Here is a 56,565-nt window from a genome sequence, read left to right as displayed (position 1 = left end):
TGTCATGTCAGGAAGTGTATGGGGGTGTATGTCAGAAGATGCGTCTGAAAATCACAACTATTAGTTTATTTCTATTAGACTAAAATAGTACAAAGAGATCTAGTTTATCGTACAATTTGCTCTAGATTCACGAAATATAATGAACCACTTACCAATATATTTGTGCACACAATGTGATTTACTGATTTATTTTTTCTTTGAGTCCTATGAACTTTATGTTACATTCAAACAAATCAAATGTGGAAAATAACGTATTCGCTTGAAAATTTCAATTTTGACTTGATTCAAGAGTCATTATTGAAGTATAGTTATTTGATTATTTTAATCATCTTCTATTTACTTTTGAATGATCTGTTAATTTTTTTGGAATAGTTTTTCAAAAGTGAACATTATATGAAAGAAACAGCTAGAGAAATTATCTATTATGTTACCATGCTTTCATTCTCAAAGCATATTTAATAGATTTTTAACTTTCTATTTATTTAAGTATCTATTCAATGTAAGAATCATCGTCAATGAAGAGCTATTTGACTCTTTCCATCTTCGATTATAATTTTAATGGATATCACATTTAAAAATGATAAGTCGATAGATTTTTATATGCAGGCCCTCACAAAAAACCGGCCTATTCTGAAATGTCTAACCCCCTCAAAATGTGGATAGTTACTTTGTAAACCATCACATTCCAAAACATCTAACCTGTATAGGAAAAAACATTGGCTACTTACGTTGGGTTTTTTTGTTGGCTGTTGACCCTGTCCATATACACACACACACACACACACACACACACACACATTAAAGATCTACAAGTGACCACTATTTTTACATCTCTTAGATGTCATCCATTTTACAAGATTTAATGACATCTAGCGGTGGTTGTAGTATGTGCGCGGGGGGCGTAAGATTATCACTACTCTTATATATATATATATATATATATCAGAATTTGGGGGTTAAGGGAGCAAAATAAATATAGAGTTAGAGAGGTATTATTAAAAATCTTTAAAGTTAAACGGGTAAATGAACAAATATAGTAAAATTAAAGGGCGATTATTGAAAAAAATAAGAAAATATAATAAAATTGGAGGAATGTTATCGCGGGGAGGAGACCATAAAAGTTGAAGGGGGTGAAGAGAAAATTAATAGAGTAAATAGTGTGGATCCCACAAAATTATATTTAAGTGAGACGTTTATCCCATACAAAACTTTAGTAGAGTGGGACACACAATTGTATTTTAATTTAATTTATATTGTAATGATTTTTATATATTTTAATAATAAAATTTACATTATTATATATGTGTATTGATAGGAGGAGATGGGTTTCAATATTCACCCCGTATTGACTTCATCTTGGCACCCATGGCATCGACTTACTTAAAATTAGAATCGAACATTTTCTCTTTCTTCTCCCCTATCTCCTTTCTTTATATTCGAGTAGTTATAAGCTCATGACGAAATTAAGTTCATCTCCTTTGCATCCTCCTCCTTGGCCACATATGCCAAACTAATGAGCCGAACTAATGAACATAGGCGAACCCAAAAATGAATTATCTTTTTCCACCCTTATGAACCAAATTCGCACTAGAATTGCAAGCCATGCACCATTAACTCGTATTTGAGCTAAGCAAATCAACAAACCAAGCAACATATTTCTTGAAAACAACATCCCAATTTAGAAGAAAATATAATCACTTAATTAAACTTGAATCCCATCCGATCGTATCTCCATTTATAATGGTGGTAAGGATCATTTATATATATATTTTAAGTTTTTGAACGTAAGAGATGCAATTACCACTTGTCAACAAATCCAATTGGCCTTGATAATTTGTAATCATTGGATTTTATTCATTTTCAGTAGAGTTTGAACTTTTTTTTTTAATCTAGGTTACAAGCCATGAAAAAAATAAGTATTCAAATCTAATTGTTATAAATCATTAATTTGACTAATTTTTAATATGTAGAGTCCCTTAAATGAGTGGGCGAAAAGTAAAAGTGTTAGTAAGCTTAGGCATGGTTTTAAAACTCATTTTGGCGTCTAGTCTCGTCCATGAATGAGACCAAGTCATCTCGTCCGAGACAACCAATTTATTTGAGTCATCTCAGATGAGTTTTGAAAAAAATGCCTTAAAAACAAAACAAACCATATCTTCGAGATGACTTATCAACTCGTCTTGCTGGTGGACGTTACCGAGATGACTTGGATTAGTTGTCTTAGTCTCGGATGAAATTTAAAACCATGAGCCTAAAAGATTCAGACACATGGCACTTTATTGGCCGTGGTGGCATTATTCCAGTAACATGGTCTATAGCGGAAAAAAAATGTGTATCATTTCATTTATTTGATTTTGGTGAGTCATCAAAACACAAAAAAAGATAAAATGCTTGATTTGTATGAAAATGCATTTTTATATGTAGTGGTGCTTGCGTATCGGTTTTTTCCTACTAAAAAAAATATGGTCATATGGTTTCCCACTGAAGAAGAAGAAGATAAAAAATTATTTGTATGATTCGTGACCCCTAAAAGAAATTCATAAAAAAAAGATTGGTGTCATTGATGGTTTAAAAGGCTTGATATGAGTCACCTAAGAAAATAAATCGAATAATATTTCATCTAGGCCTAGGAATAAAAAACTCAGATTTCTCAATAATTTATATTATTATATTTGACTACAAAAATTAATTCTATCTGATTTTTCAAAATCATTCCAAAAATATTTCAAATCTAATTGAAAAGTTAATGTTTTCAAGATCAATTTTGCAAGTCCTTAACCAAAAAATTGCATGACGAGGCATACTTTGGAGTGTTATATCAAGCTTTTTGTGCTTTGAAAATATCAACCAAGACATAAATAAATATTACATTAAGTATTTTAATTAAGAGAGCTGTTATTGGCACCTCAACTTGTATTAATTACACCCAAGTTTCTTAAAATACTTTAAAGACACACACTTCAAATATTACAAAGGTTTGACTCAAATTATAATCTTACAAAACATTATAACACTCCTTTAAACAATTCCAATAATTATTTATGATTAGGCTCCCCAAAAAATAGAAATCTAACAAAGAAATAAATACGTGAGAGTTGGGGTGCCAATAACAGCTTTATTAAATAAACTAATGAAATGCCCCTTGACCTAAGTGTGAGAGTTGAGGTGCCAATAGCAGCTTTATTAAATAAACTAATGAAATACCCCTTGACCTAAGTCTTTTATAAGGGACTAATTTAAATAGTTTAAATGTTCTTATCTTCAACCTCTAGCCAAAATCCCCTCTATTTTCTCTTGAAAAATCTATTACCAACAAGTTGCTAAATTTTACTGTAATTTTTTGTTCAAAACAAAGTACTTAATCCATCTCTTGTCCAGTAAAAAAATTCAATTTTTCTACCCAAAATTCTATCTTATTCTTGAGGTTTGAAGATTGAATGTAATGGAATTTAAAGATTGAGAACTTCCCTTTACAATCTATCATATTCATCTTGTTAGTCTCTATAATAAACTATTTTTAATATCATCAATGTCTTCTAGTAATCCTTGTTTTTTCTATCTAAAAATTCACCTTTTTTACACATCTAAAAATCCAATTTTGTTCTTCAGGTTTGAAGGAGATAGAATCTCAAAGGCTTTATCAACTTAGAGGCTGAAGATGGGGGTATTGAGGTTATTTTTATTAGTATCTAGTAGAAGACATAGGTCAATATTCTAAATCCTCAATTTGCCAACATAGCAGTATCTGTAACATTGTGCTTCAAATCATAACTCATTTGGGTGACATGTTATAATGCCTATAAAAAATATTTAATATTGATCGAAATGTGGAGGGGTATATCGTAATCACCCTTTAAAGAACATACCATTATTAGGGGAATATATATGGGTGCAACTTGGTACGGTTTGGTGCTAAATTGAAACCGATTGATTTTGGTCGGTTGTACTAAATAAGAACTAGAGCCAGACCAAATTGACCATAGAATCAAATCAAGCAAAATTGATTTAAAATCAGTTCGATTCGTTTCTATTCTTGGTTAAACCTACTTTCCAAACAACATATATTTTGATGAAACCACCTTCCTTCTTACTCCAATCCAAAATAATATTTCTTATAATTATTTATTTTATAAGGGGACGATTCTGGATTTAGTTCTATTCTATACCAGCCCTGAACCAAGATTCAAATTGGTTAGCACTACATTTCTTAACCTAATACCAAACCAAATCATATCAAACCAAACCATATCAAACTAAACCAAGTCGGACCTCTAATTAGAGTTGACAATGATTCGAAATATACCCGATGTCCGAACCTATCCGATCCTAAAAAACATGAAAAATTGGATTTTCAGATTGAAATCTTAGATCTGACATAATTTCGCATTGGATTCGGATATACCCCAATCTAATCTGAACATATTTCAATAATTTTTTTTTCTTAATTTCATATAAATATATATAGATAAAACATTTTAGTCCTTTTGATTTTCCTCTATATTTGGAGTAGGAATTTTTTTTTATTTTTTAAATATTGAACATTGATAATTTGAAAATAAGGCATATGTTCGGATCGGTTTCAGATTAAGGATGAAATGAAACGGATAGGATTCGGTTCACATATTAATTGATACAATTAAAAAAAATTCGGATCGGTATTGGAGTGGCAGTGATCATGTACCGAACTGATCCGTTGCCAGCCCTACCCATATTTACCGGACTCCACCCGATCCGTTTCTTTCCCGAATCGTGATTAATGAGAACTTTAGGGGCAAATCTAGTAATTGTTTCTCAAAACCTACGTTGAGATCTCAGATCAGTTTAGCTCTCAGTATCTGAGGAGAGCTCACAAACTCTCTCTCTCTCTCTCTAGGGCAAAACAGATAGCAATAATCCCAAATCCTCCCTTCTATAAAAAAAAAAATGATTCTGATTTTTCACGGTTGATACCCAAAATTCATCAATCATGTTATCTATTTTCGCCCCCTACAAGAATCTAATATTTCACATTGCACTCCCTCTCTCTGTAACTTTCATCCTCACCATTCTTAGGGTTCCAATCAGATTCCTTGAAGGTCTCTTCACTTATATACTCCCAGAAAACGTAGGCAACGACAGGTCTCAATCTGGTATCAGAGCAGCGATTCGTAGGCCCGAAAGCACCGAATCATCAGATTCAGGAATCGAGGGTTACCAAAACCTCTCCTCATCATCAAACACAGAACCAAAGAAGAGGAATCGATCGAAAGAGAAATTCGAGTTCGACGAAAACAATGCTCAGATCTTCAGATTACAACTCGTAGATAACCATATTCAATCACGGCTCTACTTCACAGATTATCGTGACGCTTTCGTTTGCTGTTTAGTGGCAATTTCATCTCTTTTGCTTTGTTATTTCTTTCCCATACCAGAGAATTCTGGAATTTTTATTAATGGGTCTGTAATTCCGATTCTATTAGGGTTTATTGCTATTTGCAAGGTGTTTGTTTCGATTTCTAAGCTGTCTTTTGAGATAACTGCATCGAAGAGGTCCGAAAAGCAGCTCAGTATCATTGTGGGGATTTTGGGGTTTCTTTTAGTTTTTCTGATTGTTTCGTTGTTGTCCCCTTATGTATTTGACTTCGATTTCGTTTCCGTTGATGGGTTCGGAAAGGTTTTTATTGCCCTTTTTGCGGGTTGTCTTACGGGTTTTCTCTTCATGCCAGCGACGAAGAGTGCTCGCACATTTTGGCTTGGAACGGATCAGCTTCGATGGAATTTATCAATAATTTCTTGCGGATGGTTTGCTCGACTGCTTCTTTATATTAATTTCTTGGTGGTGGTGTTCACATCTTTGCTTTGGATCAAACCCATAGTGGAAATTTTCATTAAGAAGAGAAATTTCGATACTAATGGTATTAATGAGAAGTTGGCGGGGAATATGGGGATGGCGCAATTGGAGTTTGTAAAACTTAGGCTTTTGTGTTTGTTGGTTTCGGGTATCTCACAGATTGTCTCTTTGCGCCCAAACTTGCAAATGTATTTAGATGAAGCGGTGTTATGTTGGTACCAAAGGTTGCATGCTAGTAAGGTTCCGGACTTGGATTTCAGTAGAGCGAAGATCTTCTTGCATAATTACTACTTGTGTTTGGTAGTTTTGCAGTTTTTTGCACCAGCGGCATTGATACTTATATTTCTCGGCTTATCTCTGATTGAAGGTAACTTACTTGGGACTGTTCCATTTGTATGCAGTTTTGTGCCTTGTTCTGCATTTGTAAAAGAAGTGGCATTGTTTATGGCTTGGTGGGTTGTCTTTGTTTGGGCAATTGTTACTTCATCAAGCCTTGTATTCTATCGTTGTGGCGTTTTGTATGTCTCATGACGTCTTTGCTCGTGTGTCTTTCCCTCTATTGTTGTGTTATTGAGTTGGTTATGGTTTAGTTTTGAATGGAGAGTGTTGTGCCTGTTGCGATTTTCTGACATTGTGTTCCACTGATTCGTGCATTTTGTGTAACAAGAATTTTTCTTTAGAGTTCAATTCCTTGAAAATTTGTGTTTTATTGTTAATTAAGCCAATTCAAGAAGTTGTATGAATTTGCGTCCAAGTTGATTATTGGGGAAACACGGCTATGTGGTTCTTTTTGAATTGAGAACACAATAAACAATCAATCATATACACAAGAAGATCATGAACTTACGTGGAAAATCCATTAATGTGATGTAGAAAAACATGGTGCATAATGCCAATCCACTATTACACAAACAAAGATACAACTTCTCCAGACTGAGACTCATTAGAAGAAAACTTCATTATGACCAAACCAAGTACCCTAACTGAAGTGCCTTCTCACTTTGTAACTCTTCAAAAATAACCCCTTTCTAGTGTCGAAAGCATGGAGAAAACACATTTGCAAGCTTTTTAAGGGAGTTCAACTTGGACTAAGACCTTTCTTCTTATCTTCTTCTGAAACAATGGAGAATACAAGAGAACCTAAAATTTATTTTGTATTTGTTCCGACGAGAGAATAAAGATTCGACCACACCCAAAGATTGACAAGGTAATCAATATGGGGAATGTAGTAGGCTCGAAGTCTCTAACTCTCTCCACTTCATAACGGGAGTGATTGGAGAACATAGGTGATGTGGTCCTACCTCTTGAGCTGGACCCACACATTCATCTAACATTGACCATGCCCTGGCTTTATTCCAGTTGAATCCAAGTAATCACTTGTATTCTCTATTTTGCATTCATGAAAGCTGTCACAATTTTATTGATATTGGATTCTACGAGTTCATGCATTTTTTTTTTGGATAGGTAAGCTGGACTTGAACCCACGACCTCAAAGTTGCTTTGCAATGTGTCAAACCAACTGCTCTATGGGTCTAAGCCCCTTCGAGGTCATGCATTGTTTCTGAATACTTTTTGTTTTTGATAGGCAAAAAAGATTTCATTAGAAGAAAAAAACAATTTTCAATGTCAGAGGTTGAGAAGATCAGCCGAAGAAAACATAAACAAGATACACAAAATAACTAAAGAGAATGCCCCACATGGTGAAAATGCTACCCCCAATAAAACTCCTCACAGCTCATGGAATCCCACCTTAACATGAAGTCATCTAAAAAGTTCTCCCTAATTTCTTAAATTGCTTAACTTCTCAAAAAAAAATTTCTTAAATTGCTTAGACCAAAATGCAAGAACCCTAAAATGGTAAAGATGGTTAGTGTGTGAACCCAACCACAATGAGAAGATTGTATCAAAAGACAGTTACTGTGTGAAGTTGCTCAAGTATCACTTGACATGCTTTCAATGAAAGCTGAGAAAATAAAGGCACGGATCAAGTGAGAAACAGGTAAGGAAAATTGATGAAAAGTTTGGCTTAAACAAAATAAGAAACGGGTCATTCAAAGATCAGTTGAAACTTGAATGGACCGTTATTTCAGGTTCAAGTCAGACATATTCTGGTGCAAAAAGGTCGTAGTATTAGAATACAACAATTGTACCCAATACAACCACCATCATCTGCTTCTTTGTTACTATTTCTATGCATTTTGATCATCCTTGCTGGTCTACTAATGTGCGAAATTGGACTGTTCATCTCCTTGATCTGATATTTTCAGCTGTGTGTCTTCACAAAGTTCCCTATAGCCAAGAGACTTATTTTTTATTACATTGTCTTGGAATAAATTGCCTAGACTTTTAAAACACTAGGGCATCTGATAGTAATAACCATGGCCATAAGATTAGCAGTAGAATAAGATATATTCTTTAACTTGAATTGTTTTCCTTGCAAAGTACCTTGAAGGGTCTTCATATTAACATTAGGAACACATGGTCATCAACTTCAGTTTACAAGACTGGCACTCTTCCACTAAGCTATAGGTTCTTCATTGTTCATGTACATGGTGGTCATCAACTTGCCCATCACAATAGATCTGTTGAACAAAAACTATTCACAATCAGTCGGGATTAACAAAACTTTCTGTGTTGCTGGTGATTAGAATATGCAGTGAACATTCTAGACAAAGCACAGTGGTCATGATCATCAACTGGATTGAACTTGTTGATAAAAAAGATTCCCATCATGAAATTCCCCTTGGATGGGTCCATAGTCACCAAGTCGGAATTCGGGTTCAAAAAGGCAGGGGAAAACTTCGGAAAAAATGGGAAAAAAATGAAAACAAAACAGGAAAAAATGATAAATATAATATATATATTAGATATTATAAAGAAATGTAATACACATGTTACATTAGACATTTAATCTAAGGTTCCAATATATTTTTGAGGAAAAAACAACAACATTGAATATCTATGCCTGATAGCATGTTTCCACACGAAATTATACATTCTATGATGCTAAAAAAGTTGACCACCAAAGAATCTTTTGAACAGAATAGGACACTATTAAAAAATCATAACATCAAACATTATCATCAAATCTCATATTAAACTACATTTATGAATCAAATCACAAACAACCATAAGGTTATAAAAATAAATAATTGGCATACAAAAAATGGGGTTTTATTATTTTAAAAACATGTTTAAAACGTGAAAACGTAAAAAAACGAATTAAAAATGTATGGAGGTTTATTTATTGTTTTAATCGTTGAAGTTTTAAAACACATTTTAAACGAGGCTTAAAACCAAAAAAAAAAAGAAAAAAGAAAAAAAAGAAGAGTTTTTGTTCCTATGGATGTATCCCATGTGAACACTGGAGGGTGGGAGGAGAACGATGACTTATCTTCCTACATAACCCCAAAAGCAGGGAGTTCCAATGTAGTTTGTGGCAGCAGTGCATCCAGCAGTTTTTATGATGGATTGTCCTGGTTGCATGGTCCACGTTTTGTACCTTTTTGCAGGTCTATATGATGCATGATTGTCCTCCAAGCAAGCTGGTTTGATATTTATTGTTTAAGTTCTTGATGTGGGTGTGGAGACTTTCTCATTTACATGGTGACCTGGTGAATTTTATGTGGCACAAAGGCCAGTGACAAGCGTTGCAGGAGGAATTGGGACACATCAAAGCTAATATAAATTATCAGATGGGTTTCTGGTAATGTGATGCAGTGATTGTGATGTTTTGCTGATCTTTATGGCCTGAAGACAACTAGAAAAGTTTGTCATCATAGGGAATGTTCTAATTAATATAACATCTCTGAGAATTGGACGGTCTAATACAGCATCTAAAAGAGATGTTCAATGGGAAAGTTGGGAATATAATCGTCAGTGATCTCGAGATTTCCTTTTGTCTAAGGTTTGTAAGTTCATCATGAGTTATGATCCGTGGAACACACAAGATGGCTTGCTATTGTACCTGGCTTGGCAAGGTAAGGTAGAAGATTTTACATTGATGCCAGTCATCATCATCAGAGCTTTATTCCAAAGATTTGGGGTCAGCTAAATGAATCACGTTCCTCCATTCCACTCTATCCAGAGCCATGTTGATGCGTCACTAGAACTTAAAAATGTGTTCTTGGAGCGCAATTGTTTGTATTGCACATTTTCTAATGGTTTTCAAAGAAAATAATTATGGAAGACATTTCGAAGTGCCTTGCAAACAATGGAGAAGAAAGTAATAAGAGTAGCCGAGGAACTAATGTCCCACAGTATTTGGTCACTGTAACGCATCAAATTGCTATGGGGATTCCAACCATCTGTGTCGAATGGTGTGTGAAGTTGCTAGAGGCCCTCTCTAGAAACTGTTTTGATGAAAGCGGAGAAGATAAAGGAAGAGAAGTTGTGAAGATAGGGAAGGCAATTAGACCGGCACAATGAGGGTAAAGTGGCTGTGTTAAGCTTAGAAAATGAGCGAGGGTTTGAGTTCGAAGGCTGCATTGGAGCTAAAGAAGATGAAGAGCTTGGCAAAATCAGGTCATTTAGAGAGATTGGATTGAAAGGGAAAACTTGAATGAACTGTAGTTTCATGTAGAGTCGCAGACACGTTCTCTTGCATGGAAGCCATAGTATTTGAGTTGGGTTTAACATTAGATACAAGTCAATAAAAAACAACTGAATCAATTATGATTACAATCATTCATGATGATCAGCTACCAACGATGACAATAACAACAAAGCTTCATTTTAAAGATTTGGCGTTGGCTAAATGAATCATATTCCTCCATTCCACAGAACCAAGTCTTGTTATTGTGAGAGAGAGAGATAATATTTGTTGTCTCCATTCAAGCTCTTTTGAATCAAATTGAATAATAGTTTTAATAGGAGTTATAATTGGCCCTTGTTGAACATGCCCAATCCATCTTAGTCGATTTTCATTTAGTTATTACCTCTTGGAGTTACTTCTACTTTTTCCATTCAAAATAACACATATTTTATTTTTACACTAGGGACCACATGGCATTTATCCACATTGCCCATCACTATTGTTTTGTTGAGCTAAATTATACTTTGTCGTGGAAAATATAAATTTGACAGTGTTTGAGAGCAAAATAAATATGAAAAGCAAGAAAAAATAATTTGCAGATTGGTGTGGCAAATCTTCTCATGCCCTTCCCCTAAGAAAATGATTTGCCACAAGAATATGCTGAAATGACAAAAAGTATTTACTACGATTCTCACAAGTCTGATGTGGATGTGCACATAACCATGATGTGTTTTCTCGCGACACAAGTAAAAACCACCTACGGTTATATATGCATATCCACATCAGAATTGTGAGAATCACAGTAAATACTGCATCACCCCAGCACGACTCTTTGCCACAAGGAACCAAAATTTGGATCTCATAAATACCAACACTTTTACATCTAACCTATATAATTAGGGTGATTTTGGTTAAAAACTAATAAAATTGCAACCTAAGACCCCATAATCTGGTTAATTTTTTAAACTACAAAAATATCATTCTTTTTATCATATAATTTTCAAAAATCCTTTAATCAATATTTTAACTTTCATATAAATCCTTTAGATACATTCCCATTTACTCATACCCCTTTTTAATTTAAATTTTATTACAGAAAAAGAGAAACACGTGCCTTCCTAATTTAGTAAGATTTCAAATCTTGGATTGTTGAACTCAAATAAATTACCAAATTGGCAAATCCAATACCATAATCTGCTAGATTTCATGAAAAAAATTAAAATAGTAATATAAAAACATCCAATTTTCTTTTTGGACTTTGGTCCAAGGTTTTGAAAATGGTTAGCTATTTAACTCATAGCAAATTCCTAAATTTAAAATTAAAATTTAACGGGAGAAAACGATTTTTTAAAGTATATGTATAGGGTTGAGATCTGTTGACTCCTAAGAATGACTCATGAAAATAACACATGATCTCAGCCCTTTAAAAACAAAATCCAATGATTGAAAGTTATGAGTATCTTGATAACACAAATCTTGGAGATACTTATCCCAAGGATAAATCTCAACCATTGGATTTTGCATTTAAAGAGTTGGGATAACATGTTTTTTTCATAAGTCATTCTTAAGAAAAATCAAGGGATTGTGACACACACACACACACACACACACATACATATATATATATATATGGATCAGAATCTGTGTACGCATATATCTATAACGTGTTTTGTCCTATGTGGGCTAAAAGTTTCGGATTGAGCTGATTTTTGGTGAAGATGATCTCCTCATTGAGTTGATTTTTTATGAGGATGATCTCTATGATGAGGAGATCATCCTCACCAAAAATCAGTTCAATCCAAAACTTTTAACCTCATCAAAAGTGGTTTACAAAACGTGGACGGTCCACAATTCTTCAACTCATAAACATGAGATTAGAAGTTTTAAAATTAGTTGATTTTTGGTGAGAATGATCTCCTCATCATAGAGATCATCTTCACCAAAAATCAGTTCAATCCAAAACTTTTAACCCACATAGGACAAAAAAAATTCATAGAATTTTATATGCCACAAGGTGAGCTCAACAACTCTCGGTAAGATATTGTAAAGTTAGATTTACTAAAACAATTTGTAAGACCCAATTTAAATGAAAGAGTACAAAAAGATTTTTCATGATGTACTCAAAGAGTGAAAAAGAATTTGTATGGACATCATTTGCTAACAAACTAAACATTTTCCCTGCAATCAAACATGTTCTTAGCGTCTAGCGATTCTGTATCCACTCACTTGTGCGCTACACATACACCGCCCACCGCCCACCGCACACGGCCCACGGTTTTTGACTCTGTTTCGTCAGAAAAACGTTTTCTTTGTCATGTTGGGTGGAAACGTGAAAAACTTAAATCATACAAAAATAACGACCATTTGGTATATAATTTAAGACTTGGGCAATCTATCTATTAAAGATGGTTTTGATGTTGTTGGTTTCCTACTTTAGAATTAGATAACCACGCTGACAAGACTCGTTAGGACGTGTGCCAAACATTCGAATCTCAGTCTAAGCAAACTGGATTATTTTAGGATAATGGTAATATGATCACCATCATCAAAGTGTCCTATTTTTTCAAAAAAAAAAAAAAGTCAAATAAGGGATCACCCAATTAAATTAAAAAAGAAAGAATGAATGATTCACAAATTAATAGTCAAATAGGGCAAAAATTCTACTCTTCAACCTCAACATTCCATTTGAAAAACAAGAAATAATTTTTTTTTTTAATGAAAACCCATTTTCAATCAATCCACAAAATATCATTTGGTCACTCTTTTAGTCTCTGAATCTTATAACTCATTGGATGGGTTTGGATTAGTCGTGTCCCTTTACACATAGTAAGAATTCAACATAATAATTGAAGTATACAAATTTTATATTTGGGTCCCATTCTACGGAACAACGCCTTTGTTTTACATAACTTAAAAGTTTTGGATTGATTGATATTCTATGAGGATAATCTTTATGGGAGGAGATTATCCTCACAAAAAATCACTCAAATTTGAATTTCTAATTTCCATCAAAGTGGTTTGAAATTGTAGATTGTCTTTTTTGTACCGTTAATTTGTAAATCACTTTTGATGTGGTTAGAAATTTTAGATTGGGCTGATTTTTTGTAAGGACGATCTCCTTATTATAGAAATCATCCTTACAAAAAATCAGTCCAATTTAAATTTTTTTAATCATATAAGATAAAGGCATTCGCTCTTTAATGTTGATTGTTGAACACTAACCTTTATATATTATATGAGTTTTGCGGAGTGACCTCATGATTGTATTTCACATTACACATCTTGACCTGAAAGTGGATAGGAACTATAGATGTTTTTTACTCGTATCTTGACAAAAACCATCTATGATTCCCATAAACTTTCACGTCAGGATGTACGATGTGAGGTACAATCTTGAGGTCACTTCAGCATTATTTATATTATATTTCTTTTGAAATTTTTAGTGTCTATCATCTTACTTATTATAGTCATAGTCATGTCTTCTCAAATCAATCAGACCTCCTGTAACATTCACCATATTGAAACTAAAGACATAATAACAATTGTAAAATTTATCAAGTAGTTCATTACACGTGCGTGTGATCAGTAAACCTAATTTAAATGAGATAGCAATTTGATGATGACAAAAATTAAATTCAAGTCTTTGTTCCAAGACTTTGTCAATAAATTAATTGAAATCTTCACATTTTATATTACTTATGTGATTTTATAAATTGAATCAGATTGATTAGGTTTCATCTAAAACTAGTAACTATATAACCATATGAGTTAGGTTTGGCCAACTTTAGGGAGTCAACATGTGTCCTATATGACTTAAAAGTTTTGGATTGGACTAGGTGCTTACGAGGATGATCTTCTCAACATAGATATCATCCTCACAAAAAATCAACCTAATCCAGAACTTTTAATTCATATAAGACAAATGTGTTGGCTCCCTAATGTCGATTGTCGAATTTGACCCTATATGCATATATAATAATAATGATAAAATGACTCCCCTTGACAAACTCCCCCTAAATTCTCTTAACGTGGTTATGCATTGAACCATAGATTTTTCCTTGGGATGCACAACTATACACATTTATGGGGATTCGCAGTTGTGTATCTCAAGAAAAAAAATCTATGGTTCTATGCACAACGACGTCAGGAGAGTTAAGGGGAATTTTCAGAGGGGGAGTTAGAAAATCACGACTCATATATATAATATCTGAAACTTTTGAAGCTTAAAATAGTAGGTGCTATAAGATCCACATTAGGTTTGATGTTAAGTTCGTATTAGATTGGACTACTTGCATTTCTTTAGAATCATATGAGGTCAAGCATTCTTGAGACCTAATCAAGTGTTGCACCTATCTAAGAAAATTCTTTTATTCAAAATTTGATCTTGTGAAATGTTCCTCAACATTGAATTATTGCATTATTGTTTCTTGTCAAAGGAATTTTTATAATTAGCAACCGATTAGAAAAAAAAAAATAGCAATTAGCCCATGGCCAAGGTCATCAAGGTCCATATTTACTCAAGATTTACAACGTACAAATCCCTAGAACAATCCAAGGATATTAGGGAAGGGTTCCTTTCTCTATCATTATTTAGAGGGAAAATTACTGAAAGAGTTAAATATTTTAATATTTTACAACAAAAAAAAATTACCAAAAACAAATTAAGTTACTAGATAGTCCACCGTTTTAGTAACTCGCTAGATTCTCCAGCATTTTAATGTGTTAAAATGAAAATTTTTTATTAAAAACATCCTCTGAATGATTAAAATGTTGGATTGTCCAACGTTTCAATAGCTTGCTTTAACACCGCATCAATTTAACCTCCATTTAAAATGCTGGATTGTGGGACAAATTAATTTTTTTTGGTAATTTTTGAAATTTTTTTTTAAATAAATATTAAAATATTTAACCATTTTTAATCATTTCCCCTTATTTTTATGATGGCTAAAAAATGTTTGGACAATAATTAATCAAAAAAGTTATTCATCAAATGATAAGAACTTAGTAATTGTTTGTTATGGCATGCCACTTTGGCTGTCAGACCTCAATCCACCATTTTAGAATCTAGAATTGATCCATCTCTAAATACTGTTTCCAAAATGAAGAACCCTAACCCTAGAAAAAAAAAATTCTAAAATAAATAAAAATAATATAATAAATACTATATAACATGTTACATACCTAGTAATTTTCTTAGGAACGGAGTAAGAAATTATTATTAGTATTATTATTATTATTATTATTTCGATACATGAAAATGGTGGAAAATACCATTTCTTGTGATCTTGTAAAGGATATTGGTAGCCAATGAAAAAATGGTTTTTTTTTTCTCTTTAATGGGTATATCTCACCTCAAAGATAAATATACCCATAAGTTAATAATAATAATAATAAAATAATAATAATAATAACAACATGAATTTAAACTATGATCACATTCTTTTGATCTTTTCTCTTATTAAATTATCAAATCACATCAGTGAAAAAGTCCCACCACTTAAGCCAAAGCTACATACTGCTTCAAATACAATAGAGGGACCAGAAATGTAATAATTATTGCACCAAAAAACCAACTCATTTGAAAATTGGTATTATTGATTTGAGTGATAAAGACACTAACGGTAACAAATTTGTGGATGATAGAGACAAAGTGCATGTGTGGCATGAAGAAATAGTAAAAAATAATAATTAAATACATGGAAGAATTGTAGATAGAAAGTTGACGAGTAAAATAATTAATCAACTTCTTTTATATATTAACTTAAATCACTCATTTAGGCCACCAAATATAAGTGACTAAATTGACAATACCACTCATTATCTTATCATTTTTATGTTAGAATTGGAGAATAATTTGAGATCATAATTGCCTTTTTTGATTGTCCAATTTAATTTAATAAGTTTGGCTTGATTATAAAGATATCTTAGGTACGTAAGATTGAGCATGGAAAATGATTTCAAAGTAATTTTCCACCTGAGGTGGGAAACGTTTTCTGTCCCGATCTTTGTACTTGAGAAAATGATTTTCCCACCTCTTAATGTTATTCTCTTAGTGTTACCTTCACCTCCATAACTAAAAATCAACTCTCCCTTTGACATTTTCGTTGTAGCAATCTAATGATATAATTCAATTTTTATTGATTATGTTACAGCGGAATACATATTCCTTTGAAAACGATTCCCAACAATCACACAAACCCTTAAGAGAGATTTCAGATTTTTTATTATTATTATTTTTTTAGCTTTAGCTTGAAAGAAAACATGAGTTGGTTTGAAGATGCCAACTATCTTAATTGGTAAAGTAAATGGGTGATGATATCATATAAACTTAGGTTCAATTCTCGTCGTCACTGAATTATTAATCACATTGAAAACAGGCTTACCCGATTATTTACCCGTTTGTTACACCAAGTCGTCTCGCTTGAAAGTATTCAGATTAGGATTTTGAGGGCGATTAGTACAAACCCATTAATATCCCAACATGCTAGAGATCTTTATTATTTATATAATTGTGCTTAAAAGAGGAAGGAAAATAATTTTTTTTGAAAAATACAATTTGCAGCTGTATATATAATTGCACATTTTGCCAGAAATATTATTTTTGGTGAAAAAGGGTTTCTTTTGCACTCTTTTATATAAAGTGGCGCTCTATCATCTCTTTTACCCTCGCAGCAAGTCCGACATTTCAAACAACATTGAATACTTTGCAAGCAAGGTTATTAAAGTAAGAGAAGCGTCAACATCATCCTTTGTGGTTGCTCTTGTGTTCAAATGGTTGTTGATGTCTAGAGATTTTCATTTTGAGATTTATGCCGTCCAAAGATCCATATCCTTATGATCAATTATGGTAGATATAGTTCTTTAATTTCAACGTATACTACTCGATACCATGGACCTGGTTTGAATTCTTGTCGTCACCGAGTTACTAATCTCATTTAAAAAAAAGAGTCGGGATTTTCTAACAGCATCTAACACACGTCTCCTAAAGTGGCATGGGCTAGAACCATAGATTTCTCGGGATACACAGTTATACATCTCCATAAATATCTGCAGTTGTGTGTGAATCTATGTGTCTAGCACATGCCACGTCGGAGATCATGTGTTAGAGGAAGGGGGGTTCAAAAAATCATTATTCTTTAAAAAAAAAAAAAAAAAAAAAACTTAATGATATTATCATTTAAATTGATTTGATTATTTCATTTAAAGTGAAAAAATTAATCACCTTTAAACTACGTATTTAAAAATTTCTATGAAATATTTATTAAATCTGTCTATACACTCTATGATTCTATTAAACATAGGATGATATTTAACTTAATTATTTTAAATAACATAATTTGCTACCTTGAAAATTGAAATTGGTCAATGATGAGAGTGCAATATATCTATAGAAAATGTTTGTGATATCCATATCATAAACATTTATATGAAAGTATCATCTATATTATTTTAAAATATTTAAAAGCTTTTTTCAACTTGGTAATAACGTAATATATCTATCTATCCATTTTTATAACATTATAGTATATGTCAGTCCCTCCGTTCGAATGTTCTTCTTCCATCATCTCCATATCTCTAGGAGGTTAATCTCTGGGTTGTTGTGAGTTCTACTTTATGTTGGAGGTGATGGTATTTCTTGGTCGTGGTGCAATGGAATTTTGTTGAATTTCTTAATTCTTTATGAAATTTCTTCTTTTGTTCCTCACGATGGGCGTCAAAGGAGATAGGTAAAAAAGATTACCTCACCCTATACTTAAATCTTGATGATGATCTCCCTCTAATTTCTACAAAAAATCTCAAATCTAAGAAGTTTTTCAAGATTAAGACTCTCTGACGATCAAGTTAGCAAGAATAAATGAATCGAAAAAAGAGTCTTTTACATATATGATTTCTCCTATATTTATAGATGAGAAGAGTTTCAATCTCTTTGAGTAACTCCTTAAAATCCTACTACTAATCCTATATAGAATTATAATCTTTCTACCTTATCGTCTTAATTCCACGTATAATTGTAACTCTTTCTTATTCCTTATACTTCTAATCTTAATATGGAAATACAATCATAATTAGAATCCTAATTATAATCATAATCAAGTTAGGGATTCATCCCTTATGATTCACATTAATCCCTTGTCAATTGTATTGGTTTCTTAACTGTAAAAATCTGTCGACCATAATTAGTCAAGTAGTTTGATGCTATCACGTGTCACTTGTTGAGAAAAAAGAGGAACAATTGAACCAAGAAACGAATAGAGACAAAACACAAATCATGCATAGAAACACATAATTTTCCCTCAAGATTGAGGTACATCCACAGATCACATCGATTCCATTATGAAGAAATAACTCGTAGTTACAGATTACACCCTTTAACCAAAAACGAGAAAATATAAATACCCCAAAAAACCTTGTTAGGGTTTTACATAATAATAATAGTAAAATTATGAAAATGCCCTTGAGAAAATTTCTTTTGGGGCTTCGCATTGGTTAGCCTCCTCAAACCCCATCCCCCCTTCCCCAACGAGCTCATCGTTGAACTCAACCAACGTGAAAGCGTGGCTTGATTTATAGTACCTCCTTGTTGACCAATACTATCAAGCTTCACAAATCACAACATCACTCTGATTGCTGTCTTATTTTGTACTTACAGGAGTTGACACGTAATGGTCTTGGTTGAAATCACTCACCCATTGAATGAGCTATAATAACTATTAATATATTATATGTATCCACCAAACCCACTTTCTTCATTCATTAGTAGCCACGTTATCCCTTCCTATTGTTCCACACCATCAACGATAATATACACCCTCAATTATATATATATAAAAGTATCATTTTTATAAAAAACATAAAAGCTTTTTGTTTAAGATGGTAATAAAATACATACAAGTAATGTATCTTTATACATTTACCCTTCTATTAAAGTGTTGGATTCAGTTGATTCAAGAAATAACAAAAGATCGAAATGGTGTAAACACAACATGTAACCTTTTGAAATTTTATACACATCAATCGAATCAACATGACCTAACCTTTTACTAAAACTTTTATTACTTTTACTTTTGATAACTCTTCAGATAGGAAACATATCAAATGGATTGTAAATCTCCCATCCAATTGAAAAAAAAAAAAAAAATCATTTTTTATAAAATAAGGAATTATTTTTCCACTACGAGAAAGAAATTGGTAGTGGGAACTTCAATTTCCAATTGCATTTTTATGCAGGATTTTCCATCAATCAAACATAAAGTTACATTCCATTGACGCCATTCAATCTATAGTTTTAATAAAGTTACACTCTCTCATTGGACAAAGTTAAACCAAGACGATTTTATCCATATTAGGCTCCAAATCCGTATTACGTGTATCCTAAACCAGAATAATTATCCTGCCCAAGTAGAGCAATCTAATCGGGAATAATATTGTTTCGTTTCCAAACAACTGCACTTTTTATCTTTTTCTTTTCTTCCTGAATTCTCCTCTTAAAGCGCCTGCTTTTAAGTCGTACCACTTTTACTCAACACTTACACGCTACCTATGACACGTATTACTACCCTTTTGTTCCAAACTTTACAAGATTTATTTTATATTTTTTTATAAAAATAGTTTAAAGAAACCTTATCTTAAACCGTTTGGGCTCCACGATGAAACCGACACGTGGAATGAGAAATAGTAAACGAAGGATCGAGAGTCGAGAGAACCTTCTGGAAAAGACGTACGAGAACTTCTCGTGCTCTCCTTTCTCCTCCTCTCTTCTATGATGGGGCCGACGTCTCTTTTCTTTCTTTCTTCCATTCTCTCCTCTCTTAATTAATTCCAGAAAGAACATTCTAGAAACAACAAAAATCCCACCACGCTCGTCACACATCTCCTCTCTCTCTCTCCTCGTTCATCTCATCTTCTTCGATTCAATTAACCTAATTTTGAAGAATCTCGTTCGATTGCGGGCTAGTTTCAGATTCTCTCGAATCGTTCTGGTAATTTTTTTCTTCTTCTTTTGATTTAGTTTATGAAAAATCTAATTTTTTTTTTCTGTCAAATTTAGTTTTTTTTTTTTTTTTTTAATTTAATCTGAGATTTGAATCTGAAAAAGAGGACTAATTGAAATCGAAGATTGATTTGTTAAATTACGTTAAAAATTAGGTTTGGTCGACGGTTATGGCTCCGCCGGTTGAACAAATCGGCGAATCAACGACTGAAGATTCACATAGATCTCTACCAACGCCTTTCTTGACGAAAACCTATCAACTAGTAGACGATCCATCCATCGATGATGTAATATCGTGGAATGATGACGGTTCGACCTTCATCGTGTGGAGACCAGCTGAGTTTGCTAGAGATCTTCTCCCAAAATACTTCAAACACAATAATTTCTCCAGTTTTGTTCGACAACTCAACACTTACGTGAGTTTTTTTTTTCCCAAAAAAGCTTAAAACATAAGAATATCTAGAAATTTCGTTCTTTTTTTCAATTTTTTAAGTATGGTATTTAGGGATTTCGAAAGATTGTCCCTGATCGATGGGAGTTCGCGAACGATTGCTTTCGCAGAGGTGAAAAGAGACTCCTTTGTGATATTCATCGTCGGAAAATCTCACCGGCGGGAACTTCAATAGCGTTGGCAGCTGCTGGAATCGCACAAGTTCAACAGGGATCTCCGTCGAATTCTGGTGAAGAACAGGTTCTTTCTTCAACATCAGCACCGCCAGCTCTAATGTTATCTACAAGGATTTGTGGTGGTACAAGCTGTAGCAGCACGGCTGAGCTTCTTGACGAGAACGAAAGGCTTAGGAAAGAAAATCAAAATCTCTCTCATGAACTATGTCAGATGAAGAAATTATGCAACAATATTCTTGCTTTGATGACTAATTATGCTGAATCTCAACAAGAAAATAATACTTTTGTAGAGGAAAAATCAACACCGTTGCCAGCAAAGAGATTTCGTGATGAAGTTGAAATCAAGAACGAAGAGGAGATGAGTCCTCGATTGTTTGGTGTTCCAATAGGCGCAAAGCGTGTTCGTGCAACAGAGGAGGAAGAACAGGATCCATCACAGGAACAACAAGAACAACAACAATCTGGAGTTGATGCTGTGAAATCTGAACCATTGGAAGGGAGTTCTGATCATCAGGATTCTCCATGGTTGAAGTACAACTGTAGAAATCATCAGAAGGTCTGTAATGGGTAAAATCTAGGATAGAATTTTGGGTAGCAGTTTGAAAGAGGAGCTCACATGCCGGATGCCGGATGCCAAACATAAGGTCGATGTAATATGAAGTTGTCTTTCTTTCTATGGTTTTTAATTTTAATTAAACTTTTGAAATTTTTTAAGGGTAAATTATAATTTCGTGAGCTGGACGAAATTACAATTCAGGCTAAATTCTAATTTCCAAAGCATGAAAAAGCAAGATTGCAGGTTTTTCAAAATGACTCACTCTGAGCCACGGCTGATATATTTTTTTTAAGTGACAATATTGTTAATTTGTAAATTTTGACGATCTCACTAAAATGGAGTGAACCCGCGAGATCGTCACGTTCTATAACTAGCGAAGGTCACCTAGAAAATATATATATATATATATCAACGATCTAATTACTTTATAGCTGTGAAATAGTCACATGTGTTATATATAGCTTTTTAAGTCTTGGAAATTAAAATGAAGTGAGTCGGAATGGAAATTTTGACAAAAGATGAATAGTGTTGATTGGTCACCCAAGGACAGGCTCAAGCGGTAGATCAAAGAGAAGGTTCTTTCTCGGGTGATAGGCGCAGTTCCAGCTGGTTGCACCGTTGACTTCTAGGCGCAGGTGCTGTGATAGTTGTTGTTAAGCCTACTGAAGGAAGAAAGAACTTGCCATTATAAGTAAGTAGGGGTGGCTTCTGCTTTCGACAAAAGCAGTTTTGAACTCAATGATCACATTTTGAAAATTTTATCTTTTCGAAAATTAATCAAGCATGTATAGAAAATTATAAAATTTCTTTATCCATTAATCTTTTTTAAAGTTGTGGTGGAGTAACACTGAAATGTACATGGGGATTGCATGTCTTACATGGATGTGTATCAGAATCAAAGACGACCCCCCACACCAGGTACATTTTAATGTTATTTTTAATTTCAAAAATGGTAAATTGTCATTTTGAAATTAAATTTTTTTATTAATTTAAATCACTCAAATTTATCTTTCTGTTTTTTATTAAATTAAATTTTAAGAATAGTATTTCTGTAATTTGACTTTTTCTTTTATAATATTTAGGCTATTTTGATTTCAAATCCTTTAATGGGAGAAGCTAAAGCTCCCAATTACTACAAATCATGAACAAAAGTAGTGGACAGACAAATATTTTTAATTGATCACTGGGGTCCAGAGGATTCTCAGAGTGCGGTTTAGGTCTTAGGTGGCTGAGTTGTGGCATATGGGATTGCTCGATCAAAGTTGAGTATCTATTCTTTTTTTTCTGTCTACTTTTATTTTAATATACATTATTATATAATTTTACTATAATGCATGTTGTTTTAGATGACATCAAAGAGAGTAATAGCTATTGGCTTCCACCTCTTAGGTTCCAAAACAATAAGAACATTCGTTAGCTCTCTTTAGGGATATTCCTTGATTCTTGATTTGCGTTAAATTACACTTACCGTTTGAATATTTTGTTTCTGAGATTAGGAGGAATTGAACTATTAGTTGAATGAATTTTTTTTTATGGCTATTAGTTGCTTTTCCATATTGGAGTATCTAACTGTTTGGATGCTGTTTTATTTATTTACTTTGGGGTCATTTTATTTATGAATCATGCTAGAGTGACCTCAAGCTGCAACTTCATATGCAATTCTTGGCGTCAAAGTACACAGGAACCAACCGTAAATGCTTTTCAGTCCTATTTCAATGAAAATCATTTATGTTTCTCATACACTTTCACTTCAAGAAGTGTGATAGGAGGCTCCAGCCAGAGGTCACTTCAGCATTATTATTTATTATTGTTGCTGGATTTTTTAATTTAAAATTCGTTATTGATAGAGATCTTGAATGACAAAACATATTTTATTGCTCATTTTTAAATTTATTAAATACTTTTTGGAAGGTGGTGATCTTCTATAAGAGTCAAGAATTGATCATTGTGATACTTTCATCTTTTTCCTTTTAGATCTTCCTTTTTTTTTTTTTATTATATTTAATTGGTAATCAATTTTTACTCTTAGAGCAACTCCAACGGGTCTCTCAAATCTATAAATTTAGAAATAGAGATGTTCGAATTTATGAGAGTCAAGAATTGATCTTCTATAATTAGTAATCAATTTTTACTCTTAAAGCAACTCCAACCGGTCTCTCAAATCTCTAAATTTAGAAATAGAGATGTTGGAATCTAATTTCAATCGCTCTCTAAATCTAAATCGATTTAGACAACCTCTAAATCATTATTCATGACTCTAAATTTAGAGATGGTGGAAAATTTTCGAGCCCGTTTTAAATCACCATTCATTATTTTTAAATACCCATTTTGTCTTGACCTTTTTACATAAATGCTATTTTAACTTCCATCTTTTCATTAAATATATTATAAATATAATTATTGTTCTTATTTATTTTCAATTTTTTTTATTTAATTTCAGATTTAGAGAAAAAATAGTAATTTAGAAGGGGGACTGTTTTAAAAATCGGATTGGACCAACGGTTAAACTCGGTCCAATCAGGGTTTTGAATTTTATCAGTTTAGCTCTCTAAGATTAATCGTCATTATTTTGAGAACGGTTGATTTTTTTTTTTTTTAAACTGATGGCAAGATTGAATTTCAACTTAAACTTCCCTTTCATTCATAGATTCTTTTCCTAAAATTTAGTTATATCTTATAAAAACTGAAAACTAGTTATTGTGGAGACATTGAATCTTTTATTATCAAAGAAATATAGAAATTATAAAACTAAAACTCTAAAAATCAATTAAATCTTTTTTAAAAATCTGGAAATTAATTATTTTACCTTAGAAAATCTGGAAACTAATTATTATAGAAATCTACTAAAAGTACACTCTAAAAATTGGTTAAATCTTAGAAAATCTGGAAATTAATCATTTGACCTTTAAAAAAATCTAGAAATTATTTATTTATATTTGTTTTGATTTTTTTTTATTATGAAATAAATAGAGAAACTGACTAAAATTAAATTTCCAGATTTTATTTCTTAAATTTACTAAATTATTTTTATATTTTTATTATCAAATAAATAAAGAAACCTATTAAAACTAAATTTCTAGATTTAATTAATACATAAAATCAAGATGGTGATTATTTATAGAATACATAAACAATAGGAATTTGGAAGGCTAGGGATTATATTTGAATTTGAACCATTTGAAATTATTAGATATACTTAAATTTGATTTATTTGAGTTGATGATTTTAATATGGTTGTATTTATGAATATTGATGAGTTTAAATTTAAAATAGAAGGACATTTTCTTTACATTACATTTATGAATATTGATGGCTTAGATTTGTGTGGTTTGAAGTCAAAAGGGAAATTCAAACTCCATCACTAACAGTATCAAAATTACCTTTATAACAGTTATAGGAGTTGTTATGTAAAGGGGCTGACAATCAAATGTAATAAAGTTATTTTTTTTGGTGTAACGCATGACATTGATCAATTTCTATTTATTTTGTTTAATAGGTCGTTTTTCATATACAAATAGATTATCATATAAGAGATTAGGATTATAATTAATTTTTGTTTTTTTGTTTTTGTTTTTGTTTGGGGGGGGGGGGGGGGGGGAGACAATGCAGTCCATCACCCAAACCACTGCACTACCCATCAAACATCAGGCCAACCACAATTTCACCACCAACACATCAGCTCTACATGCTAAATTGCCAACATCTTATGTCTTGCACTTAGTTCTATCATGGGTATTTCATCAAACATCTCATATGCAACCAACATCAACCTTGCGCTAGGGCTGCAACATGGGTGAGCTAGCCCGAGCTCAACCTGATTGATGGGCGTGCCTAAGCCGAGTTATCAAGAATATGAGTTGATTCTGGGTTAGAATATCTCAACCTGACTTCAACTCGATCCCAAAGCTACATGCTAATGTAAAAATATTTTCATATTAGTTATATATTTTAAATTATTTCTAATGAAGGAAAAAATCTTTTATTTTTTATTTTGATCTTTTCTTTCTATTTAAATTTAAATCCCTTGTTATTTATGTTCATATATAGTATGTAGAAGGTGAATGGTTATTTCATTAATGAAATTGACATTAAAGATTAAAGAGTACCGTGAAGTATCATCCAGATTTTTTTTCAATTTAGTTATTTTATTTTATCTTATTATTGCGCCTTGTATGGATATTATTAATGTGGGTTTTGATGTAGTATGAGTTGTTTTTTTTTTTTATCTTATTAATTAGTATGCCTGATAGACAATTGGATATTATTAATGTGGGCTTTAATTTAATATGAGTTGTCTAAATAATTGTTCAATGATTGATTTAGAGGTTATAGGCAATTTTATTTAGTAATGATTTTGTATTTGATGTTGTATTTCTAGTTTAAGATATACAATTTATTTGTTAATCAAAATAAATATAAGGTTGTTCAATTAGCCCAAATCATTCAACATGTCCAAAATTACCTAATTTGGACTACCCGAGTTACAACCAATTTTAGAAGTTCAAGTTCAGGTTTAACTTGGGTTAATGAAATTAGGTCCCATGGTCAGGTTGGATTGAGTTCGGGTTGGGGTTTTTGCTACTTGGGTTGAACCTGAGTTTACTTCCAACCTGCCCAATTCGATCAAACAAAAGCAATAAAAACTTGTACAAGATATCCTCCATTCTCATTGTCTACCCTTTGCATTCATGTTCATCTTCCCAAAGTTACTTCATCGACCAACCTATTGTCATCAATTAATCCCAGGTACAGTGAAGACCTCTTTAATCTTTTTATGAAAAAACACTCAATCGTTCATCTTCATCCAATATAGGGAGCAAAGTCTCCTTATATATACTATCTAAGCTTAAAAGGCTAAAACCTTGAGTTTGAAGGTTGAGGATAAACTACTTTCTTTTGTTTATTTGTAATATGTGGATCTTATTAAGCTCAAATCCTTACAAAATTGGACTTCCCTAATCTCAACTCACAACCCACATTCCATCAAACAACGGTTGAGAAAAGAGAAGAAACACATTTTATTGACCTTCAAACTCTTTTGGGACTAAAATATGATATTACCACATATGTTATAGATAAACATTATAAGTGATTTTATTATAAAATCAACCATACAATAGAATCTCTTATGATGTTTATTCCTAATATAATGGTGTGGTAACCAGTCATTATTGGATTTGAATGGATTCAGTAAGATACTACGAAATGAACATTAGTTTTTGTTTGTTTGTTTGTTTTGTTTTAAGCACAATGACTTGAGAGAATGGTCAAGGAGTATGAGTCTTATGTTTATCTTTCAAGTTGGCCCTAATCCAAATCCGTGAGCCTATCATGTATATAAAAAGCATAATGACAAGTGTACGTGGCTGACGTGGTAAGGGCACAGAATCACATATCTTTTTTCTGTCTATCCCGATGAAAAAGATCTATATGTTTTTGTGCCCTTCCCACATCAAGTGCGTTCCCAGCCACGTGCATTCATCATGAATTGACATCGATTCACACACTGCCGACGTGAATGTGTGTAAAGAGTCATAAATGCTTTTCGCCGAGATACGAGTGAAAAGTATCAATGGTCATGTGAAAAGTATGAATCGGTCTCACTCCAGCATGACTCATAAAAATCTAGGGTTAAAATGGGACGTGGAAAACCGAAGGCATTTTGAGAAAAAATGAAGAAGACTCTTTTACAGCAACACGCGGCCCCATCAAATTGTTTTAATAATTGAGATACCCTAGTTTGAATGATGCTTCATGCTTTGACTTCAGTCTTCTCTTATAGGCTAATAGAAAATGACTTCAATACCCCATCTCCAACCAGTGGCAAAACACCTTTATTTTCTGTTCTGTTAGAAAGTTAGTCACCTTCAAGCTCTTCAACTTCTATGGTAAATTATTTTTTAAACTATTCAACCATATCTTCAATCCATCATTTTCAATCAACCTCAACTTAGTCTCTTGTAGAAAATTCATGATTTTTCTATCCAGAATTACATCACCATTCTAAAATTTTATCTTATTCTTGAGGCTTGAACTATATAGAATTATAGAGGAGGGTAAAATATTTTCACCAAGAGGTTGAAGATGATTGGTTTAGGGGAAAAAATAAGAGTATTATTTATTTTGGGTTGAAGATTAACGCATTAAAATCATTTTTCATTTGTATAGTAGAGGAGATATTTCAAACATATATCCTTATATTGTTGGCCCAAAGAGACTAAATCTTATATTGACTGAGCCCCCTATTTTGAGCCTCTGTATGAGAGAAAACCAAACCTATGGAAAGCACACAGAAAGAGATCGGTCATGCCATTTCGAGGTGTTAATTCTCTTTTTTTTTCTCAGTAGAAAAAGTCAATATCCTCGCTCTGATCAGAAGGCCTAGCTAGTGGTACACCTTGCTTTGGTGTCTTTTAATTATTAAATTTCTTAAATTAATTAATGGATCCTGGTGAAGGGTTATCTTTCTAAATAGTCTCTAAGTTTTGGGGTAGTAGTTTGATAGTCCATTTAGTAAAATTTTTATTTCTTAATTGTCCTTTATTATCAGCCGACTCACCGCTTTCTATTTATCGTCAAACTCACCACTTTTTATTTTTTGTCAAACTCGATACTGGTAAAACTCAACCATTTTTTATTTTCAAGTTTTTCCGATTAAAATAAGTAGAAATAGGGACTAAAAACTTGAGATAATGACTTGCTTAGAAGATTTCAAACCAAAAGAATCATTCTTGATCGATTTTCATCCAAAGACCAAGAAAAGTCTTTAAATGTATGAAAAAATTCCTTGAATATGATTTCTTTTTTTTTTCCTTAAATCCTTTATGATAGAATGGAGTTTATGAAACGCAATTGAGATGCCAAAAATAAAAAAAATTTGGATGAAAATGGTGAGTTCAAACGGTTAGGGTATTCAATTGTGAGAAATGTGGGAAATAGGATTTAGGGACTGATTAGAAATAATATTTTTTACTAAATAGCCTACTAAGTGAGACTCTAAAACTTAGCGACTAATTAAAAATAACTCCCTCCGTCGGATCTTTTAAGTAATTTTCCCTCTTAAATTTCATAAATTTTCTTGATTAATTCTTAAACTATTGACTAATAATTTTCCAGTAGTCAATTATAATGTTGAGTTGGATTTTGGAGACTCCACATTCTCCTTGGTCCATGAGTATTTTAGGGCATCCAAATTTGCAAAAAAAAATCATATTTTATCCATGTTAAGATGCTTTCAATACACATAAACTAATGAGAATGTGGAATCTCCAAAATCGCACTATTTTAATCTCCATAGACGACTAATCAAATTAGCTTTTATGGTTTAAATCTAATTCTGACTATCATGGAGTTTGGAAGTTTGGAACAATGCTCTTTAGTCGAAGAACAAACTTCTTTATGCTAATAAAAATAACAAAATACTTCTGATGTTAATGAATTTTGGTATCAATTTATGTGCATTTCCTATAGTTTTATTGCAATCTCCAAATCAACAATTCTATTGTAATCATGTGCAATGACAATTTTGTAAACATCTCATTTTGTGATTAATGATATCTAGAAAAGAAAAATGCCAAAGAAGTGACAACACTCAAAGAAGTACTTTGATTGTGTGGAGAAAAGTATACGTTTGTTTTTTTTGAGATACAAGTGCTCTAACTTGAGGAAAATTGATGATTCTATGCAAATACAGTGCTACTTTGAGTGTTATTTTTTGAGTCATAATAGCATGACTCTTTAAGAAAAATATCTTCACACAATAAACAATTACAATTTTACTTTTTTGTAAAAAAAATTTAAAAGATAAAAATAAAATATTTATGAAAATTACATTATTTTGAATATTTCTAACATTCTATTGGACTAAGTTAGGATTCCACATAAGTTGAGATCCTGACATGATTAGGTTGAACTTTCTTTATTTTTTGTGACTTTCAGATCTAAGGTGTAACAAGTAACAAACTGTTGGGTAAGGGAAAGTCTTCCCAAAGATGGTTCTAAAGTTTGGTATCCGATGTGATCTGACATTTAGTGGTCATCAATTAGTGGGTGAAGGTGGGTTCCAATCCCAAATCATGCTATCAAGATTAACAAACCTAACCAGCTTAGTCATGTTGGCACCATTCAAAATTATTAATTTATATATTGAGATAATTCCTAAAACGTGATCAATTTTTTATGAAATTTCCATTCCGGTACACTATTTATTTTAATTCTGAAAACATGCCTAATAAGATCACAGGTTTTTTAAAGTAACAATCTCGTTGATAAAAAAAGTAGCGAAATCACTGGTAATTTTTGAAAAGCGACAAACTCGCTAATTTATAAAAGTGATGATCTCGCTAAAAACTAGTGAGATCATTGTCATTTATCAGTGAAATCGTCACTTTAAAAGTACTACAACCTTGCCAGGCATGTTTTTGGACTTAAAATGCTCCTTGCGCCAGAATGGAAAATTTCCCATGTTCGACTCACGAAATGGAAATTTACCCTTATATATATATATGTATATATAATTGAGTCATGATAAATTGACGGTCTTTGTACGATTTGTGGCATGACAGTGTATAGAACAATAAATATTTTTCTTCGAGATATTCAAGGAAAAATATCTTTGGTTCTATACAAGTCCGAGAATGTACAAAGAGTGTCAGGTTTTAGAGCATCACTTCATCATTAGTCTATATAGTTATATTTTTCTCTTATTACGAGGGTTATCAAAGATGGTCCCAAAATCCTATATCTTCACGTTATTAACAGTTGACTTAACCAATTTTTTTATTAATTTAACCAATATCTTCACAAAAAAGTCTGCTAAAATTGAAGAAACATTCCTAAAAGTCTGCTAAAATTTTGAGGCAAATTTGAAGTATCACACAATTTTGTGTTATAAAGTAACTAATAAATTTGAAGTTTTTTTTTTTCCAAACTTCAACATATTTATCACCAATTTTGTTCTTGACATTCTTTTCTAAAGAATTTACGTCCTAAACATTATAATAATAATAATAATAATAAAATATAAAATACTAATAAACTACACACTATATCCAATTGACACTGGAATTCCCACAGCAATCCCTCCAAAATTCTTGTAATCAGTTTGATTACTAGGTGTCATCATCATCATCGTTCGATGATCATCGTATTTTGATACTTTCGAGTTCAATCTAATAGATAGATTAATAATACCGTTACGCTCTCCGTCGTGTTCCCTCAACCGATAACTTAGGAAGTGCAGGTAATTTTCCGGCACACAATTTCCTATAAAATCCGATACAGGAATGTTCGCTGTTCCTACCGTCCTCGCACTTTTACCATTCTTACATTGCACCACTACAGTTATAAATTGTGCATTATAAGGCAATGGGAGATCAAGCTTCTCGTTCCACGACGGATAGCTTCCACCTTCACTGTCCACGCTTGTTGATCTGAAGTTGTTTGAGTCTGATTGAACGGTCACAAACGCGTTCTTCTTGATCGAACGACGATTGATGCGTAGATCTTCTGCAGAGATGATTGTGATCTCTATAGAACGTGATGTCTTCATCATATTTGGAACTATTTCTTCGAAATAGACTTAGGTTTTATGGTTTAGGCTATGAGAGTACCCTATATATACATATGATGTAGTGGTTACTCGGGGGACGAATATGTAGTGAAACGCGATGGAAATAGAGACGTGGCTTCTTTATTAGACCAGTTTTTTAATTTTTTCGAGAAATTAAGATTTTTATTTCTTTGAACCTCCCTCGATAAATAAAGGTATTTGGCGTAGATCCTTGGATTTAATTTTAGACCAATGACACTTTTTTTTTTGTGTTATTTTATTAATGTAGTGGGCAATTTTGACCTTTTTTGTGTGTTATTTTATTAAGCTAGTGGATAATTTTGACCTTTCTCTAGGTGCATGTTCAAGTATGTCAAATTGTTGAAATATTCTTTGTCCTTGACAATGGTCTTAAAATGACCAAAATACCTTTGTATTCAAATTCTTGCCAAATTCCCAATTTTACCCCCATCAAACCTTGTTGCTTTCTTCACATTAAATTATTTTTGTAGTCACTAATCATGGTGATGACACCCTAATTCTTTCTTAGTATACGAAATTGCAAGAATGTTGAAGGAATCTCATGTCTTCATCCTCTAACTTCAGAAGAATTGAGGATGATAAATTTTCCTAAAAAATGATCAAATTTGATATTTTTATTTTTCGTCTCCAATTGCCATGAGGAATTAAGGACAAAATACGATTGATTCGTAAATGGACAAAATATATTTGATTCCTCCTCCGTCTAAATAGTTATCAACTTCTTTTTGTTCTTGTTCTTAACTCGTCTTTCTGAAGGTTAATCATGAATTTCGAAATTAAAAAATTATAACTTTATAGGAAAGAAAATAAAGAAGTCGGAGGTGGGAGGGGAGAAGGAATCAAAGATCTTACATGAGGTTAAAAGAAACTCCAAGATACCTCTTTTATATTATTGTTCACGTTATCAAATATAGACGGAAAAGAGAATTTTTTAAGGGCCTCTCTCAATTACCATTCACATTTGTTAAATATATGTATTATATGCCCCTATTTCATAGATACCCTTTTGACCTTCTCTTTCAAAGAACACATTTTAAATACCATTTTTTTCTTTATCTATTATATTTCTTTTTCATTATTTTTTAAAAGTAGGTGAATAGTATTTTAGAGAAAGAATAGTGATTTAAAGATAGAGTTAGTTGGAGTCTTCAATTTTGAAGACTTGGGTTGGAGATACTCTAAAAATTGAGAATGTTTGAGTCATTGTCATTAGCCTCTCATAATTGACTGCAGTCAAATTATTTGTCTAATCGGGTGAACTATGGATGATGTCAAAATTACATTAATCAATTATCTAAGGGTTTATTAACATGTGTCCTAAGGGCACACTTTAAATTCCATTAAATACACTTTGAAAATAAGTATTCGAGAGTTTTACTGACATGTGTCCTCCGGGAGAGTCCGTTCAAAGTTCCCCTGGGGCACGTGTTAACAAAACCCATTTTCCAATTATCTAATATATATGTCAAGTGGAGGACGTCATTACCTCATGTCAGGATTACTCTCTTCAAAAGTCAAAGGTAAAGTGGTGCAATTTTAAATTATATAAATGTAGGGAGCCATCACCAAAAATCTATAGTAATGAGAGGTCAAGTCAAAGAAATTGTCTTGGATGTTAGAAATAATAATTAAGTTTGTCGTATTTAAACTTCAAAAATGGCGTGTTTTTGTGTTTTTAGTTCCTATTAAAATACGACCTTTTAACTTCATCGTCTTTTGCGGCATGTGGTGGCACATGCGCGAGTTCTTGACTTATGCGGCCAATAAATATCCAACTGTGGACGATATCAACCATTCGATCAAGAGCGGATCATCGAGATATAAACTGAATGGTTGAGATGATGGGTCACATGGTAGCTTCGTCGCGCGTGGTAAGGAGACGTCGCGAAGACAAACGCTGACCCCTTCCACGGAGAAAAGAAATTATTGAAAGATTGAATATTTACGTACGTGACTCACGCGCTGATGTCTTCGATATTAAATCATCAAAAACCGTAAGAGCTCACGGATTATCGCGATCACTGTTTTGTGGATATTGTGGGAGCCCAAGTAAATTATAGCCGTTGGATTTACTTATAAATTTCTTTTGAATAATTAAAGCTTTTGGTTTAATGGCGAAGTCTACAAATGAGAATAAAATATGATAGACTCATATTTTCTAGGTTGGTCTTGACCCGTAAATGCACCAACTCATAAGATTACTAGGAACTTGCAGGGCAGACTTCAAGTTACCTTTATTTAGAGTTGCCAATGGATTGGATTGTATTGGATTCGGATCAATTTGTGATTAGTTCGATAAAAATTGGATAGGATCCAAATCAAGCAGATAAGTTTTGGATCGGATTTTTACTGTATGTGGATCCCATTCGATTTAATGACACTTGGTTTGGAATCATCCCATACATACAATTCTATCTTTTTATTTTTTATTCTTTTGCTAGGCTAGTTGGTGGTTAGTGCTCAGCAACTACATATTTTCCTTGTTCATGTATGATTGATTGGAATCAATCCCATTTTTATCTAATAGCGTGGGAATCAATGTGATAAAGTTCTGTATGACTTAAAAAATCTCTAAATATTTTATGATGAAGTTTCTTACTTTAATCCTTTATGGTTAAACATATATTAGTCCAAAGAAGATTATGTCTCTTTCAAGATCCTCTTGATGAGAATTGGATCTGGTCATCTCACTTTCCACCTCCACAAGTTGAGTTTCTTGCATGTCCCGTCTCATACTCATTTCATTTCTTTCCACTTAATTTTTTTTTTCACATACATATATACACGTATGTATATTAGAGTTCATCCGTGTACAGACATCTTCTCTGGGATTGGGGGGAGGGGTTAAAAAAAAATTAGAGGGATATTTGAAGTTAAAAGGTAAAAGAAAAAATATAATAAAGTTAAAGAGATATTATTAAAAAAGTGGGAGAAAAAGAAAGATAATAAAATGTGATGACATGATAAAAAAAGCTAATGTAATAAAGTTTGTAACATTATTGAAAAATATGTAAAAGAGGAAAGATAATAAAATTGAGAAGATATTATTGGAAAAAGGGGGGGTGGAAGTAGAATTGAAGGATAAAAAAGAAAAATAATAAAGTAAAAAAGGAAAGAAAATAAAATTGAAAAGTTACTATTGAAAAAGAAGGGAGAGGAGGACATAAACGACAATAAATTTGTAGGGGATTAAGAGAAATGAGATATGTAGTGTGGACTCCACTCCAAAATTGTAATTAAGTGGGAACTATAGTTGCGTTTTATTATTATTATTATTATTATTATTATTATTATTATTATTATTATTATATCTAATAAGGGTTGAGATCTGTACACTCAAGAAATGGAACTTATACATTCAAGGTGTTTGGAATTACTGACCCGACGAGTTGTGGTGAGGCAACTGGCCTCTTAGAACATCATATCTCACCCTTAGTGACCAGAACATGAAACAAATGCGAGATTGTCTAATTAACAAATATTCTTAAGTTGGGAGCGCATATATATATATATATATATATATATATATATATATATATATATATATATATATAAAGAATCAATCACAAAAACAACTATTATGATTTACTACCTCTAAAATTCTTTAAATTAAAAATATAATCTATTATTTTCATCGCATGGATTGTTTGCTATCCTCACATAAAATACATTGTTGCATAATTCATAATTCATGAGTCCTAAGATAATAATTTTCATTTTATCATGTGTAAACTCAATAAATGGTCTGAGTAATGTGGCATTGACTTTTGATTTTAATTATAAAATACGATCATCCATTGGTTGAGAGTAAATAATAATAAATAATAAAAAAAAACTATCCAACGTAATACTAACAAGTCATCAATGAAGTTGACCAAAAGATGTGCCCTTAAACGAAGGACAAAAAAATTACAAAGGTCCATTTATAAAGTCAGTGGACATGAAAGTATTTTACACACATTATCTACATTAACATCAAATTTAATTTATAACAAAATTAAACTTCTAAGACCATTACCTTTCCCTACAGGTCTCCTCACAATTTGGTAAAATTCTTTTACTGCCTGCGTTGGATACTCGGTCCAACACTGAGTTAACCTGGTAGTGGATACAGAACTTTGAGAAATAAATCTACGGTTATTTGTGAAAAGTCCAGTCAACTCAGTGTTGGACCCAGTTCTAACGCAGGCACTGTAGCAACAGCGAAAACGAGGTCGAACTGCGAGTTGGAATTTTAAGAGCACCGTGTTTCATGAATCAATCTGTGAATCCGCGGTTTGAAAGCGGATCCGCATACCTTATTGCACGGTTTGGTTTACTAAGATCTCTCCGAAATCCCCTGGATAGATATAATATCCCACAATCATGGATTCAAAACTCCTTCAAGACCAAGTCATGGGTCGGTACCAAATCGAGTCATATGTAAAAGTCAATTTTTCAAACGAGATTTAAGATCTGGCATTCATTTTTCAAAACTTCAAATTTTGGAATGAAACATTATAAATGTATTGGAAAACTCGTTTGAGACGACTAGATATGTGACATGGATGAGTCGAGATGCAAAACCGAATTTTAAAACCATGCCCATGAGCACCACCAACCAAAGTGGTCAATGAGAGGTATAAATTTTATTAACCATATGATGATAATCAGGGATGGAGCCAGGATTTTTTTATGTGGTGGCAACTAAGAATTCAATAATAATATTAAATTTGATTTTATAAAGTAAATCTATCAATTTTTTATTTTTCTGAAGTTTAAAACGAAGACGTTAAATAAGAGAGAGAGAGAGAGAGAGAGAATTTAATCTAGGTTGGGACATACTTAAATTTTTTTAGAGAGAGTTTACTTCAACATGGGACATCCTTAAAATGTTTTTTAAAAATGGTGATTTACCCTAGGAAACTAATTGTTGCATTTTTATTTTTATTTTTTTTACAAAAATCCAATTGAGTTCTGACAACTCTAAAGGAACCTTACTTTATGAAATTTATTACCCAACAAATCTTGGAGTGAGCATCCACATCATAAAATTCAAACTGATGCAATTAGTTTATTACTTAACATACCTTGGAGTGGATCCTTACTGCATCAATTTGTGGTATCTAAAAACATGATCCATTCAACAGGGTTATAAAGGACAAATTTCTAAAAACTTTGAAAAGAAAAATTAATATTTTTCACCTTTGAATTTTAGTTTTAAATTTGAGAGTTTGATAGCCATTTATTTTCAACACTTTCGATTTTGCTCAAAAAGGATTTTATTATTTTTATTTTCATTTTTTATTTTGAATTTGAGTTTTTCTATGAAATCTAGAAAGTTGTAGTGTTAGAGATAAGTATGGTCATCATCATCATCAAACTGATTTGATCTTTGTATATTAGATTTATTAAAATATATAAATAATTAAAATATAATTTTAAAACTCATCTTGAATGTTCATCAAATTGATTCAACTCAAAATTAGCAAATCAACTTAAATAAGTCAAATAAAATTATATTGAATTTATGAATATTTTTTAATAAATAAAAATATTTATTTTTTATTTTTCACAAAAATATTAATAACCAAATAAATTGTTAAAGTTTTTCATTGGACTCGGTATATTTTTATATTAAACCACTTTGTAAAGTTTTTAAAAAGGTATTTTAAGTATTTTTCTTAAAAAAATCTTAATCGATTAATATTTTGTTAAGTGGGACTTAAATGATTTGTTTTCTGAGGCTATTCAGTACATATTCTCAATAAAGAGTCCTTTACAGTTATTGTCCTTAAAATATATATCACATATGATCTATTAAAACATAAAATGTTGAATGAATATTTGTGATTGATAAATATAAGACATGTGGAGGATATTTCTCACTAAGTACCAAAGAACGTCATATGGCACCTAGGGATTTGAGTTTAGTATGAATATATGAGGGTAAGCTCAGTGGCTTGGTCACAAACCAACTATAGTTTCAAGTCTCGGTTAAAGAAAATCAGAGATTATATCAAAAGGGGTTAAAATCTTAGTAAGGAAAATCTCAAGGAAGAAGGAATGTATGATGATGAGATATTGACTAGATATGTTTTAAAATCATTAATTAAGATCTCTTTCTAAATTGGATAAGAGTAAAATCAATAATATGATTTAAAATAATCCTAGAGTTTCATTTCTATAAATAAATGGATAGAAGTATTAAAAGGTATGAGTTCTTCCCCCTCTAAATGAGATATTATTTTTGTACTAAACTCTTGACTTGGACGTCGGAGTGGTGTTGTTATAGGCACACCTTAGAGTGTAAAAATGTGAGAATTCTTATTAGTAAGAATCACGAGATAGAGCAAGCTTTTACATCTATAATTTGATGTCGTCTGTGGGATTTGAACCCACAACCACATAATTATTCATCTAAGTCTTTGATCGTTCTAGAATCCAAGCCTGATTTGGAACTTCAATCGCTTATTTATCTAAGTCTGGAATCGTTCTAAAATCCAAGTTTGATTTGGGATTACGATCGGTTATTATATCATTTATCAAAGCCTTAGCCCGTCATGTAAGCCGAGCTCGACCATATGGGGTTAGTTTAATGAAAGTCTTGGCTCATCATGAGAGTCAAACTCGACCGTATGAGATTGGTTTAGTGAAAGTTTTGGCCCGTTATAGGAGTTAAACCTGACCATAGAGGGTTAGTTTAACGAAAGCCTTGGTCCGTCATAGGAATCGAGCTCGACTGTATAGGGTTGGTTTAGCGAAAGCCTTGATGAGTCATGAAAGCCGAGCCCTATCCGTGTGGAATTAGTTATTCTATTATTTATCTAAATCTTTGATCATTCTAGGATCTAAGTCCGATCTAAATTTCGATCGATTTTTCTATTATTTATTTAAGTCTTTGATCATTCTAGGGTCTAAATCTGATCTGAGATTTTGATCGATTCATCTATTATTTATCTAAGCTATGACTGGCTTGTAGGGGAGTCAAGTCCAACCATTGGTAGTGGGTTTAATTGATTTTTGTTACAAGTCCAGCCATAAGGTATTATATTTATTGGCTTAGGAGTTTTAGTCCATGATGACACTAAGCCTAATCAGTAAGCGGAAAATGGTGAACAAACAATATATTTGAAAAAAAGAAAACTATCTTGAGACATGTAATAAAACCAATGGTTCAAATAAATCGAGGTCATTATAGTCGTCACACTTTCGAAAATAAAACAGGCGGATGACGCATGACATGGACATTGACCAAACATATCTTAGACCTCAAAATGAGAATTTATAAGGTGTGTGGCCACATGTCACATAGTACCATTCATTTATTCTCGAGCACTTTGACTAAAAATCCAAACCCTGGAGAAGGAGTATTGTGGAGGATATTTCTTGCTAGGTACTAAGGGGCGACACATGACACCTAGGAATTTGAGTTTGGTATAGATATTTATTAGATACATTTTAAAATCATCAATTAAGATCTCCTTCTAAATTGGATAAAAGTAAAATTGATAATATGATTTAAAATGATCCTATGATTTCATCTCTATAAATATATGGATAGAGATATTAAAAGGTATGAGTTCTCCCCCCTTTAAATGAGATATTATTTTTATACTAAATTCCTGACTTGGACGCCGAAATGATGTTGTTGCAGATACACCTCTGAACGTAAGAATGCGAGAATTCTTATAAATAAGAATCACGAGGTAGAGCAAGTTTTTGCATCTACAACACATGATCTAATAAAAAATATATAATAATTCACTTCATACTTAAACTTCTTTGGGTTTACAATTTTGACAGATTTTGAAATTATTTACATTTTTTAAACAGGAAAAATATATCAATTAAATCAAATTCCCATAAGACACAGGAATTCCAATTGCAACCCCATTAGAATTCTTGTAAGAAGGTTGAGCTTCCGAAGGCGGTAGCGGTAGGGTTCGATCAACATATTCGGGTACCTTCATCTTGATTGAGAGATTAACGATACCGTTACGTTCACCATCGGATTCCCTCAAACGATAACTAAGAAAGTGCAAGTAATAATTAGGTGTATAATCAGCAACGAAATCCGATACAGGAATGTTCGTCGCGCCTACACTCCTTACTCCTGAACCCGTCTTGCATTGCACCTCTACGGTTATATATTGAGATGAATTGGGTAATTCGAGGTTCAACTTCTCGTTCCATGAAGGGTAGCTTCCACCATTGGAATCCATTTTCGTAGATTGAATGTTATGAGAGTCGGACCGGACGATCACAAAGGCATTCTTCTTGATCGAACGGTGATGGAGACGTAAGTCCTCGGCTGAAAGTATAGTGATCTCTATAGAACGTGATAACTTATTCATGTTGGAATTGTTGAATTGGGTTGATCAGATTGTCTCTCTAATATATAAGCCCGAGAAGCTTTTTACTAGCGAAGGCACAAAGAAACAGAGGAGAGACAGAGAGGTTGTTTCTTTGGGGGAAATAAGAACTTTCCTTCCGTCTTCAAATATTCAAGTCGAAGTTATCGCGTCTTTCTAGCGGTCAAAATGTTTCTATTTGTTGAGTTGGTCTTTCCAGGGCATTTCGTCGCATGTGCCCTAAAGAAACTGTTAAAGTACAATAAATACACCTAGGGAAAAAGCATCTGATGGTAAGAACATTTTCCATATAAAATTCGTTTTCCCAAGTGTAATGAACAAGACCCCTGACTTAATAATGTTTTTGGGACCCTTTTGTCGATCTCCTCAAAAAATAAACCTGATTGGTGATTTATGGCCGTTGATATGAGTTTTCCTTTACTCATCATGGATGAGTTAAGAACAGGCCAATGTTTGGGTTCAAAGCCCGTTATAAAAAACGCTCACCTCGTCCGACTAGATGAGTCATCGTGGTCCTACTAAGAGGACTCAGGGCAGTTGTCATAGTCTAGGAGGATGTCGAACGAGATATTCAATGTGAATCGTCCTTCACATTCACTAGTCTAAGATCTGAGATGACTAATTTGAGATTTTGAAAATATCGGCTAGTGAATTTATACTTGGTCAAATTAATCAATATAATTAATTTTTAATTATTTAAATGTTTGTTATCTCTGAAAAAATAAATTGTTATCGAGCATCTACTAATCTACCTTGATTAATCCACACATATTCAACATTATAGCTTGCAACTGATTCAACTCTCGCTTTTAGGTGATTGGACAAAACCCGATTAGTTTCCACTAGATGAGGAATGAGCAAATAAGAAAAAAAAATGCTTATTATTTAAATAAAAAGATATTAATAATTAATTTTAAAAGAGTGATTTAGACAATTCTGTCATGTTTCGATGAGTATTAGAGATGGCACTGATGGCATGCCTCCCATGATCTCAATCTTCTTAATAAACTAATGGAGAAAATATTCAAATATCCTCATCTTCAAACTCTAGCCAAAAATAACCGTGCTTCATTGACTTCGTACAATATTGCGTGCATAGGGCCATCAATTTTCCTTGAGTGGACAATCAATTATATCTCGAGGAACATTATATGGTTCTTGGATACATAATGTGGAAGGCATTCTTTTTTTTATGAAGACGGTGTCTGAACTTACGTCCAACTAGGGGGATTGGAAGAGCTAGGGTTGGAGCCAAGGCATATGAGTCCCTCCTCTAGGCAATCAACGCCCACACATCACACGCACTAGGTAGTGAGGGTGCTACCTCGTGGGTGGCCCCAAGGAAATACTTCTCTATTACGTACCTAATTTTTTTTTTAGAGAATATTTAAAAAAGAAAAAAGAAAAATATAGATTTGATCTCATTCGAGGGAGATCCCACCTCCATAACCAAATTCAATATGGTTCGTATCCAAATCCAAATAAAACTTTCATAATCTTTTTCTCGCAAATTTTCTAATACAAATCTGAAGAGTTAGATAATAAAAATCCTTACAACCCATTACAACTTAGGGGGTGTTTGTTTAACGCTGATTTCAACACTTAATGCTGAATGCAATTCAGCTTCAGCAATCAGCACGTTTGTTTACTCTACATTTTCAGTACTTATTGCTGAAAAATAAGTGAAAAGCATTAAGTGAAGTTGGATTACTTAATTTTTTTGCTGAAGCGATAAGCACCGGTCTTTTTCAACACGGACAAGTATGCCCTTATACTTAAAATGATATTACCTCTTATGTCTTATGGATAATGATATAAGCACCCCACAAATTAATAAGGCAACCCACACAAATATTATCTATCTCCTATTTTCTCTCTCATCTACGTATTTAAATAATATTAATTCAAATTAAATAATATTAATTCAAATTAAAATATTATATTAATTCAAATTAAAAAAATAATATTAATTCAAATTAAAGAGAGAAAATTTCGACCCTTAAAGGGCCTAAATTTTGTCTCTCCTCTACACATTTAAATAATACTAAATATTAAATATTAAATATTTCGAAAAAAATAAAAGAAGAGAGAGAAATTTCTTATTTCTTTTTTTATTATTTTGGAATATTTAATATTTAATGAAATATTTATATTTAATATTCTCTCTCTTTAATTTAAATTAATATTATTTTTTAATTTGAATTAAAAAAATTTAAATTTACTTTTTAAATGATGTGGAGGAGAGAGAATTTGTTCGGCTAGGTTCCCAAAATGAATTTCATTAAATTTAGTATTTTTTTAATAAATAATTTTTATTTATGGATTTTATTAATAATTTTCCCTTAAACATACAACTGTTGAAAAGAGTAATATAGTCAATTTATCAGTTTTCAACATTAAGTGACAAACAAATTTATGTGATTACAACGCTTAATTTGAATCAGTTCAGCATAATTCAGATTGATAAACAGACAACAATTTCAACACTTAAATTCAGCACTTATACAATTTCAGCAATTACAATCATTCAGCATTTATTTGTTCAGTTTAACAAACACCACCTTAATATTATCTTTCCCCCTTAAACTAAAACACCAAGAAAAGATCTTATGCTTTCTACGTATTTTAATTAAACTAAATCACTACATAGGCATGTATCATGCTCATACTATGTATCAAACTCACAACTTACTTACTCTCACCACTTATTGAATCCAAAATTGTCATTGAGCCACCCCCTGGGAGTTTGTTGAAGGTTTTGTTATTTACAAAAACAACTTTTGTCCCGACATGAAATAATGATTGATTTTAAATTTACTTATTAATTGATAGTGGCCAACCCCCCTTAGGACTGAATAGGGAACCCAAATAGGTTTGGTCCAAATTCCAAATCCAATTATTGACTCGGTACAAATAGTTTCTGTGGGGGGTATTTCTCGAGGCAATTGACACATGGAAATCACAAGGAATCTAAATTGACCCATCAAGTTGTGCAGAGGATTAATCGAACTACGTTAAAACCGACCTAGGTTAAGCTATTTTGTAGGTTGGGTAAGCTTCCTGAGGCTTGACAGGTTAGGTATACCTGCTCCTACAACCGATGGGTCAGGTGTACCTACTCCTGCGAACTATTCCTTCAACTAAACAGTTAAGTGTAACTACTCTTGTAGAAATCGAGCAAACCACAGAGTAGGCACAACCACTCCGATAGGAATCACAGAAAAGATCCAAAGAGATTTATGAACAGGGAACTCTACAAATATCAGGTAGCAACACATCCAAAATGTTAGAAAAAATCACCCTAGAAAGCACTTTATTAGCTCGGCACCAGAAGTCTAATTTGATCATCGGAGTGGTTTTGTTACAGGCCACCCACCAAGCTTGGGAATTCTCACGGAGGATCTCGAGGTAGAGCAAAAAACTGCATCTAAAGTTTCCTTCAATTTTTTTTTATTTATCTTTGTTCGCCTCAAAATAAAAGTATTATGGGTATAAATTTCTTTCTTGCTTCTGATCCTTACTTTGCAGCTTCAAGGTAGATTCTGACTTCTAAAATTTCAACTTTGTTGACCTTATGATTACACTCCTACTATCAAGTTAGAGGGAATTTTAAAAAGATTAATAAAACCTTTTTGTAATTAGTTTTAGCTGAGGAAAAAATTAATTAATAGACTTTTTTAGAGGGGTTTCTTTCTAAATAATTCTGAACTTTTGGGCAATGGCTTGATAGTTCATTTAGTAAAAAAAAATTATTTCTTAATAGTCCTGGACCTCATCTCTCCTTATGATATTTTTGGATTACACAAACTACCATTTTCTTTACATACTATGGTTTTTCAACTTGATTATGGTGTTGAGTTCCATATTTTTTATTGTTGAGTTTGGCAAATTTTGAGTTCAACAATTTATAGTCAATAATAATAAAGTGACAAACTCAATAAATTTTTTATTTTTTTTTAAATGTCGAATTCAACAATTTTTATTGTTGAGCAATAACGGTGAAAAAAAATCCACGTTATAACTCTTAAAATTGTCATACTCAACAATTTCTAAAAATTTCCAAACTTAACAAAGAAAATGCCAAACTTCACAATACAATGTGGTGAACTCGACAGTGTAAAAGTAATTCAAACTTTTTTCCTTTTGTTTTTTATTTTTTAAACTTTGATATTGGATTGATACTCTTGAAATACATAAAATGCATATATTATAGTAGCGAAATATAACTTGAGTCAAAAGAGACAACAAAATCTTAAAAAAAAATTAGAATCCCAACTTTGTTCATCATTTTTGTTATAAATCTTTTCAAAATAAAGCAAAAAATGCATCTAAATATTAAAATTTTGGAGTATACCATTCTTCATTCGTCATTCATTATAAAAATCGTAAAAAATGGTTGCAATTAATGTTGAAAATTTTAAGTATGTGAAGAAGATGAGAAAATGGTAGTTTAGGTACTCCAAAAATATCCTAAGGAGAGATTGAGGGAAAGGAACCATTTAGGTATAGAACTTTTTACCAAATGGACTATCAAGCCACGACCCAAAATTTAAGGACCATTATTTTAAAGTTGAAGATAACTAATTTTGGGAATAAAAAGAAGGGTTTTGAGTAAAGGTTGGAGATGAGATTAGGTTACCCATAACATTGAATGCCTTGTAGAAATCATGATTTTTCTACCCAAAAATCCAATCTTGTTCTTGAGGTTTGAAAGTAAAAGAAGATAAAATTTTAAAACTTATAAATTTGATGAAAATACTTACACTGATATGGGAGATAACTTGTTTTGAAGATAAAAACAAGAGTTCTTGAGATTGAATAGTGGTTGAATTTGAAGGCCATTAAAACATTTTTCATTAGTCTCAGTCTAAGAAAATCTAGGTCAATGGATGCATGTCATTTGTTTGAAAAACTGATTAAAATCCTTTGGGTGGGGGGCGGGGTGGGTGGATTTGATGAATTTTTCTGGTATCCCTCTATTTTCACTTTGTTGAGCACATGCCCCTTGACCTCAGTCTTACTTTAAAAGAAAAAAAATACTTTGATGAAGATGATGATGATGATGAAGGTGGTGATGATAATGATAAGATTAATAAGATGTTATTAATATGAAAAAGAAAATAAGGAGATATCTCAAATGTTCATAAAGATGTTTAAGGGCTTATTGGGTATTTTTAGTCGTGATAAAATGGCATACTAAAACTTACTCAGTACGTGATTGACGTGGCAAGTGCACCAAATCATAGATCTTTTTCTTTGAGATACACAAGAAAAAGATTTATGATATGACGTAAAGACCACGTATGTTTTAGCATGTCATGTTATCATTAATCCTCCCCCGCCCCCCCGAAATAAATAATAAATTTTTTTTTATTTAAGTGGGCTAGTAGCTTCAAATAATTTGCATGACGTGGGTTGATAAACGAGGGTATCTCTAATATCGATAAAAACTGGGGGAGGAGGGGTTTTTAAACAACGGATTAATAACTTTTTTCAAAATTCAATACTTATGCAGCTCTACCCACAATTTGAAAAACTCTCAAGCATCGGTTAAACATGAGAAACCCCTTTGTAACTCCGCCCCTGTTTTTCACAATCACTTCAATGTTCTTTTACATTGCAACATGTGATTCTTCGGAATATTTTTGTATGTCGGCCACATGCTGATAATCTAGCAATGATGTCATAATTTATCACACCACGTGTTCATGATGAAAATATCGTAATTGAAATTTTTTGCATTTTATAATCTTTTATAACCTCAACAACCAAAGTAGAATCTTTGGGTATTCCCTTTTCTACATTCATTAGTCGTGAGGGACGACGACTATCCATCTTGTTGTAATGGAACTACCACTTCCAAGAGATTATCAGTAACGTAATTCTTCTCAAACACGCACTGCACCACCGATTAAGACTTGTTTTTGTGTTAGTTCCATGAATTTGGAGGCTGGAGGACAGGTTGGCCACTACATTAATAATAACTAATAAGTCTAAAAATAAATAAATAAATAAAATAAATGAGAGCATTTAGTCAGGGATTTCGGTGTCCCGGACCTACTGCAATTTGACTTCATCCACCGTCCACGTCACGTTTTAATTATTTAATAATAAAAACATGTTGTCAACAATCAATGGGCCCAAATCCTCGCTGTTGGTTGGGCTGTCTTTTATCAAGCCAACTAACCACCTGTATTGTATCATATTAGTTTCAAAGGAGTGAGAAAGAAGCCCTTCATACGGAGCCATATATTGGATGTATGTCCCACTGCATGCGTTCCACGTGTGTAGACCCCCACCCCCTAAGTAATTTCGGAGACAGCTTCGCTTCTGAAGTGTTTCGGAGAAGAGCGGTGCCACGATGACGTCTTACAAGACTTTCTACAGCCATGCTAGACTGACTTTAAAAAAATATATATTAAAATACATCCAACTGACGTGGAATGTGTATAAACCAATAGTTTTTTATTGATGAATACCTCAAGGAAAATATTTATGATTTTTGTGTGGATTTCACGTCAATTGAGGGTATAAAGGAAAGATTTAATTTCTCTTCATCATGTTTGGATTGACATGAGAGAAATTGGGTTAATTTTAAAATTTTAAAATGTCTTAAAAAAGATATAAAGGCAAAGTCGGAATTATAAAATACTTTAAAAGGAATTCTCTTCAAATCTCTCCACTTTTTGGAGTCTTTTGAGAGAAAACTCACTTTTTTTGTCTCTTCTCTCCGATTCGTTTCTCTTCACTCCCCACTTAACAATTCAAACAAGAGAAAAACTCTTTATTTTCTCTTGTCTTCTATTCATTTCTCTCAATCCAAACACAGCATTAAAGAAGGGGTGTGAATCCTCTATAAGGTGAACATTATCACGTTAGTGCAATACAGAAGTCAACGTCTTAGGAAATCAATGTATAGCATTAATTGTTGGAAAAAATGGATAAAAGTGATGGGATTGGATCTCAATTATTCAACATCTTATGTAAACAAGTCATTTGGAAAGATCAAAAGATCCTAATCATCCAATATAGTATTTGTACGTACAAATAAAATATGGGTTTCGATAACATGTCGTCAACATGTGCCATAGGGCACACATTAAAGTGCAATGAGTACACTTCTTTGGTGATTTAAAATATTATACCTACTGCAATCCATTGAACATTTCTTTTTTATCCGATTAGGGTTGATTGTTTGTTGATTGCTTCTTCCTCTGTCAATGGGACCTATACAATAATCAAACCAATATAATTATGAGAGAATAAGGGAAATTATATAGTTTCAAATTTCACAATGTATCAATTTTTATGTTTCTTTTATAAAAATATTATATTTTATGATACTGCCACTGTCCATTCTAAGAAGCAATTGCATTATATCAAGACCAAATACGCAATGCCCAAGGGATGAGGTTGATAAACCAACAAGGTCATTTAATATGATAGCTTGGGAGGTAATATATCAATATCAAGATTGTCATTTAAAAACAAAAGAGATTCCTTTCCACAAAGGATGTCCAAAGCGAAGCTTTTTGTCCATCAAATAATATTACCGGCTTGACTTTCATCAAGTCTACAAAGAAAAATTACTGCCGATACCCTCCTGATTTTCCAAAGGACGCATCCCAATTGATCTAATTTTGGCGTACAATATCTTTCTTGTGGGACCCATAAACCGTGAAAATGGACCTGACGTGATGTGTCTTTTTATGCAGCTATAGATATTGTACTCCAAAGAGTTGATTAGTTATCCAACTCTAAATCCATGTTTTGATCCACAAGGTATACTTCATCCATCGATGAATGTTTGGCCCAGTGCCCTTAAGTCATAGATTATAGCTTGATTATCCTTTTCTTTGGAGAAGGATTTTTCATCATTAACTATGTAAAGGAAAGATCTAAAAAGTCACGTACATTGAATGAGAGAACCCGACTCATAAGACTAGGAAAAGAAGAGTAGTATAATCAAACTCCGTCACGTGGCATACTCAATCGACTCCCTAACGTGGAGTGTGTAAGAATCATAGATTTCCTTTCATTGGGATAAACAACCCCACATATTTATGGGGATGTGTATGTGCAGTTGTGTATCCTGATGCATAAAGTCTACGGTTCTGGCACACCCCACATTAAGGGAGTCGATTGAGTTTGCCATGTGGGGGAGTCATATTATCACCACTCGGAAAAGAATCCTAAGTAGGAGCCAAATAGACGTCCTTACTTAACATGTAAATAATTCGTAATGCATTCAAGAATCAAAGGGAATAGTTAAGATATCAAAAATAACGATTACAGTCCACGTGAAAAAAAAAACATAGAGCCAAATCTCATTAAATGGTTCTATAAAGGAAATTGCTAATTGCATGGAAACTCAGATTAGGAGACAACAAACAAAGATGTATAAATAGAATCATAACCATGAATTAAGGTAGCCAATTTTGTGAACATATATTATTATTTTGTCAAATTGTTTATTGAATTGGGTATTAGAGTGAGCCCAATTGACATGCATTCGCAAGAAGTTACCCAGGGCAAGGCAGAAGACTCTTGTGGAGATACACATGATTTCCACCTGTTAAGGACACTCCAAGCTTAGAGCTTTGGGGAGGTCAACTAGTTAGTGTTTGGGGTTGAGGGAGAGCGGAGCAAAACGATTTAAAGCATTAGGTCAGGTTGAACCAAACTCACCGCTCTAGGATGGTCATATTAGAGCTCAGAGTAAAGGAACGGCAGACAGGGCCAACTCGATACAAATTGAGGCCTAAAAGCTTTGGAAACTAACCATTTGTTGAGAATCCTCGGCTGATTTGAGTTTTTTCTAATTTTATTAAATATAACTTTAAATAGAAGAGGTTAAAAGGCGAGAGAAAGATAAAGATGAAAGAGTTTATTTTCTTTGACAACTAATATTTATGGGAATCTAAGAGATCTTTTTGTTGATTTTTTCTTTTTTGTGTGGAAAACTATCACAATTCCCACCTGTAAGTGAGAGTAATAAATGATTTTTGATAAATCCTTCCAAATATTCCTACTTGTCCAGCTTGTAAGGGATATAATAATTTATATATCTTTTTTTTTTTTTTTGGGTTAAACCCTCCCAAGTCCAATGCTCAATGCGGTGTAATAAGATAAATTTAAAATCAAAGAGATAATTATTAAAATAAAATAAATTTTGAAAGGGGGGTGGGGGGAGGGGGGGGCTTCTCCATTCGTGGGGCCTTAGGCGATTGCCTAAGTGGCCTTATGCTTCAATTGCCCCTAAGGATAGAATAAGAGCTCGAGTACCAAAAGGCATAAGTTCAGGAGGAATCTTCTCTCAAACGGTGTGTTATGACAACTCACACTACATTCTTGATTTGACCAGATTTATACGTGATATCGGAAGGATTTCGTCGTTAAAAGATTATCAAGTCAAAAAGACTTTAAAAAAAGATAAACTCCTAATTAAGCAAGGTTGCTTAAAGTGGACAAAATGAAATGTGAAACATTTAAAAAGAGGGATTATATCCCATTCTCTTTAAAAAACCACCCACACACTAATAAGAGGTACACAAATTCTTTGCACTTAAAATTCTATAAAAAGTTGTTTAGTGGATTAACTTGGGCATCAAAGACTCTGAGGTGTTGATACACCCATAAGGATTTACAAAAACAAAGGAGAATCAACGTGGAGGTTGTGAATCTCGAGATAGAACAAAAAAGTTTACCTCTAAGATTCTCAAAAAAAATTTACTCCTGCAAATTGTATGACAAACAATCATGACTCGGTACGGTCCATAAGCCATATGGCAAGAGTCTTGATAAACTAGCCTCTTAGAACATCATATCTCACCCTTAGTGACAGAACGTAAAGTAGATGTGAGATTGTCTAATTCAAAAATATTCTCAAGTCGGGAGCGCTTATATATATTTATAAAGAGAATTAGCCACAAAGACATCTATGATGATTTACTTCCTCTAAAATTCTTTAAAATAAAAATATAATTTATTATTTTCATCACATTGATTGTCTGCTATCCTCACATAAAATGCATTGTTGCATAATTCATTAGTCCTAAGTTAAATAATTTTCATTCTATCATGTATAAACTCAATAAATGGTTTGAGTAATGTGGCACTGACTTTTGATTTTAATTATAAAATATGATCATCCATTGGTTGAGAGTAAATAATAATAATAAAAAAAACTATCCAACGTAATACTAACAAGTCATCAATGAAGTTGCCCAAACGATGTGCCCTTAAACCAAGGACAAAAAAATTACAAAGGCCCATTTATGAAGTCAGTGGACGTGAAAGTATTTTACACATTATCTACATTAACATCAGATTTAGCTTATAACAAAATTAAGGAAAATGCTAGAATGACACAGGGTATTTACTATGATTCTCCCAAATCTGACATGGGATGTGCACATAATCATATATGTGTTTTCTCGAGATAAGAGTAAAATCATCTACGATTATATATGCATCTTGTGAGAATCACAGTAACTCCTGTGTCACCCCAACACAACTCCAAAATTAAACTTCTAAGACCTTTACCTTTCTCAACAGGTCTCCTCACAATTTAGTAAAATTCTTTTACTGCCAGCGTTGGATACTGGGTCCAACACTGAGTTAACCTGGCAGTTCCAACGCTGGCAGTGTAGCAACAGCCAAAATGAGGTCGAACCACGAGTTGGAATCTTCAGAAATCCATGAAACCGCGGTTTGGAAGCGGATCCACATAACTTATGGCACAGTTTGATTGACTAAGATCTTGCTGAAATCCCCTGAATACATGTAATATCTCACAAGCATGGATTCAGAACTCCTCCTAGATTTAAGGCCCCGAATTCATTTTTAAAATGTTCAAATATTAGAACGATACGTCTCAAACATACCAAAGAACTCATTCAAGACTACTTGATATCTAACATGGACGAGACGAGACATGAAATTGAATTTTAAAACCATGCCCACAAGCCACACCAACCAAAGTGGCTAATGAGGGCTACAAATTTTATTAACCATGTGATGATACTAGTAACGGAGCCAAGATTTTTTCTACGCGGAGGGAACTAAGAATTCAATAATAATATTAAATTTGATTTTATAAAATCTGCAAAAACTAACTTTTATCATATGTGTCTCCAATAAATTACAATTACAAAAAATATTTACATTGTTTCTACAAAAAAATAAATATAAAAAGAGTCGATCACTAATCTATATACGTAGTTTCCACAATTGTTTCCGATGAGTTCTCATCTTTTGGATACAAGTATGTGGTACTACAAGTCTTCCACTCAGAGATTTCACCACCTAGGTGGCACCTTCAAATTAAACAAAAGCAAATTCTATTTTATAAAAAATTTGAAAAATATTAGAGAAAATAAAAAAATCCAAACATGATAGACGCAATTCTTAATTTATGTCACAACTAATTTAATATAATCCCAATTAATTTGAATGAAACTTGCTCATGAGTAGGGTATACATATTTTTTAATCAAGATCAACTTAAAATAAAAGAAATTATGACAATTGGATCATACATTCAACCATGATAATAATTACATAAAAGAACCTAACAATAACAAAACGAACCTATCGAGTTCTTTCTGAAGTTTAAAACAAAGACATTAAAATGTTTGTAAAGAGAGAGAGAGAATTTAGTCTAGGTTGGGACATCCTTAAATTTTCTGACAGAGAGCTTACTTTGGGATGGAACATCCTTAAAATGTTTGTAAAAAAAAAAAGTTGGTTTACCCATCAAACCTAATTGTTGTTTTTATTTTATTTTATTTTTGGTAAAAATTCTATTGAGTTGTGACAACTCCAAAGGAACCTTACTTTATGAAGTTTGTCACCCAGCAAACAAAACTTCACTAAGTTTGTTACCCAACAATTCTTGGAGTGGAGATCTGCATCATAAAATTCAAACTTATGCAATTAGTTTGTTACTTAAAATACTGTGATGTCAATGCTAACTACATTAATTTGTGGCATTCAAAAACATAATCTATTCAACAGGGTTATAAAGGACAAATTTCTAAAAACTTTGAAAAGAAAAATTAATTTTTCACCTTTGAATTTTAATTTTAAATTTGGGAGTTTAATTGCCATCTATTTTCAACACCTTCGATTAATTTTTGTTTTGAATTTGATTTTTTCCTTTAAATCTAAAAGGTTGTCGTGTTAGAGATAAGTATAGTCATCATCATCATCAAACTGATTTGATTTATGTATATTAGATTTATTAAAATATATAAATAATTAAAACATAATTTTAAAACTCGTCTTGAATGTTCATCGAATTCATTCAATTCAAAAATTAGCAAGTCGACTTAAATGAGTCAAATAAAAATTATATTGAATTCATTAATAATTATATATATATATATATAAATTATTAATAACAAAATAAATTGTTCAAATTTTTTATTTGACTCGGTATATTTTTAGATTAAACTACTTTGAAAAATTTTAAAAGGGTATTTTAAGTAGTTTTCTTAAAATAATCTTAATAGATTAATATTTTATTAGACTTAAATGATTTGTATTCTGAGATTGATCGGTACATATTCTGGATAGAGAGTCCTCTATGGTTATTGTCCTTAAAATATATAACACATATGATCTATTAAAACATAGTGTCGAATGAATATTTGTGATTGACAAATATAACACATATGATCTAATAAAAAAATATATAATAATTCACTTCATACTTAAACTTCTTTGGGTTTACAATTTTGACAGATTTTGAAATTGTTTACATTTTTGAAACAGGAAAAATGTATCAATTAAATCAAATTCCCATAAGACACAGGAATTCCAATTGCAACCCCATTAGAATTCTTGTAAGAAGGTTGAGCTTGCGAAGGCGGTAGCGGTAGCTTTCGATCAACATATTCGGGTACCTTCATCTTGATTGAGAGATTAACGATACCATTACGTTCACCATCGGATTCCCTCAAACGATAACTAAGAAAGTGCAAGTAATAATTAGGTGTATAATCAGCAACGAAATCCGATACAGGAATGTTCGTCGCTCCTACACTCCTTACTCCTGAACCCGTCTTGCATTGCACCTCTACGGTGATATATTGAGATGAATTGGGTAATTCGAGGTTCAACTTCTCGTTCCATGAAGGGTAGCTTCCACCATTGGAATCCATTTTCGTAGATTGAATATTATGAGAGTCGGATCGGACGATCACAAAGGCATTCTTCTTGATCGAACGGTGATGGAGACGTAAGTCCTCGGCTGAAATTATAGTGATCTCTATAGAACGTGATAACTTATTCATGTTGGAATTGTTGAATTGGGTTGATCAGATTCTCTCTCTAATATATAAGCCCGAGAAGGTTTTTACTAGCGAAGGCACAAAGAAACAGAGGAGAAACAGAGAGGTTGTTTCTTTGAGAGGGAAATAAGAAATTTCCGTTTTCAAATATTCTTGTCGAAGTTATCGCGTCATTCCAACGGTCAAAATTTTTCTCTTTGTTGAATTGGTCTTTCCAGGGCACTTCGTCGCATGTGACGGACTTGTACACTCGCTGACTTGTTAGGGTGTGCCCTAAAGCACGCATTAAAGTGCAATAAATATACCTGGGGAGAAGGTGTTTTGGTGTTAAAAAAAAAAATTAAGGGCATTTTCGGTATAAAATTCATTTTCCCAAGTGTAAGTAACAAGACCCCTGACCTTATAATGCTTTTGGGACCCTTTTGTCGATCTCCTGTAAAAATAAACCTGATTGGTGATTTATGGCTGTTGATATGAGTTTTCCTTTCCTCATCATGGTTGAGTTAATAATAACATGCCGATGTTTGTATTCAAAGCCCGTGATAAAAAATGCTCACCTCGTCCGACTAGATGAGTCAAATGAGTCATCGTGGTCCTAGTAAGAGGACTCAGGGCAGTCCTCATAGTCTAGGAGGATGTCGAATGAGATATTCAATGTGAATCGTCCTTCACATTCACTCGTCTAGGATCTGATCGAGATGACTCGCTTGAGATTTTAAGGCTAGTGAAGTTATACTCAGTCAAATTAATCAATATAATTAATTTTTAATTATTTAAATGTTTGTTATTTATGAAAAAATAAATTGTTATCGAGCATCTACTAATTTACCTTGATTAATCCACACATATTCGACATTATAGCTTGCAACTAACTCAACTTTGGCTTTTAGCTGATAGGACAAAACTCAATTAGTTTCCACTGGATGAGGAATGAGGAAATAAGAAAAAAAATACTTATTATTTAAATAAAAACATATTAATAATTAATTTTAAAAGAGTGATTTAGACAATTCTATCATGTTTCGATGAGTATTAGAGATGCCGCAATGTTTTCATATTGATGGCATGCCTCCCATGATCTCAATCTTTTTAATAAACTAATGGAGAAAAGATTCAAATGTCCTCATCTTCAAACTCTAGTAAAAAATAGCCGTGTTTCACTAACCTCTTACAATATTTCATGCAGAGAGCCATCAATTTACCTTGAGTGCACAATCAATTATATCTCGAGGAACATTATATGGTTCTAGGATACACAATATTGAAGGCTTTGTTTCTTATTTTTATTTTTTAAGATGAGGGTGTCCGAACTTACGTTCAACTAGGGGTACTAGAAGAGTTAGGGGTCGGAGCCAAGGCATATGAGTTCCTCCTTTGGGCAATTACAACACCCACACATCACACGCACTACGTAGTGAGGGTGCTACCTCGCGAGTGGCCTCGAGGAAATACTTCTCTATTATGTACCTAATTTTTTTAGAGAATATTAAAAATAAAAAATAAAAAGAAGAAAAATATAGATTTGATCTCATTCAAGGGAGATTCAACCTCCATAATCAAATTCGAGATGATTAGTCTCTAAATCCAAATAAAACTTTTATAATATTTTTCTTGCAAATTTTCTGATACAAATCTGAAGAGGCAAATAAATAAAATCCTTACAACCCCTTACAACTTAATCTCACTTTTTCCCCTTAAGCTAAAACATTAAGAAAAGATCTTATGCTTTCTATAAATCACTTCATAGGTATGTATAATGCTCATACTATGAGTCGAACTCATGACTTACACTCTCACCACTTATTAAATCCAAAATTGCCATTGAGCCACCCCCTTGGGGTTTGTTGAAGGCATTGTTATTTATGAAAACAACTTTTTCCCCACAAGAAATAATGATTGATTTTAAATTAACTTTTTAATTGATAATGGCCAAACAACCCTTAGGACTGAACAAGGAACACAAATAGGTTTTGGTCCAAATTCCAAATCCAACTATTGGCCCGGTACAAATTCTTTCTCTCGATTTTTTTGTTTTGTTTATCTTCGTGCATCTCAAAATAATAGTATTGTGGGTATAAATTTCTTTCTTGCTTCTCTGATCCTTAGTCTGCAGCTTTAAGGTAGATTTTGACTTTTAAAATTTCAATAATTACACTCCAACTCTCAAGATAGAGAGAATTTTAAAAATATTAATAAAACCTTTTTGTAATTAGTTTTTGCCGAGGAAAAAATTAATTAACAGACCTTTTTAGAGGGGTTTTTTTTCTAAATAATCCCTAACTTTTGGGCAATGACTTGATAATTCATTTAATAAAAAAAATTATTTCTTAATAGTCTCTAGACCTCATTTGTCCTTATGATATTTTTGGATTACCCAGACTACCATTTTCTTCACATACTGAGGTTTTTCAACCGTGATTATTGTGTTGAGTTCACTTTTTATTGTTAAGTTGGATATTTTATTGTTTGAGTTCCACATTTTTTTTATTTTATTGAGTTTGGCAAATTTTGAACTCAACAATTTATGGTGAATAAAATCCACATTACAACTCTTAAAATTGTCATACTCAGCAATTTCTAAAAATTGTCAAACTTAACAAAGAAAATGCCAAACTCAACAATGTTGAATTTGACAACAAAAAGTGGTGAACTCGACACTGCAAATGTAATTCAAACTTTTTCTTTTGATATTGGATAGATATTCTTGAAATACATAAAATGCATATATTATAGTAGTGAAACAAAACTTGAATCAAAAGTTACGACAAAATCTTTAAAAAATTTAGAATCCCAACTTCGTTCATAATCTTTGTTATAAATCTTTTAAAATAAAGCGAAAAATGCATCTAAATATTTAAATTTTGGAGTATATCATTCTTTCTTTGTCATTCATGATAACATTCGTCAAAAATGATTGCAATTAATGTTGAAAATTTAAAGTATGTGAAGAAGATGAGAAAATGATAGTTTGGGTACTCCAAAAATATCATAAGAAGAGATGAGGGAAAGGAACCATTTAGATATGGAACTTTTTACCAAATGAATTATCAAGCCATGACCCAAAATTTAAGGATCATTACTTTGAAGTTAAAGATAATTAATTTTGGGAATAAAATGAAGGGTTTTAAGTAAAGGTTGAAGATGAGATTAGATTACTCATAATATTGAATGCTTTGTAGGAATCCTGATATTTCTACCCAAAAATCCAATCTTGTTCTTGAAGTTTGAAAGTTGAAGAAGATAAAATCTCAAAACTTATAACTTGATGAAAATACTTACACAGATATGGAAGATAACTTATTTTGGGGATAAAAACAAGAGTTCTTGAGATTGCACAGTGGTTGAATGTGAAGGCCACTAAACATTGAGTCTAAGAAAATCTAGGTCAATGGATGCATGTCATTTGCTTGAAAAACACAAGGGTATTTCAATTATTGATTAAAATCCTAGGGGGTGAGAGGGTAAAAAGGAAATTTAATTCCCTCACATGACATGTGTTCACTCAAGGTTTTGATGAATTTTTCTGGTATCCCTCTATTTTTTACTTTGTTGATCACATGCCCCCTTGAGCTTAATCTTACTTAAAAGAAAAAAAAAAATACTTTTGAAATTAATTTTTCTTCTCAAAATCAGTCATCTTCAATTTCTTGAATATGATGACGATGATAAGGATAAGATCATGATGGTTATGATAGTGATGAGTATGATGATGATGGTATGAGATCATTTTTCATTATTCTACAGAAATTTATCAAGTTCAGTAGGATGTCATCATCAATTTGAAAAA

At 32.4% G+C, this 56,565-nt stretch overlaps 5 protein-coding genes across 5 annotated transcripts; 2 read left to right on the top strand and 3 right to left on the bottom strand.

Annotated features, from left to right (window-relative positions):
- The first annotated feature begins 4,821 nt into the window (after positions 1 to 4,821).
- On the top strand, positions 4,822 to 6,539 carry LOC147389672 (transmembrane protein 161AB protein). Its single transcript, XM_086418600.1, has one exon. It carries the CDS (start codon positions 4,967 to 4,969, stop codon positions 6,359 to 6,361), a length of 1,395 nt encoding a protein of 464 aa, XP_086274726.1. The 5' UTR covers positions 4,822 to 4,966; the 3' UTR covers positions 6,362 to 6,539.
- A 13,910-nt stretch (positions 6,540 to 20,449) lies between these two features.
- LOC147389671 (heat stress transcription factor B-2b-like) lies at positions 20,450 to 21,688 on the top strand. Its single transcript, XM_086419108.1, has 2 exons — positions 20,450 to 20,771; positions 20,861 to 21,688. Exons 1-2 carry the CDS (start codon positions 20,526 to 20,528, stop codon positions 21,551 to 21,553), a joined length of 939 nt encoding a protein of 312 aa, XP_086275234.1. The 5' UTR covers positions 20,450 to 20,525; the 3' UTR covers positions 21,554 to 21,688.
- Positions 21,689 to 30,384: 8,696 nt separating this feature from the next.
- On the bottom strand, positions 30,385 to 31,116 carry LOC147389670 (BON1-associated protein 2-like). The gene has a single exon (XM_086418909.1). The coding sequence runs from the start codon at positions 31,089 to 31,091 to the stop codon at positions 30,576 to 30,578; it is 516 nt and encodes a 171-aa protein (XP_086275035.1). The 5' UTR covers positions 31,092 to 31,116; the 3' UTR covers positions 30,385 to 30,575.
- Positions 31,117 to 38,959: 7,843 nt separating this feature from the next.
- On the bottom strand, positions 38,960 to 39,466 carry LOC147389669 (BON1-associated protein 2-like). The gene has a single exon (XM_086419786.1). The coding sequence runs from the start codon at positions 39,464 to 39,466 to the stop codon at positions 38,960 to 38,962; it is 507 nt and encodes a 168-aa protein (XP_086275912.1).
- Positions 39,467 to 52,274: 12,808 nt separating this feature from the next.
- On the bottom strand, positions 52,275 to 52,649 carry LOC147389668 (BON1-associated protein 2-like). The gene has a single exon (XM_086419785.1). It carries the CDS (start codon positions 52,647 to 52,649, stop codon positions 52,275 to 52,277), a length of 375 nt encoding a protein of 124 aa, XP_086275911.1.
- Positions 52,650 to 56,565: the final 3,916 nt, after the last annotated feature.

The sequence above is a fragment of the Akebia trifoliata genome, chromosome 12 (genome assembly GCF_017979445.1).
Source record: "Akebia trifoliata isolate Shusen 1 chromosome 12, ASM1797944v1, whole genome shotgun sequence".
In the NCBI taxonomy this organism is placed as follows: Eukaryota; Viridiplantae; Streptophyta; class Magnoliopsida; order Ranunculales; family Lardizabalaceae; genus Akebia; species Akebia trifoliata.
Note: the sequence above shows the minus strand (reverse complement) of the source record. Positions and strands in the feature narration are given on the sequence as shown.

What these genes read in the sequence shown, in the direction of transcription:
- LOC147389672 (XM_086418600.1), top strand. Translation starts at nt 4,967, where the DNA reads ATGTTATCTATTTTCGCCCCCTACAAGAATCTAATATTTCACATTGCA.
- LOC147389671 (XM_086419108.1), top strand. Translation starts at nt 20,526, where the DNA reads ATGGCTCCGCCGGTTGAACAAATCGGCGAATCAACGACTGAAGATTCA. An exon ending in TTCGACAACTCAACACTTAC is followed by an intron (nt 20,772 to 20,860) that starts GTGAGTTTTTTT and finishes TATGGTATTTAG; the next exon opens with GGATTTCGAAAGATTGTCCC.
- LOC147389670 (XM_086418909.1), bottom strand. Translation starts at nt 31,091, where the DNA reads ATGATGAAGACATCACGTTCTATAGAGATCACAATCATCTCTGCAGAA.
- LOC147389669 (XM_086419786.1), bottom strand. Translation starts at nt 39,466, where the DNA reads ATGAATAAGTTATCACGTTCTATAGAGATCACTATACTTTCAGCCGAG.
- LOC147389668 (XM_086419785.1), bottom strand. Translation starts at nt 52,649, where the DNA reads ATGGATTCCAATGGTGGAAGCTACCCTTCATGGAACGAGAAGTTGAAC.